General features: G+C 36.1%; 11 protein-coding genes and 1 non-coding gene across 14 annotated transcripts; 7 read left to right on the forward strand and 5 right to left on the reverse strand.

Moving 5' to 3' along the window:
• Positions 1-1,274: 1,274 nt before the first annotated feature.
• On the reverse strand, positions 1,275-2,187 carry LOC140878136 (uncharacterized). The gene is made up of 2 exons (XM_073281747.1): positions 1,421-2,187; positions 1,275-1,296 (listed from the first exon to the last, which is right to left on the reverse strand). The coding sequence occupies exons 1-2, from the start codon at positions 2,185-2,187 to the stop codon at positions 1,275-1,277; spliced, it is 789 nt and encodes a 262-aa protein (XP_073137848.1).
• A 3,527-nt stretch (positions 2,188-5,714) lies between these two features.
• LOC140884504 (dihydroneopterin aldolase 1-like) lies at positions 5,715-7,601 on the reverse strand. The gene is made up of 3 exons (XM_073291277.1): positions 7,518-7,601; positions 6,760-6,943; positions 5,715-6,010 (listed from the first exon to the last, which is right to left on the reverse strand). Exons 1-3 carry the CDS (start codon positions 7,534-7,536, stop codon positions 5,806-5,808), a joined length of 408 nt encoding a protein of 135 aa, XP_073147378.1. The 5' UTR covers positions 7,537-7,601; the 3' UTR covers positions 5,715-5,805.
• Positions 7,602-17,313: 9,712 nt separating this feature from the next.
• Positions 17,314-22,223, forward strand: LOC140881192 (uncharacterized). The gene is made up of 4 exons (XM_073286305.1): positions 17,314-18,054; positions 19,548-19,703; positions 19,780-20,466; positions 20,868-22,223. Exons 1-4 carry the CDS (start codon positions 17,707-17,709, stop codon positions 21,900-21,902), a joined length of 2,226 nt encoding a protein of 741 aa, XP_073142406.1. The 5' UTR covers positions 17,314-17,706; the 3' UTR covers positions 21,903-22,223.
• Positions 22,224-22,595: 372 nt separating this feature from the next.
• On the reverse strand, positions 22,596-22,668 carry TRNAR-CCU (transfer RNA arginine (anticodon CCU)). Its single transcript has one exon. It is a non-coding gene; the product is annotated as a tRNA-Arg (tRNA).
• A 1,116-nt stretch (positions 22,669-23,784) lies between these two features.
• Positions 23,785-26,592, forward strand: LOC140883344 (uncharacterized). Its single transcript, XM_073289778.1, has 9 exons — positions 23,785-23,905; positions 24,611-24,755; positions 24,833-25,039; positions 25,177-25,285; positions 25,475-25,545; positions 25,628-25,696; positions 25,799-25,905; positions 26,080-26,173; positions 26,351-26,592. The coding sequence occupies exons 2-9, from the start codon at positions 24,635-24,637 to the stop codon at positions 26,449-26,451; spliced, it is 879 nt and encodes a 292-aa protein (XP_073145879.1). The 5' UTR covers positions 23,785-23,905; positions 24,611-24,634; the 3' UTR covers positions 26,452-26,592.
• Positions 26,593-26,619: 27 nt separating this feature from the next.
• LOC140878138 (uncharacterized) lies at positions 26,620-27,797 on the reverse strand. The gene is made up of 4 exons (XM_073281748.1): positions 27,647-27,797; positions 27,441-27,544; positions 26,837-26,955; positions 26,620-26,725 (listed from the first exon to the last, which is right to left on the reverse strand). Exons 1-4 carry the CDS (start codon positions 27,795-27,797, stop codon positions 26,632-26,634), a joined length of 468 nt encoding a protein of 155 aa, XP_073137849.1. The 3' UTR covers positions 26,620-26,631.
• Positions 27,798-28,743: 946 nt separating this feature from the next.
• On the forward strand, positions 28,744-30,139 carry LOC140884978 (uncharacterized). 2 transcript variants are annotated; one of them, XM_073291888.1, is made up of 4 exons: positions 28,744-29,029; positions 29,436-29,554; positions 29,709-29,827; positions 29,950-30,139. In XM_073291888.1, the coding sequence occupies exons 1-4, from the start codon at positions 28,747-28,749 to the stop codon at positions 30,041-30,043; spliced, it is 615 nt and encodes a 204-aa protein (XP_073147989.1). In that variant the 5' UTR covers positions 28,744-28,746; the 3' UTR covers positions 30,044-30,139. The 2 variants fall into 2 exon arrangements, with proteins under 2 accessions (XP_073147989.1, XP_073147990.1); XM_073291889.1 differs by having other exon boundaries at positions 29,451-29,554.
• Positions 30,140-31,229: 1,090 nt separating this feature from the next.
• On the forward strand, positions 31,230-33,953 carry LOC140883547 (probable glycosyltransferase At5g03795). The gene is made up of 3 exons (XM_073290065.1): positions 31,230-31,687; positions 32,338-32,902; positions 33,111-33,953. Exons 1-3 carry the CDS (start codon positions 31,324-31,326, stop codon positions 33,595-33,597), a joined length of 1,416 nt encoding a protein of 471 aa, XP_073146166.1. The 5' UTR covers positions 31,230-31,323; the 3' UTR covers positions 33,598-33,953.
• Positions 33,954-37,452: 3,499 nt separating this feature from the next.
• On the reverse strand, positions 37,453-40,969 carry LOC140881743 (binding partner of ACD11 1). The gene is made up of 8 exons (XM_073287287.1): positions 40,717-40,969; positions 40,537-40,640; positions 40,371-40,446; positions 39,307-39,378; positions 39,160-39,222; positions 38,567-38,904; positions 38,229-38,352; positions 37,453-37,709 (listed from the first exon to the last, which is right to left on the reverse strand). Exons 1-8 carry the CDS (start codon positions 40,720-40,722, stop codon positions 37,689-37,691), a joined length of 804 nt encoding a protein of 267 aa, XP_073143388.1. The 5' UTR covers positions 40,723-40,969; the 3' UTR covers positions 37,453-37,688.
• Positions 40,970-42,626: 1,657 nt separating this feature from the next.
• On the forward strand, positions 42,627-48,900 carry LOC140881302 (uncharacterized). 2 transcript variants are annotated; one of them, XM_073286492.1, is made up of 12 exons: positions 42,627-44,192; positions 44,982-45,071; positions 45,161-45,397; positions 45,646-45,867; positions 45,944-46,055; positions 46,553-46,711; positions 47,238-47,299; positions 47,438-47,514; positions 47,650-47,717; positions 47,796-47,836; positions 48,369-48,417; positions 48,651-48,900. In XM_073286492.1, the coding sequence occupies exons 1-12, from the start codon at positions 42,663-42,665 to the stop codon at positions 48,653-48,655; spliced, it is 2,652 nt and encodes an 883-aa protein (XP_073142593.1). In that variant the 5' UTR covers positions 42,627-42,662; the 3' UTR covers positions 48,656-48,900. The 2 variants fall into 2 exon arrangements, with proteins under 2 accessions (XP_073142593.1, XP_073142595.1); XM_073286494.1 differs by having other exon boundaries at positions 47,241-47,299.
• A 1,934-nt stretch (positions 48,901-50,834) lies between these two features.
• LOC140878139 (double-stranded RNA-binding protein 1-like) lies at positions 50,835-52,111 on the forward strand. The gene is made up of 2 exons (XM_073281749.1): positions 50,835-51,104; positions 51,905-52,111. The coding sequence occupies exons 1-2, from the start codon at positions 50,835-50,837 to the stop codon at positions 52,109-52,111; spliced, it is 477 nt and encodes a 158-aa protein (XP_073137850.1).
• A 9,122-nt stretch (positions 52,112-61,233) lies between these two features.
• Positions 61,234-62,597, forward strand: LOC140878140 (double-stranded RNA-binding protein 1-like). Its single transcript, XM_073281750.1, has 3 exons — positions 61,234-61,445; positions 62,052-62,109; positions 62,304-62,597. The coding sequence occupies exons 1-3, from the start codon at positions 61,234-61,236 to the stop codon at positions 62,595-62,597; spliced, it is 564 nt and encodes a 187-aa protein (XP_073137851.1).
• Positions 62,598-68,970: the final 6,373 nt, after the last annotated feature.

Consider the following 68,970-nt stretch of genomic DNA (forward strand, 5'->3'; position numbering starts at 1 on the left):
AGTGAAATTGGCCCCGAGTTCTTCAATTATCTTACAATATTTTATCAATTTCTCCTCTCAGGTATAGAAGGTCTTCTTTACTTGCTGAACAACCAACTGTGAGTCAGAATATATTATAATATAACTTACCCCGACTTCCCGAGCCCGTTGCATCCCAACTATCACATCCTCATATTCAACTTCGTTGTTGGAGGCCTGGAAATCCAGCTTTATGGCTATCTCGATTTTCTCCTGGGTAGGTGAGATCAGGATGACCCCTACACCACTGCCTCCAACACCACTGCCTCCATCTACAAAAACCCTCCATACTTCCTCTTGGCCAAAAGTGGCCACCTCTGTCAAAAAATCGGATAAAGCCTCGGCTTTGATGGCTTTACGCGGCTGGTATTCAATGTCATATTCTCCCAACTCCACCGACCATTTTACGAGCCTCCCCGAGGCATCCGGATGATTCAGGATTCGCCCTAGGAGGCTATTAGTAAGAACATTTACCGGGTGAGACAAGAAATAAGGTCTCAATTTCCGGGCTATTATTACCAGAGCCAGGGCCATCTTCTCAATCTCCGTATATCTAACTTCCACCCCCTTCAAATCATGACTGACGTAGTACACAGGCCTCTGATCTCCCTTTTCCTCTTTTATTAAAACAGTGCTGACCGCCTTCTCAGTAGTAGACAGATATATCCACAATCTTTCCCCTGGCTCTGGCTTAACCAAGATAGGCAAGCTAGTCAGATGCTCCTTCAACTCCTGAAAGGCCTGCTCGCACTGCTCAGTCCAGCCAAACCTCTGGACTTTACGCAATACTTGGAAAAAATGATAGCTGCGGTGAGCTGACCGAGCTATAAACCGAGCCAGGGCTGTAATCCGGCCGGTCAATCGCTGTACCTCCTTGATAGATGTTGGCGAAGGCATTTCCCGCAACAGCTTCACTTTTTCTGGGTTGACTTCTATCCCACGTTCAGTTACCATGAACCCCAGAAACTTGCCACTTTTCACCTCAAACATACACTTGGCCGGATTCAACTTGATCCCATACCGTCGAACTGTGGCAAAAGTTTCCTCCAGGTCGGGTATAAAACAATCCCGGGTCCTGGACTTCACCAATATATCATCCACATATACATCCACATTTCGACCCACCTGTTCCCGGAACACTCTGTCCATCATCTGCTGATACGTAGCCCCTGCATTTTTTAGACCAAATGTCATAACCACATAACAGAAAATACCTCTCGAGGTGATAAAACTGACTTTGTCTTGATCTTCCAGGGCTAAAGGAATTTGATGGTAGCCCTGGTATGCATCCATGAAGCTCAGCAATTCACACCCGGATGTGGAATCCACCAATTGGTCAATCCGGGGTAAAGGATAACAATCCTTGGGACAGGCTTTATTTAAATCCCGGAAATCCACACACATCCGCCACTTCCCAGTAGCTTTTGGTACCAGCACTACGTTGGACAACCAAGTAGGAAATTGTACTTCTTTGATGTGTCCGGCCCGCAGTAGCTCTTGAGCCTGCTCCGCTATCACTTTATCCTTCTCAGCCCTGAAATGCCTCTTCTTTTGTAATACAGGCCGGGCTCCAGAGATGATGTTGAGTTTGTGCTCTGCAACATGAGATGAAACTCCCATCAAATCGCCCTGAACCCAGGCGAACACATCCTTATTCTGAATGAGGCAACCTTTCAATGTTTCAGCCAACCTTGCTTCTAAGTCCCGGGCTATTTTAACAGACTTTCCTGTTTGCCCGAGCTCCAGCTCCACCTCTTCATACTCATTTTTAGACTCCTCCACAGAACAGACTTCTCTCCCCCCCTGGGCTCCTTCCTTCCCACTCTGTCTTGCCCTCTTGTAATCTACCTTCACTGTCTCGGCATAGCATTTTCGGGAAGAAGGTTGATCTCCTCGGACTTCTTCGACCTTATCTCTCACTGGGAATTTGATCTTTTGATGGTAAGCTGAGGCCACGGCTTTGAAAGAATTCATAGCCGGCCTCCCTAAGATGACATTATAAGAAGAGGGTGCTTCTACTAATGTGAATCTTGTCATGACCGTCCTCTTCTCATTTCCTGACCCTAAGGTTATGGGCAGCAACATTTCCCCTTGGGGTTGAACGGTGTGCCCTGCAAAACCATATAAGGCAATTTTTACCGGGCTCAACTCATACCCATGCAGATCCATCTGCTCGAATGCTTCTTGAAAAAGGACGTTTACTGAGCTTCCCGAGTCGACAAACACCCTTCGAACATCATAATTGGCGATCCGAGCTTGTATAAGCAAGGCGTCATTATGTGGTAAGTTTACTCCTTCTAGGTCTTGGGATCCGAATGTGATGATTGGCCCTGAACCCTGTCGTCCTTCCTCCACCCCTAAACTTTCCCTCCGACTTCAGGCCTTCCTATCCCGGTTCGAATCTCCGTCAGTAGATCCTCCTGATATCATGTTAATGACACCTTCGGCTGGCCCATCTCCTGATGTCTTGTCCTTTTTTGCATGATCCATTTCTTGTTTCCCTTTTTCCCGAGAGATGGTGACATCCCGGGGAGAAACCAGTGTCTGTGACCCCCGAAGCCAAGGCACACTTCGGGGTTTTTTCGGAACCGGCTTACCATCTCTAACATAAGGTAGCTGATGTCTCTGCTGCAGAGTTCGGCATTCACTGGTGCCATGAGTGCACTCCTGATGAAGCGCACAGTACTTCCAGAACTTCTCCCTAGAAACAGGGGTCTGGGTCGCAACTCCTTCTTCGCACACGTGAACAGCCCTATCTCGGGTCCCTCGGTGCGGAGCATACCGGGATAACCGCCCCATGGGATCATGGCCTTCTCTACTTCTTCCTTGTTCCCGGCCTCCCTCCCGCCGGGTTACCTCCTTCTTCTGCCTCTGAGCTTCCTCCATGTTAATGTATTTTTCAGCCCGAGCCAGCAAATCTTTGAAAGTTCGGGGTGCTTTCTTCACTAGTGATTTGAAAAATTCCCCTTCCCGAAGACCTTGAGTGAAGGCCATGATCTTGGTCTCCTGGGCACAGGTCGGGACCTCCAAAGCGATCTTGTTGAACCTTTTGATATAGGTTCGTAGAGACTCCTCTCCTGATTGTTTTGCTTCAAATAGGCTATAGGCAGTTTTCCTATACCTCTTGCTACTGCCGAAGTGCTGCAAAAACACTTGCTTGAATTCTGCAAAGGATCAAACACTTTGGGACTCCAACTTCTCAAATCATCTTTGGGCAGAATCCACCAAAGTGGTTAAGAAGACTTTGCACTTGATCTTATCCCCATAGCAATGTTACATAGCTACATTCTCAAACCGAGCCAGGTGCTCCTCTGGGTCCGTGCTCCCATCATACTCCCGGATTTTTGCCGACTTGTAATTTAATGGCAAGGGTTCCTCTATCACCTCCTGCGAAAAAGGGCAACCCGGAATCTTGATAGGCCAAGCCATTTTGGAACCCCCTTCTTCCAACTTCTGTACTTTTCTCCTAAGTTCATGCAACTCATCCGCCATGGAAGGCTGTATTGAGTGCATCCAAGAGCTTTCTTCTTCTTCTCCTTCTCTAACTTGGGCATTATGGTTTGGATTACCCCGGTTCCTTTCTTTCTCCACTCTTATGTCCTTTGATTATGGTTGCTTTGCAGCTATCAACGATTTTCGTATCATCTCCTGAACATATGATTCGAACTGCTCCATGGGAATGGTAATGTTCCGGCCTTGCTGGTGGTCTCCAGGTGATGTTTGCTCATGAGAAGCCATATATACGTCTATAGAACAAGCTTCCTACAGATGGCGCCAATGATGATGGTTTATCAAACCGAGGCCCGGGTTGTCAGGATAATGAAGTGGGCCTGACGTGATGACCGGGCTAGTAGGTGTAAAATATGGTTTGTCCCTCCTGGATCGGGATGATCTGCACACAAGGGAAAAGATGAAAGCACGTTAGTGGGGCGCCGGAAGGTTTTCCGGCGGGGCCACTCCGATGCTTAAGTCAGACTTAGAAATAGAGTGGGCTTTTAGGAAAAATAAGTATAGTGCTTTGGGATTTTAGATGAACATACCTCTACAAATGCCTGAGGCCAGGTATTTATAGGCCTTGGAGTGAGAGAGTCACTCCGCATTTCCAGGGTAGTGGCCACGATCTGGATCGTGGGTGCAGGAGTTACCCACGTTTACCTGTGACACACGATGGAGCCGGAAGGCTCGGGATTATGGCAGTCGTGGGGATCATGCCCTTGAGACATGGGCTTTGTCTAAGTCATGCAGATCTGGTCTTTCGGGATCCTGAAGCTCCTAGCCTGCTTTAATACAACCTTAACACCCCTGGCCTTTCCTGGCCCTGCCACCCCTGGCTTATCAGGGTATCACTACTCCTCCCAAAAATAGTCGGGCTAGAGTCTTACTCGCTGTCCTGACTAACAACCCTGCTACCATTGCTTTAATACAGCCCTGACACCCCTGACTTCCCGGGATATCACTTCGTTTTCCTCTTTTCCATTTACTTGAGAGTGTGAAAATTTTCATATTTGGTTGGAATTATGGTAATTGTATATTTTTCTACAATAATAAAAATTACTATTTTTTCCGTCAAAATATAAAAATTACTATTTTCCATCAAAAAAAGTGAGAGATATTTAATTGTTACTACTATGAAAATTAATCATAAATATATCCAATCTTGTGGTAATCTCTCAAATGAATTGCCGATAATTGTTATAACAAGTAATTGAAAGATAGAATAATTTTTTTTATAGTTCCACTTAGATATAGGTACAATTTTCTGAATAATATCATTTAAATTAAATTAATTATTGTTCTTAGCCACTTTTGAGTCCCGCGTCCAAATCACATTCACACTTCCTACGGACCCTAGGTTATCCTTCATTGTGCGAAAAAACGAGACAAACGAAGGACTGGAGGCTAATCACATCTTTATACATGCTACCAAACTCAGCCTATGAGTCATATCAAAGACGGCTACAATTAAAGTAGTTTGGAAAATATTGATGGCTTTGTAAAAGACAATTGTTGACTTCTTGTACAAAATTTATTGGCCTGCCGCATCTACTATTTCGATTGATCTACCATTTTTATAATATTTTTTTATAAAAAAAACCCAAATTAACTTCTACCATTTTTATAATTTTTTTAAAAAAAAACCCAAATTAACTTCAAATTCTACAGTGTTTTCTTTAAATCAATAATCATAACGTCCTAACGATAGAGCATTGTTTTAAGAATATATCTATAAATATTTATTTTTGTACATAAGAGATATATATATATATACATATTATTGTGAATCTTATGTGTGAAGATAAATATTAATCTATTAAAGATACTAGCAACTGTGGTACATGCGATGCGTTTACACAAAATATAAAAGATGACCAATTTTTTTAATAAATAAATATAATTATATAATGTTGAATTATTTATAATTGTGACGGAACAAATTCAAGCATTCTTTCACTAAAAAAAACAAAAGCCACAACAAATTAAGGGTATATTTGAAATATTAAAAAAAGTCTTACCAAAGGTAGTTATTATTAGTCTCTCTTCCTTCTCTTCCTTTATTAGTATAGATTAATAGTATAAATATAGAGTTGTTTAGTTGGTTTAGATTCTATGGGATTTGAAGTAAATCTTCACGATCCATTGTTGAATAGTTTGATCCAGGACCTGGACAAACGGTACTCAACTAATAACCAAGGCACAAAACAAAACACACATTCAATCAAGAAAACAAAAATACGAAAATATGGGAATCATGTAGCGCGTCTTAACACAATGAAGCTTTCGTAGAGCTTAGCTTTGCCCTTCGTTTTTCCTATATCTAATGATCTCGACGCCAAGGTAGTCAATAGGACCAATCACAGCAACATGTGGCTTTCCCACCTGTACGCGAACGGCGGATATCTGGGGGAACTTGCCCAAGGTTGTGGAAGCTATCAGCTCAGCTACGGATTCAAGAAGATTGTGAGGTGTACCCTCGACGATTTCTTTAACTATGCTGCACGAACATGGCCAAATCATCAAAGAATCATCTTAACACGGGCAATATCAAAGATGGCGCTAATAACTTGGATCGTGGGGTCCAGTTAGGTAGTGTTTGAGAGAGCATTTCTCAGCTTTTTCTTCACAAGTCAAGACACTTTCTTAGTTTGCAACCTTTCTGTGCGCCGATTTATGGCCATGGTAATTGTTATGTGCCATTGCCATTACTCACAAGACCAGACAACTGACACGTACGAAGAGGTGGAGCATAAATTAGTTGGTAATAGTGGAAGATTTGGTTAACAAGATACATCTTTAATTAATTGTTTGTTCTATCCCACGACGGCTTATCTTTACCTTAGTAGGTAGTTCCTACTCCATTTTTAGCATTAGTTTGTTATTATTCTGTTTATTGTAAGACCATTATAAATAGTATGAAGATGAACAGAGAACATGTAAACAGGACATTGAATTCTGTGTCAAAATAATAGTCTGGCCTTGTGACCAAAGTTTGAAATGGGGAAGTCTGCTAACTATAAAGAGACAACATGTAAACAAGATATTGAATTATGTGTCAAAACTATGTTGTGACGAGTGACTCCAGTTAAAACTTTTAGCTAAATCAACTGATCTAATTTTTAGATAAGACAACCTTTGCAGTTGTAGAGCTGCTAAAGAACTCAAAGATTCAATGTCCAATTTTAGGTGACCAGACTTCCCCATTTCAAACGCATGCATGTCTAAACTGCGGAGATCACGACTCACCGATATATTGCAGTATAACTGATGGTATCTGATAGGTCATCCGAATTACCGGCAGCTTGAAGATCCATCCAGGCATCTACTTCTATCAAGAATTTCTGACCCAACACCCGTTCTTCGGGCTTTACCCCGTGGTACCCATGGAACTTCAAACCCCTCAATACAAGCTTGTCACCCCTTGGAATTTCTGCATAAGATGCGGCCACAACAAGTAAAACAGAAGGCTGGAATTAGAATACACTACTATTCCAACAACATTTTGGTGACAAATCAAGTACCATATAGCACGACTAAATCTAGTATAAAAAAAAAAGTGCATAGAATAGGCTACACTCTGGAATTCGAATCAAAAACAACTTTTTAGCTCAAACTATAAATAATTTTTGAAGCTCATTGGCAGATTCTCTGATCACGTGTCTTATGCCTGAGCTGATAAATTCATGGATTCTCCAGATAACAGTAACACTAAGAAGACACAATTCAACAAATCAAACAAATTTCATCAACAAAATTCAACACGGGGAGATTAGGACACGTGTTGGAAGTTAGGGTTTTCGGGGGGTAATTCTATAATTTAGATTTTAGAATCAGCTCTCCCAAAACCAGATTCAACACAGGAAAAATCCTATGAACAAATTATGAGCAAACTGCCATTGCGCTTGTGCGTATCTATGCGAAAAGATTAACCAGATTCCAACAACATACATGGAGATTACATTGCACAGAGAAGAGAAGTAGAGTTTGCGGAGTGACGTACTCACCATGGCTGGATGACGTCATGAGGAGGGAATTTCGCCTCGGTCAGATGACGCAGTGCTTCTGAAGCCTTCACGGAGCCGTATTTGGTTTTATTAATGGGTCTTACCCAAAGTCAAGATTGGGTTAACGGGATGTTATTAAAATCCAACGGGCCAATTTTTTGTTTTTATTTTTAAAAAATTTTAGGGAACAACTAGCCATTTTTTTTTTTTTTTTTATGTTGATTGAGTAGTTTATTATGATTGAATGTCGAGTGATTCGATTACTCAAATTTTATTATTTATTTTTTTATTAGCAAACAACAGCCAAATCATTTTTAGTCAAAGAATGAGTTTGCTATAATTAGATTTCGAACCCGACATTTAATTTTAAACTCGAGACTTCGATGTTAGATAGAAGCAGATGTTTCGATTTTGACACTAATATTCGTGAAACGGATCGAAGGGATCAATATTTTAAAGTAAAAAGTAATATTTTTGAATGAGTTAATCGAATAAGAGATATTTCGAACAAAATTAATTCACGAGACTATCACATAGAATTTTTTTTTGTATGATCAAATACAATAGTTATTATATTTTGTTAATATGATTATGTTTTTTATATTTTTATTTATAACGACATAATAAATAAATAAATAAAATCACGGCTCCTTGAAAATAGGTAAAATGGGGGCGAGGCTTCAAATTTATTTATTTATTGTATATAATTTAAATCATTCTTAAAATAAAAAATTAAATAAAAAAACAGACACACACACTCGCATCACAACTTGTCATATGCCTGTTTTTTATATATTGTCATTTTCGTAACACACACCCCTATGCTACAATTACCTTTCCTCTAAATTTAGGTTCCTATTGTTTGTTGCAGCAGTTATGGCTTATGGGTATTAGAGAAGCTTTGAGTTGGTTGAAAAGTTTAGATATGTTGCACGATATAATCGAATCTGATGCTATGTTCCTCATTGAAGCGCTTAAATTTCATGAGTCATATTTCTCTAGTTTAGGTTTAATTATTGATGATTGTAAAAGACTAATGATGGATGTTTTAGTCTTTAGATTTGTCTTTGTGCATCAATCAGCGAATCAAGTTGTTCATGCTCTTGTTAGGGGAGCTGTTTCTATGTCTGGTCTAATAGGATGGGTCTCTCCTAATCCTATTTTCTTATCTGATGTAATTTGATATAATAGTGTTGTTTGCTTAAAAAAAAAAAGTTCCTATTATTCCTTCAATTTGTTCTCTATACGCTGTCGAAAATGTCGATCCAATCTGTATTTTAACTCATTTTTTTTAGAAAAAAAACAATAACAATAACTTCATCTTGTGCACCAAATAATTTAAATCATGCAGATTTTTTTTTTCATTTATCAATTATTGCGTGATAAACTGTAGTGCAATAGCGAATTAGCTATGTGCTAAATTAATATACAAATTTCATACATTCATTTGGTTACTTTCTTAAAAAAAATTAACATCATTATTTTTTCCCCCAAAAAAATACATGATTTTTTAAAAAATTATGTATCAGCTAGTACTAAATATTTGTAGATTTCTTTTTTCTTTGGGTCATTGACCCATTTTCTCCACAATAAGAAACTATGATTAAATAAAAGTAAGAAAAGTCAACTAACTTTTGATTCAATCTTTTTTTAAAAAAAAAAATAGGTTTGATTCAATCTAATTTTACGTCTGAAAATCGTTTTGTGAAGTGAGAACCCGCAACTACTACTATTTTATGTATACATAGCATAATCTTAACCAATACATTACTCTCCAAGCGACATTGGACAAGTATTGTGCGACAAACTCAGTCTAAAAAAAATATTGATAAGATAAATCGAATTCTCAATCATTAATTAAGCGCTCAACTAATTTACCAACTCCAACACTCTTGAGTAGGCCATGTGATATTGTTGCACTCATGGTGTGTAAGGAATTGACCAAATCCAAATAGAATAAAATGTAATCCACTCCACAATTATTTGAAACTAGCATAATCGCACACACGCGTTGCGTATGTATAAAATTATATAATATATTTAATATTGTATGTTATGTATAAATATTATTTTTTGATATTATTTAAATTTATTTTTTTCATTTATAAAATAATATAAAAATAAATTTAAAATTTATTTATCAATTTATCTTATTTATAATGTTTAGTTGAGAAAAGTATGGAAATTTAAAATATCAAAATTTCAAAAAAAATAAATAAAAATAAATTGTAATATTTATATCACGTAAGGGCAATTTCAACAAATGAAAAGATGGTATCTAAGGGAGAGATTCTTTATATATACTAGTAACTGTGGCACACGCGCTGCGTGTGTAACGCAACACTTTGATTTTAAATATGGTCTATATTTAACATGGTAGAATCGTAGGAGTGCAGATAATCAAAGTCGCTAAAAGAATTTATATTGAAAAGGTAGAGAATTGCAGTTTGTGGTTTGAAGTCTCATTTTGTCACCAACGTTCCGCAAAGTATTTGATATATCTAGGCATTTAATGTAACACCATGACGATTAAAATTGATATATTTAGGCATTTAAATTAAATATAATAAGATGTATAATCAGTTTTATCATAGCGATGTGATAGACGTGTTGCACATGTATGTAATATTTATATTTCATATATATATTATCTGAATAAATTAAATCATCAAAATAATAACGCTAAAAAATTTACAATAAACTTAAATTTTACACACATAATATATCGTTGAAAAAAAGTCTACCACTAAATGAAGTTGAAATTAACCATCCTAATATATACATATTACAAAAGTGAGTTATTTTTTGAAACTCAAAAATATTCCTGCATTTCAATCGTTGAACTTATTCTTATTTCACGGCCACCTGAATTTCTTCATTGTGGACCTATAAGAAGCGAATCTCCATTGCTGCATAAATTTTAATTTTATGATAATATATTTTTTAATAAAATAATAGATGAAATCATTAACATACTCATGCATCAATATTAAAACTGTAAGATAGAAAGATACATGAAAAATAATTCTCACTATATTGATGGAACTTATGAACTTTAAAATTTGGACTACCAAGAAGAGATGACATTAAATCAGGTAGTTATGAGTTGTGGTAGAAAACGGAACCAGGAATGCAAAAGGGAAGCAAACAACATTGTCGACTTTGCGTAATTAGCCTCTAATTTTTTTTAAAAAAAAAATCAATTCAAAGTAATAACAATATCATATTAAACGGAATAACATTAATACTATTATTGAGGAAAACAAATTCATTTCAACTTAGCTGATAAATCTTCACACCAGGCTAGTATATTACGTAATTGATCAGCTTTTGGTATTGATTTCAATTGCTGATAAATTTAAAACTACGTAGTTTTAGTAGTTTTAGTGACGAATTTAATATTTATGTCACAAAATATTAGTGAAAGAAAAATTGTAAGCGTCAATAAAATTAGTATTGGATTTAAAATTTTCTTCTTAAATATTAAAAATAAATTGTGTTTCCGTGTTTATTATTAATGATGAGGCAAAACACTCATATGAGACGGTCTCAAGGGTCATTTTCTTGAGACGAGTCTCTTATATAGGTTATCCATTTAAAAATATTATATTTTATGCCAAAAGTATTACTTATTATTATAAATATGGGTAGTATTGACCTGTTTCATTTGTGAAACCGTCTCACAAGAGTGTTACTCTAATGATGATATATATATTATATACGTCTCAAATATTTAGTAACGAAATGCTTAAATAATTCCGTTATCATATTTTGTCACATATAGATAATTCGTTGCTAAAATTTTAATGACGAAGGAATTAACCACGACGTTTATTAATTCCATTACAAAACTATTGCTAAGGTGAATTATTAACGAATTTGTGACGGATTTTGCCGTTACTAACCAACAAATTTTTGTAGTATATATACAAAAAGAATATGCTACAATACAGATAAATAAGTTGATAAATAACCATTACAAACTCTTATGTTCTAATTTGTAGTTAGTTTCTAGTAAAACCAAAATTTTAAATTTTTTATTGCGTTAAAATCATTTTTTATAATAATCTTTTTATTAGAACATATTTACTTGGACATATCAATATTTTTTTTTATCTTGCATATATAGAGTAAAACTATTTTTTTATAAAATTTATATTTTCAATAACTTTCTTAATTAAAGCACACATTAATCTAATGTAATGTACGAAAAGAAATGAGTAATCACACTGAAAAAATTCTATGCGACAAACTCATTAAATAAAGTATTAAATGCTCCACGAGAACAGCCATTGCACATTTCTTATTTTTTTGGTATAACCTCTCGGATGAAGCTCACCAAAGTTTTTATGAATGGGAGCTGCCCAAGTTCTATTCTCCCTTTCGGATTTGATGCAGAGAGTGTTTTGTTCACCTTATATATCCAACTTCTAATCCTCCAGTACTTTAAGCAATGGTATCACGATTCCAGCTTCAATGGCTTTGGCCTTATTTGAATGGTTAAGACACACATTGAATAGCGCAGTGATAACATCTTTTTTTCCTCGTATCGTATCGTATCGTTTCGTTTCGTATCAAATTCAACCAAGTAACATAAGTGTAAAAGTTCAAGTACAATCTCATTTGTTTAGAATATATATGCAAAAACATGAATTAGATGATGAGAAAATAAGGGTGTACCATCAGCATGATTATGTAAAATGAATCATCCACCACAACATATTAGGTTTAGTTATAAAACTCTGAGTTTGATAATAATTATATTAACATATGAAATATAACAATCAGGTTGTTGGTTTCCTTAAAACAACTTAAAATAACATTAGAAAATCATTTTAAATGGCCAGTGAGAATCTATCAAAAATTTAATAATAAGAATGCCTAAACTATCAGTTTAGCAGATAATATGCTAAATTAGAAAATAGAACTGCAATCATCTTCCATTTCCCCCTGTTTACTGCAGGCACATCAAATTTCTTTCAAACAATTAAATTAAACACAACCAATCCAAAAAAAAAAATATTAAAACTGAGATATAAATTTCAATAAAACTTGAAAAATGAGAATATAAGTGCAATGCAATATTTAGCCTTGTTAACAATTAAGAAAAAATAAAAAATTAGAAACATCCATTTATGGGATCCTTTGTTCCTTACAAAAATATAGCAAAATAATTTCAATCATTGCAAGCGAGAATAGTAAAAATTTATTTAATATGGATATGGATTACTTACTAATTGACATCGGCCGGGAGAACACACGGTGAATCAAAAAAAAAACTCATGCTTAATAGAATAGAAAGATGAAGAGATATACTCATATACATTCATCACGACAGGAAAAACACGCACCAAAATTGACATTGAATCGATAGCAAATTAAATAAATCAGTCAAATCTTGATATGTTTGGAGACAACAACAACAATATATCTAAATGCATCACTTGTAATGGTTTTTTGGAGGGTGAATAAAATATTTAAATAATTACTTTACCTAACTTGGACAACTTAAGCAAAGATCTCTCACTAAATCCCCAAAGAAGGTAAAAAAAAAAAAACAAATATTAGGTTGTTGCCTATAGTGTGCTTTATCTATGTGATATTACCAAATTATAAAATTTGAATTCTGGATGCACCGGTACGACATGATTTTACATTAAAATGTGAGAGATTAACATAGTCTAACGATGTTAAGACATTGAGAAAATTACTCCAAGCACAAAATACACTATACAAAAAAATTGTTGTGAGACGATCTCACAACAATTTTGTTATATGATCCCTTAATTTGGTCACACATGATAATTCATTATTTTTATGCCAAAACATGTCTTTTTATTGAAAATATGGGTGAATTGATCCGTCTAACGAATAAGATCTATGAGATCGTGACCGTGTCATAAGATACCAACTCAATAAACTAATTCTCTTTAGATTTGTTTGTTCTCGATCGTTGCAATAAATTCACCGTCAATTAATTAATTAAACTATTAAAAGCACTAAATATTTATTGGTATTTCACTTTTTTTTTACTATGAATTATACATTCACACAACTGGATGGCCTTTACAATTGTTAGTATTCTCCTGAAGATTTAAGAATAATGTTAAAGTTGTAACTAATATATGATATATGTTAGAACGATATTTATAACAATTATATCATGATATTTTGTTATTTATCGTGAGATTGTGATATTATATTGTATTTTTTACATTGAATATATCATAAGTTTGATAAATTAAAATTTTATATTAAATTTTATATGATGTAAAAATTATTATATAAGTTTCGTTGTACCTATTATTTTATTCTTAATTGTTCTTAGTTCGACATAATATTACTTTAATCTGTAGTGTGTTTCCACGTAAGAATTGGTCATTGTCAGCTCAGTGACCGAATGATTAAATTAAATGGAGTAAAATATATGTAAATTTATTTTTGAAAAAAATTGAGAGATGTAATATTATATATTAAAAAAGGGTAGGTATACTTCTTAGGATGTAATTACTTGGACCACCATTAACGAACATTGAATTGAACGACACCAATCACAACTAAATGTCCAACTGTAAACAATAAGTTATTGTTTTATATGTTAACGAGAGATTGTTTGGAAAAAATTATGTTTTTTGGAAGTGATTAAGGGAATATTTACAATCACTACAACTACAAAAATGATTGTTAAATTTTGGCTTAAAAATCATTTTTGTGTGTTTCTTAAATCGGGATAATATGTTAGCTTATGTTTAACTCAATTGACATCCAAAAACTAGTCATACGGTGATTATGATTATCCAATATTAATGATTTTAATAAAAATGTCAACGTTAAAATCACTCTAATCAATTATTCATCAAATCCTACCCAACTTTGATTTTTAGATTTTCACATTTGTTTTCAAACACTACCAACTTTTGATTTTTCTTAACTTTTTTTATAATCTATAAATTAATCACTTCTATAAAAGCATAATCTTTTGCAAATACTCTCTAAATTTATAGATTGTAAAAAAGTTAAGAAAAATCAAAAGTTGGTAGTGTTTGTAAACAAATGTGAAAATATAAAAATCAAAGTTGGGTAGTATTTGATAATTAAGTGATTATAGTGATTTTAACATTGACTTTTTTTTTATTATAATCACTTTTGGAGAATCATAATATTCATACGACTAGCTTTTGGATTTAAATTAAGTTAAACATAAGCTAACACATAATCTGGATTTATAAAACACACAAAAATGATTTTTTAAGCCAAAATCTAACAATCATGATTTTTTAGTAATTGCAAACACTCCCCAACGCAGTGCTTGATTCAATTGATAGGATTATTGAATGATTATTAAATGAATAATAAAATACATGATAAATAAATATTGGTAATTTATGTTGAAAATAGTATTATGTTTGGTTTGATTTTTAGGAATAAGATTAAATAATGGTTTAAATTTTTTTTGCCAGAAATACCATTTATATTTTATTGGATGAGTGATTTTTAAGTTGGACGGAATGAGTAATTATGTAATTTATGTGTAAGATAAAAACAATGATAAATAATACTAGGGTGGGGGAGGATTTAGTTAACCTACTATAATACAACTTTATCCTTTCTAGGTTAGATTAGCTTGTTTTAATAAAAATCCTACCAAACAATTGATTAATCAAAAATCACACACAAACCTACCTAATCCCTTGTACCAAACTTATATAAATAACAAATTAACTATAATTTCATTTAACAAAATTTGAATGAGATGCAAGTTGTTGGAAAACAATATTTGTTCCTCTTGTAAGAGCTGTCTAAACGTAACATTTTGATTAGGTTATTGGAATTGTATTATCATCATTAGCTATGATTTTTTTATAAAATGACAAACGTTCAATCTAATAGTCGATGTCAGAATCAATTTCATGTATTCGATTTTAATATGATCCATATTATAGAATATGGATCATAAAAGCAAACTATTTGTTGTGGAGACCCGAATAAGATGTCCACCGCCCAAATTAAAATATATGATTCCTAACTGGAATGATTAGACAGGTTCAAAATAAAAATAACATTACAACGTTGTGGTTTGCATTTTTATAATAAGGTGTGCACTATTATCATTGCATAATTACAATAATACCAAATGTTTGAGGGACACTGTCATTATCCGGAGGCAAATCCAAATGATAGTAATTAGGTACGTCAAAAAGTGCGAGTGGACCCTTATCACAAGATTAATTATCCATCTTCCCACCAAGGATCCAAATAAAATAATCACACTTATTTATATATTTGTTTTGTGTAACCTATTATATATATAATAGGTCTTTATGGTATGATTCACTTTGACTCAATTTTATAATGAAAAGTAATACTTTTGTTATAAAAAAATTATGTTTTTAGAATAAAATGAAAGATCTATCTCATGAAATTTATTTGTGATCATCTATGTGAGTTTTGTATGATATATTGTTGCAATATTTTGTTTGAATTGATGTATTTTGGACGATGAATGACAAATTTATGGACTTGTTTTGATAGACATAATTGAAGTGAATTTTAAATTCAATTCATATCAAGTTCAATATGAATTATGATATATTTCAAATGCATACAACATACATTTTATTTGAAATCAATCATTCAAATCAAATATAACGATTCAAGTGCAATTTGACGTTCTATTGAAATAGTTTTGAATATTGTTACAACAACTATATTATCAGATATTTCGATCTTAGTAAATTTTATTTTGATTTTTTTTCCCTCTCACACACATCCTCATTTACAAGATTTTGGTAAGTGGATGATAAATAGTAACAACCATAACGGGAGCTATAATGAAAAAGATTGTTTCATGGATTTCTCAAGATTGCAAGAGATTATACATAATCTTTTGCAAATCATGCACAATATTGACTTATATGTCCAAACTTAATGTCATCCCATCCAATTTATAAAAGGTAAATATTCAATACCTTGAGCTGCAATATTATGACCTTTATTTTGATTATATTTATGCTAATTCTAGATTCATAGTATAATCACGCCACAATTACTTTCAAAAATAGATTTAAAGAGGTCAATGGGGCCATCCCACTACATTAAAATTTGACCAACGAATCATGTTATACATCTCAAATTCTAAATTATAAACTCGTCAATGTTCTTATCCATAAATTTTATTGCAATACCATTTCATTTTCGTTAGCTTTACCAGATTTTTGTTTCTATCAACTATTATCTAAAAATAAGTTATTAATGACTGGACGAAACCAAGAAGTGCCAAATTATAGAAGATCTCCTTGAATATGGAATTTAAAAATTCTAAAAATCCAATCATATAAGATTACGAAAATGAATAGTAACAAACAAAAAGATTAGATTTTTATGAAACCGTATCATGAATATTTATATGTGAGACAAGTCAATCATATCCATATTTATCATAAAAATAATTCGTTTGACATAAAAAGTACAAAAAACTCTTACAAGACACTCTCACGGGTCAAATTTATGTGACGGATCTGTTATTTGACCTGACCAATAAAAAAGTAATATTTTTTATGTCACTATAAATATGAGTCTCGATCGAATCTATGAGAAAAAGAAAATAGCATTAATCTTTGTTTTACAAAAATATCAATACAAGTTATCTATATATGAACGTAACATATATTATCACATTAAATTAAATTAATTAAATACACAAAATGCAGAAAATCTGAAATTGGAGGAGGATAACGAAACGTCAGAAGTAACCTAAATACCTAATCTTGATTTTGTTGACCTTAAAAGCTCCAAACTTGGTCAACTCTCTACACACCACGCCGTTTTCATTGGCAACAAACACACCATTTTTACTTTTTCTAATCCAATTTCATATTTTAATTCAAAAAACCAGATAGATAACGGCAAAATCTTCTCTATTTTCCTTTCCATCCCATTCACTTTTCAGAAAAGTTCGAACCCAAAAAAATAAAAATAAAAAACACGGCCGCATTGTGGAGAATTTGCATTTGTTGGATCAAGAAAAACCCATGTAGAATTCACAGATCTTTTGTTGTTTTCTTGTATTATCTTTTACATATCCCACCGAACATACGATCTCTTCAAAATTTTCGGGAAAAAGTAGGACCATTTATCTCAAATTTTCTAGCTTTCCCATCTATTTTCTGTTTCTTGGATTGATAATTAGATGGTGGTGAAGATGATGAGGTGGAGGCCGTGGCCGCCACTGATTTCAAGGAAGTACGAGGTTAAACTCACAGTGCAGAGGCTTGAGGGTTGTGATTGGGTGCATGAGGGTGCAGAGAAGGATAATGGTGGCCTTGCGGTGGAGATCAGGTGGAAGGGTCCCAAGATTTCGCTGGGTTCGTTCAGGAGGACCGTTAAAAGAAACTTTACCAAAGCGGAGGCTTTGAAGCAGGGCCAAAACGGCGGCGTTTTGGTGGAGTGGGATGAGGAATTTCAGAATGTTTGTAGTTTTTCCGGGTACAAGGATAGCGTGTTTCATCCCTGGGAGATCAATTTTACTGTTTTGCATGTGAGTTACTTGCTTTGACTTCTTCTTCTTTTTTATTTTTTGTAAACCGAAAAATTAAATTTTCGTTTAAGCATTTTCTGGGGTTTCTCTTCCCTTCATTAGTTTTTTTTCCCGAAATTTCTGTTTCCCTTTGATTTACTTTTATGTTCTTGAGTATTGGGATATCGGATTTCGATTTTGGCCAGTATATCTGGGTTATAGCGTTGAAAATATAGCCATGTTGACTTGCCAACTCTTCCAAGGTTCACATAATCAAGAAATATTTGCTCAAACTGTTTTTAGTTCAAGCGTAGGACATGCTGATAGTCTCTTTTCTATGTATTGTGGACAATGTTTTTTGGTTCTGTTGGTAGCACCATTTAGTTTGTCTTTGCTCTCAATCTTATTACTCAGGCTTTGGTTATTTGTATGAGAATGTCTTTATGATTTTAATAGACTTATTGATTCTTTATTCTTGAGTTATAAGTGCAGTTGCTGAAAATCCCTCAGTTGAAATTCACTTTTGACTGTCAAAATAACACTTTGCAAAGTTTCATTTTACTGAAATCAAATGCATTCACCGAATGGTGATCTCTTTTCAACCAATTCAAGGATTCACTAATGTGTTCTCCTCACACCCATGATTTATGCCATGATGGGTTTTTGTTATCATTTAGCTGCCGATTCAGGAATCTGTTGAAACCTTATGTGTAGATTCTTGTTATTATGTGGCTACAAATGGATTTGCTGTCTTTTTAGATGCTATTCTCATGTGTAAGCAGTTGTTGATTGAGGATTTGCATTGTAATTTTTTGTTTTTGATTCTGATAATGATCTTCATTGAGATTTTTATGTTGGCACGTGTGGAGGTTGAGTTGTTCATTTGTCCGATTCAACGATTGTGTGTGTCACGTGCTCCGACAACTTAAGTGCTAACTGTTTGTGGATTAAAGATCTTTGTCGAGGACACGGTACCAATGAATGACACTTGTCAGGACTTTGGATTGTACATTAACTCTCTTGGTAACGGTCACACGTGACAAGTAAATAACTGATTTTACTGGAAAAACTTTTAACTTACATGATCAAAAAGAACCATTGGCATCTGAATTTTTGTCTTGAAGAATGATCTACAAATGCATTACAATATTGCAGATCCTTCATTGGAAACCTCACTTTATTAAAAAGGACTGGTTGGTTTGTGAAAATTTCTGCCACTTTGATTAGTACATCAATTGCCTGCATATTCAAATGCCAAACATGTGAGACTTAAGAAGCAAATGATTTTAACAAAAAATTAGTTAGCCCTAGTGGCATTCAATTGAATTGTTACTGTAATATTTCTACCCCTTTCTTCATTTACAATCAGATGAGCTCTATGCTGCTACATCATTGGTTTTGAATTTTCTAGAATAAGAAGTTTTTAAAAAATTTCGACTTACTAATTGTCGAGGAAAATGTAGTCTTTAGGGAGATAATATTTATAGTGTTTAAACGATTTTGCTTTGCATCAGGAGCCGAATCAAGGAGTGAAGAGAAAGTTTTCTGTCATTGGTTTGGCAGCCTTAAACCTTGCTGTTTGTGCTTCAAAGACTGATGGCTGTGTGACTGAAGTCAAAATTCCTTTGGCAGTTTCTAGCGCTGTGGTCGAGCATCGTCCTCTGCTCTGTGTAAGTAACTGATATTCAAATCATTTTTTAGTTTTTTTGTTACCAACACTTAATTGTGACTTTTTCTATACTCCAGATATCTCTCAGCTTGTTGGAAATTAGAAATGCACAAGAAACACTGGATTTGGTTTCAAGTCCAATTATGCCTGTTCCATCCCCTTCAGTGTCCGGAGAATCTTCCACAGAGAAAGATGAAGTTTCAGCCCTTAAAGCTGGTCTCAGAAAGGTTAGAATTTTTACTGATTATGTGTCATCTCGAAGAGCCAAAAAAGCCTGCCGTGATGATGAGGGTAGTGAGGGCAGGTGCTCTGCCAAGAGTGAAGAGGGTGAATTTGCTTACCCATATGATTCAGAATTCGCCGAAGAATCTGAAGAAGGAGAATCCGAGGAAAACAAGGAAGATCCCAAATTTCGGAAGTCATTTAGTTATGGAACGTTGGCATATGCTAATTATGCAGGCGTGTCATTTTACTCCAGTGCAAGAACCAACAATGAGGATGAGGACTGGATTTACTATAGCAACCGCCGTAGATCAGATGTTGGCTGCTCACTAAAAGATGAACCAGGATCGGTTATTACTGAGCCTTCTTATATACAGAACTCTAAACGTAGTATTTTACCTTGGAAGAAGAGGAAGCTGAGTTTTAGGTCCCCTAAAGCTAAAGGCGAGCCATTACTGAAGAAAGCATATGGAGAAGAAGGTGGAGATGATATAGACTTTGATAGACGGCAACTGAGTTCTGACGAGTCACTCTCTTGTGGGGTAAGAATTTTTTTTATTTATTCTTCACTTGCAAAATAAGAATCATATAGATAATTGAGCCCACAATTACAGGTTATTTTGTAGTTGCTTAGGTATGAAGACGAATACTCAGTGCTGTTTTCATGCATGGTTGGAAAAGATGTTATATGAGCTAATTATGCATTTTTTATTTAATATTAATATTTTCAAAATTGTTCCTCATTTGGGAATACAGCATCATCTATGTTAACAAAAGCCTTATTCTCCCACATGTCCCGGATAACTTTATATTGATACAATTTGCTTTAGGGAATGTGCGGTATTGGCCATTATATTTTATCGTAAATACAAGAATTGCATGCATTCCAACTTAGTAATATTTCTACTCAAGGTCTAATTAAGTGGTGGCTAATTTTCTTCAGTGGCATAAAATTGATGATTGCTCAAATGCAAACCAATCACCAGTTTCCGAGTTTGGTGATGATAGTTTTGCTGTTGGCTCTTGGGAGCTGAAAGAAATAGTCAGCAGGGATGGAAGCATGAAGATTCAGACACAAGTCTTCTTTGCCTCCATTGATCAGCGAAGCGAACGTGCTGCCGGAGAAAGTGCTTGTACGGCCCTCGTCGCTGTTATTGCTCACTGGTTGCAGACCAATTCTGATCTCATGCCTATAAAATCACAGTTCGATAGCTTGATCAGAGATGGCTCCTTAGAATGGAGAAAACTTTGTGAGAACGAAGCGTACATGGAACGGTTCCCAGACAAGCACTTTGATCTTGAGACAGTTCTCCAAGCGAAAATACGTGATCTTGTTGTAGTTCCTGGGAAATCGTTTATCGGCTTTTTTCACCCAGACAAAATGGTGGGCGGAAACTTTGAGTTTTTGCAAAGCGCGATGTCCTTTGACAATATATGGGACGAAATTAACCATTCATTAAAAACCGATTCCCAAGTTTTCATTGTCAGTTGGAATGACCACTTTTTCGTCCTCAAGGTTGAGGAAGATGCCTATTTTATTTTCGACACACTAGGTGAGCGACTCCATGAGGGATGCAATCAGGCATACATACTGAAATTCGACAGGAATACAACCATCTATAAACTGCCAAATACCGAACAACCATTGGAAGAAAAACCCATCGAAGAGCAGGCTGCTCCAGCAGTGGAGTCTATGGACTCAGGTGCTCAACCAAACAGCTCAAGTGAAGATTCCAAAGAAGAAACATCAGTTACAAGACCTGAAGAACTGATGAAAGACGAACCTGAAGAAGAGGTGGTTTGTCAAGGGAAAGAATCATGCAAAGCGTACATAAAGAGTTTCTTGGCTGCAATTCCAATCAGAGAACTACAGGAAGATATCAAGAAAGGTTTGATAATGTCAACACCCCTTCATCATCGTCTCCAGATCGAGTTCAACTTCACACAATTACAGCAACCAGCATCATCAGATACCTGAGGCTGCTGCCACTTCAATAATGCCCCAAGAGCCCCGTAGCTGTACATTTGAGTAGCCTGATTATGGACTGACTTTATTTTCTTCCCGAAGGGACTCCAAAAATAGCTTGTTGGTTCGATATTCCATGTTTTTCAGTGTCTAGGATTTAGAAGTACAACCATCTTAGGTAGGAGTTAGTTTGATTCACCACATGTTGAATTGCCATTATATAATGTAAATGACTGCTGACAGCTGATTTTGTGCTGTGTAATCTTGTTGAACGACTCCTTCAATTTAGATATCCAACAACTAACATGTGGTGTGCATAAGCATAGTTTCATGAGTTTTATTCTTCAAGATTTGTCGTTGTAACAAGAGATACATGTCTACGCAACTTCACCAAATACTTTTTCTGAAGAGACTTCGTTGCACTTGTTATGTATATGTGATCCAAATGTTACTGATTTTTGCGAAGCCATTCCTAGTTTTTTTGTAACCAGATCTGTGCATTTCGACTTATCATCATGCTAATGGAACTGGTTTTTGGAAAAAAAGGACTGTTGCGGGGAATTGAATGTCTTTTCATCTGTGTTCACAGAAGCATACGAAATCCTAGTCGAGTTTGGGCGTTTTATTTTGTAATATTCTGAACATGAAAAATAAAATTGAACTTGATGTATTTTTAAACAGAGAAATATAATATAAAAGTTTAAGCGCGCCAGGTAGGGGTCGAACCTACGACTTTCTGCTTAGGAAACAGACGCTCTATCCACTGAGCTACAGGCGCTTCTTTGCTTATTGAATATAAAGATATTATATATCTTAAATACCAAGGCTGCATTTGGTTTGGTAGCTATTAATATTATTGTGCCTTGATTATTTACTTATCCCACATTTGACTGGCTTTTGAACCATTGGGGCCAAGGCTGGTATTATAAGAAATCTGGGATCAGTTAAATGTGGGATCAGTTAAATGTGCGGAATTGGAGGCTTGTCGGTGTGGGATGGAGTTTTGTTCGCAACAAAACTTTTCAAGCATTTGTATTTACACGGACTCGATTCTAGCCGTACCAGCGGTTTCTAATAATGTGAAAAATCTTGGTCCGACTGACATCTTAATTATGAAGATTCGTGATCGTCTTAGTTCGTCTAGGTTTTTATCCTTAGCTCTAGAGCTGTCAAACGGGCCAACCCATGGCGGGGCGGGCTGGCCCAGCAAAAACCCACCATTTGGCGGGTCAATGGCGGGCCGACCCACCATCCTGATGGGCCGGAAATCCTCAACCCAACCCAACCTAAGATGGGTTGTGGGTCAGACGGGCCGGCCCGCGGGTTGGATGACGACAAATAAAAATTAATTAAAAAAATTATAACTGATTATAAATATCATTTCATAAATAAATATTAATAGAAATATATTAATAAAAATTTAAATTATTGATTTCATGTGTGTAACTTTTATATAAAGTAATTAATATAAAAAAAATTCATAACTTTTATTAAAAAAATACATATATCATAATAAAAATAAAAATAAATTATTAATTCTTCAGACCCGCGGGCCAACCCACGCGAGTCGCGGGCCTTGACGGGTTGGGCCATTTAAGCCCACCTTTTGTTGGGTTGAAAAAATGTCAACCCAACCCACTTAAATTGTGTGGCGGGCCGGACCGATCCGGCGGACCTAACCAAAATTGACGGCTTTACTTAGCTCATATAAGAGATACGACTAAAGTTGTAGCTCACAAATTTTCTCATGAAACTTTGTGTTTTTTTTTTGTCTAATTTTGAATGTGTAATTGAACATGTATCTAATTGGTTGGTTGTAATTGCTTCTCAAAACTTGAAAAATTAATCTTAATATATATATATATATTTCAAAAAAATAAAATAAAATAATAAACCTCCTTTCTACGCGCCAGATTACAATTTTATCGACTCTTTCACCACTCTGCTTTGCCCTAAAGCAGAAAATCCCATCGCTCAATTTCTCCATCGCGTACTCAGCTGCGTTCTTGAAGAAGGTATGAGAACTTTTCTGTGTCATTTCTGTCAAGTAGAAGTAGAAGACCTCTGTTCATTGTGAAAGCACGTTGACTTTTCATTCAAGGCACTAGCTTGAATGCTCAAGCGATTTCAATCAATCGAGCCGATGAACTTTCCCTTCTCTCAAACCCTATTTTGTTATTTGTAATTTTTTTTTTAAATTGGTCACAAAGAAGGCTGGCTGGCTGGCTCCCTGAAAATTAATGAGGAAAAATGACTTCCCTTTTCCCATTTTGAATTGTATCACTCTTTCGTTTGAGGTATAACTAGTTTCGACTCAGTGCCAAAAAAAATTTCAAATGGCGAAGGTGACTTGTGTTGTATTGTCGACTTTTCGTTTGAGAATGAACGAGGGACTTATGAACGAAGGTGAGTTATGCTGCATTGCTGCTACATCTCTTGTATTTTGAGAATGTTTTGAGTGAATTTTCAAAACCCTTTTCGTTTGTTTCCTATGTTATACTGTCGAGCTTTGCTTTTGAGATATATTATTTTTGGATCCAGTGCCAAATATTGGTTTCGATGTCAGTAGTTACTTTCTTGTAGGTAAGATTACTTGGGGAGCTTTGATTTTCTCAGAAGAAGGGCGGACATAGATAGTTGTTCGTTGATGATGGGTCAAGGTTGACTCATCGAAAAGGTATAATTGTCTTACTAACATATTTTTTTTTTTTTAAAAAAAGAGCGGTCGCAGTTCTCTAGCGAAAATGGCGTCCGCGGAGGAGTCGATCGGGAAATTCAGCAAGACGGTGGCGAAATTCTGCAACCACCTCCAAAGTAGCGCCGCAGCACTCAAAGAGTCCGTCGACCGCCGTCCCATACCTCTCGGTAGCAATTCATTTCCCCCTCTAATCAACAGTTTGAATTGATAATGCTGTTCTCGATCTCTTTGTTTTTATGCGCAGACTCTGCGTCGACCACCTTCATACAAAGCATTAATCGGAGGGTAAATGTCGCCGGTGTTGACTTGAACATGCTGGAATCCATGACCTTCGGAACAGTTTCCTTTGAGGAGCTTTTGGGATTCTGCAATGAGGTCTTGAAGAAGAATCAAAGCGACCTCCTTGCCCTCCACGATCACCTCGGCTCGTCATCCAGCTATAATCCATCTCGTATGTTTTTTATGCACTAATTTGTACTTATGCCTCTTTCTTCAGCAAGACTTCTTTTTGTTTTTTGGGTGGCAAGAGCTTTCTCTTATTTTACTACGATATTCGAGGTTTACTTGGATTTTTCTTGGTTTTATTAGTTGATTTGGATGAAGATTTGGATGTGGAAGATTGTGATTCAGATAATTTCTCCACGGGAAGTGATGATTTGGGATTGAAAAAGAATAGCTTTGTTGAAGAAGACCCTTTGTATCCTTGTTAATTCAATGCACAGCAACGCTAGGATGATGCAAATTGTAGAAGCCATAAAACGCTTCACATTTGTTTTTTCATATTATTGATCTGCGCTCGTATTCTACTCTATTGAAAATACGGGAATACTGATTTGTATGCTTTTCTGCTTACATTTACTGCTCCAGCACTTAACTGGTGATATAGGCTTGATGATTCGCTGAGTTTAAAGAAGTTTGGAATTTCTGATGTTTGTCTTGCAACAATTGCATCTCAAGGTCAGTTGACTCTTTACAAGAAAGCATGAATGCATACACGCATTTGTTAAAAACATTGTTTTCTATCTTCCATATTTTGAAGATAGGAGAATATATGAGATGGATGAACCTGATTTTGACCCCAGCATGGAGAGTTTGGAAACGATCGGAGGTGTGTGCAAATTTTTGGTTCTTTATATGTTATAAGTCTGTGTCTGTCTTCTTACCCTTGCAACATATAGCTGATCCATCTAGATGTTTATGTTGAACCTAGGTGAAACAAGAGACAATTCAAGCCAAGGTAAAACTTGTCTTTTAAACGTCTCGAGAGATGATTATGAAAGACTTCCCAAACACATGAAAGGTTTGGCATCTTGGGAGGTACATTTTATTGCCAAGTTTTACCATGCTGGCTTCTAGAAATTGAACAAGAAAATGGGTATTTCACCAGCTCGTACTTGGCAAGATATTCCATCGACTTTTTAGTAGTACTACCACGCTCCATATCCACTGTCTAGGTTGCCTCCATTAACTTTTGAAGTTTGTCATACTCAGGATCTGTGTGCTGCTGTTGAAAAGATGAACGCATACATACGGAGGAAACAACAAGACTCTTTCCGTCAAGAGGAAATTGAATTGCTAGAACTGGGTATGTCTTTACAGACTCAATAGAGAGTGATTCTTTTGAAATTCGATATTTTAATTCTACTTCATTATTTTTGATGATTTTGATTCAAGAGAATTTCAAAATTTTCCCATAAAAAACCAAATCCATCATTCAAATAGGACCTTAAACTATTCCTTAATTCTGGTCTATGTTGTGCAGGTTTCAAAGCAAGATCATATCTTCTGCTGCTCATAAAAATGAATCGGGTGAATGTCGAGACAAAGACAGGCGTGATCTCTTACAGAGTGTTGCAATTATGAACCAATTTGGTCTATTGTAGAAAGAAGAACTCGTGTGCAAACAATTGTTTAGTGTGTGATCTTGTTCGACTGAGAATTCAGAGGGTAATTAAAAAGTTTTACTCTTTTCAAACTCCCAAAGACAAATTTATTATGTCACACGAAATGAAAAGGTAAAAACACCTTTGGAATTGCCAGTTTCTATGAACGTCGAGATGCATCCGGTGGCTTTACTATGAGAACAGGACACTTTGCTTGGTGAACCACATAGTCACTCACACTTCCTAAGAAAGCCCTGCAGCGTCACCACCAAATAATCCATATCTTGTTTATATATATATATTTTTTCAACATTCATAATTCTCAGTTTTCAAGAAACAAAAAGAATTAGTGATTGTTACCTTACCTCATGATTTTACCAAGGCCGCGGCTACCTACAACAATGAGATCGGCATTCATTTGTTCTGCTGCTTCACATATCATTTCCTTTGGATCCCCTTCTAGAATTGATGTGTTCGCTTGCACCTGCAGCAATTGTCACACTAACTTTGTCCCATTTAAATTTAATATTTAATAGTTTTCTAAAACTGAAGGTTAAAAATTTCATCGAATTGAAGCTAGCTTATTTGAAACTTGAAGAAATTATCTATGCAAGTATAAATTGCGGGGAAAATTGCTTTTTGTATGTTTGTCATTTTGCGATTTGAGTTTTTTTATATTTTTAAATTTCAATTTTAGTCCGCTAACTATATTTTTTTTTTGGCAATTTTAGTCCTTTTTTCGACGTAACGTTGACGTGACATTAATTCAGTGCTGATGTGAAGCTGACGTGTACAGTGCCACGTAAGCATTTTCGAATAAAAAGGACCGAAATTACCAAAAATTGGAACATGCGAGACAAACTGAAATATGAAAATATAAAAGACCGAAATCGCAAAGTGACAAACATACATGACCAAATTTGCAATTTTTCCCGAATTGCAAGACAATATGCAGGAAAAGCTAAGTACTCGTGCTCCTGCACACATGTGAGCTGCGTGAGCGAGTAGTGTTTGCGCATTTTCTCGTCTAACTCTGTTGGCAGATAGAGTTATGGATGTTGTAGGAAACACAACTACACACATATATAACATATATCATATTAGTCATGTATGCATATAAAAGGAATTGCAAGTCTTAATAATTAATTTGATGATATATATATATACGTGCATGCCTTGGACTCCTGGCAAGACATAGAGGGGGAAAGGCTCCAAGACATGGATGATGGAAAGTGATTGAATGGAGGAATAATATTGGAGAAGCCATTGGAGGGCAAACAAACTCTCCTCGCTCTCATCTATCGCCACTATCACCTTATTCATCATCCTCTTGCGCTTGTGCTGCTTCTTAATTCTCCCTTTTGACTTGTTTGGTTATTTTAATACATGCAAGCCATTAGTTCTTATTGTAGATATATATTTGCACACATTTTTTATATTCTTAATATATATGTTATTAAAAATATTAATTATAAGTTACGTAAAAAAAAAAAAAAAAAAAACAGAGCTAAAAAGGGGCTCCGTTAATCAGCTGCATTTATTATATGTTTGGAATAAATCCCAAAACTAAACACGTACATTCCGATATGTTTTCTATATAAATGTGCAATATTGGCTCGTTCATTATTTTTACCTTGAGGCATGGCATTATAAATTTTATTTATGCACGACAAAATGATAAGAATAAGCCTAACCGATAGGTACGTCTGCATTATTTTCAGAAAAAAAGGGGAAAAAAAAAGTCCGCATCGACGTGGCCGCATTTGCATGCATTTTCTGGATATTTCTTTGCGCATGCAAGACAAGTGTAAATTTTCTTAGTATTAATAAATTGTTATAAAGGAGACTGTCACCATCTCTCCCTCCGAAAAACAAAAACAAAAAAATAAATTATATATATAATATATATTTTTTACTCCTTAATTACACTTCATATTTCCATTAATGCAAACGAATTAAGATAACTTGATGGACATGGAGATGATTAAGCTTCACCACATTTCCATTTTTAAAATTAAAATTAGAGGATATTACCATCGATAATTTTTTTTAAAGAATTAAATATATAATCCAGATAAGTACATTAATTTACAAAAATAATTACAATAGAAATTTTTTTAAAAGTAATTATAATTCCATATTAATATGTGCCCGAAAAGTGTATTAGTTAATTAATAATAAATAAAAGCCATCATATATATAGCGTGTACAAATATTGTTAATTCAAAGAAATCTAAATTATATTTGGCCATATATATCCAAAAGTGTACAAGCTATGGACACAGGAAGAGCGCCGCCGGAGACGAGCAGCGGGGAGCCAGCTGAGGGAGCGGAGCCGCAGCCGTTGACGGCGCCGGAATCGAAGAAACTGAACGTTTTGGTGGCTGTTGATGAGAGCGACAGTAGTTTCTACGCCCTGAGTTGGGCTCTCGACCATTTCTTCACTGGTTCCGCCGCCGCCGCCGGAGAGCCAGCTCACAGTCAGTTATATTCAAGCATGGTCACTCTAGTCAATGTCCAGCCTCTTTTCCAGCCTTTCATCTACCCTGCTGGACCAGGTATATATATACACACACATACATGGAAATTTTAAATATTAATCTTTTTTTTTTTTTTGGATCGTTTTGCTTTTTTTTTTTCATTTGATCGTTTGTTTGGATGAATGATGAATTTTCGTTTTGATTGGTTCAACTTGTAATGACTGATATTACTCAATAATATTACGAGTTTCCCGTTAAATATAATCTGTTGTTGTTGCTTGTATATATATATTTGGAAAATGTTACGATGTGCAACGAAGATTATAAATTTGATTATAAAATATAATTAAAATTATAAAATTATTCATACACTTTATTTAAAAAAAATTTTTAAAAATATATTTAGAATAATTTTATATTAATTAGAAATGCAATTTGTAATTCAATTTGTAATGTTATTTATACATGTAACATGATCTTATAGGTTTCGTGCATGCAGTTGTGTACGCGACACCGGCGGTGATTGAATCTGTGAAGAAATCCCAACAACAAATTTCTGCGGCTATACTTCGTCGTGGTTTGCAGATGTGCAAAGAGAAGAAGGTTTGCGCTAATATATTGCTGGCGAGATCCATATCCGTGTAAACGTTTAGTCTTTATAATTTTCAAAATTTTGTTAAGGAAAAGTAGAGAGAATTACCGTTTCCCAAACACTATCCGAGTATAACTTATTTTCATTAATTTATGGGGGGTTCAGATAAAGGCAGAAACTTTGATTCTTGAAGGAGATCCAAAAGAAAAGATATGTGTAGCTGCTGAACAATTGCACGCCGATATCTTAGTTGTCGGTAGCCGTGGCCTCGGCGCCATTAAAAGGTCATTGTAAAGCATTCAATTTTGACATCAAAATTAAATGATCATATGTATATATAGGATTCAAATTTATAGTACGATTTTGATTCGAAAATTTGATAAAATTAATATTGGCATGCATGCAGGGCACTGCTGGGAAGTGTTAGCAATTACTGTGCTCACCATGCTCATTGCCCGGTTCTTATTGTGAAGCCGCCTACCAAAGTTGCCCATGAGTAACAAGTTACATATAATTATATAATATTTAAGTTAATTATAATTTGTCTTGTATCATATTGTTGTTTAATTAATAATTATAATATCAGTACTCCCTGTTTAATTATATATATTGGAACTGCATGATCGATGATCATTGGATTTTTGTGATTGGAGTCTCCTTCACTTTAAGAGCACTCTACCTAACATCTGTATTAATTTTAAATGAACTCGAGAGGAATATTACTCTATTTGGTGTAGATATATATATGTTACATATAGAATGTTTGGTGTTTAATTCGATTATAGCTACCTATACCTATTTTTATATATTCTCCTACAAAATAGTTTGGGAAAATGACTCCAAATGTCATTGAAGTTTCCGAGTCTCTCAATTTCCTTTTTTAAATTCTTCGTAAGGCTATAAGTTCCTTTCTTGTTGTAGATAGATTACGGATTTTCACAAGATAGATTGATTTTCTTTCTTTGTTTATTTCATGTTTTCGTTTTTTGTTTTTGTTTTTGTTTTTGTTTAAAGGGCAAGACAATGTTGCATCATCTGTCAAAGAAGAGCGCTTTCCATAAAACTTACTACATGTACATTGGTAATCATATTATTGTGACATGAACACATGAAAATAATTTGTGAAATGATTTTTATATATTTCGATGAATTTAATTTATTAATTAAAATAAAAAATGTTAGAATAGTAGAGTCGCTTAAAAATTTCATGTAATTTATTTTGAAAGTTTGTATTAAATTTAGAGAAATATTATACGTATTTACGTACAATACAAGTTTGAAATATCATAATATCTCAACGAAAGATCTTTCTTTTATTGTATTTGATTTACATTTTTGTAATGTGAAGGTTTGAAGGTAATATATAACTATTTTGTATAATTTTTATTTGTATTTTTTTTTACCTTACATGTAACTGTATATTGTATAATCTTGATCTTTATCTAGGATCGGTCGATGTTGATTTTTAAGTACTGTCTTGAAGTCGGGATCAATGACTCGAATCATCTTTGATCTGCAAAGAGATCCGGGACGTTCAATTCGTCCTAATGGGATTGATCTCAATCATGTGAGACGAGGTCCTCTAATCTTTATCATTTTTTTTATAACTTTAATATATATAATATTCTTAAATTTATATATACGTATTTATTGCGTAAGATTGGGGGCGTTGGAGTTTCCAATATAGTCATTTAATGCCCCAATCATCTTCTTCCTCAGCTATGGTGTACTGTACATTTTGCACTATTCAATTTTCTAATGCCTAAGAATCATCACATCAATGGCCACTTCGTCTTTGTTCATCCACACTCTCCTCACGCGCCGCCGCGATCCCGGCACACATGCCTATGGGCTCAAGTCCCTCTACTTTTTCATGCCTGCCACCTTAGCTCTCACCACCTCTCTGGTTATACTCCTCTACATATCCTCCACTTCCAATCTCTTCTTCATTCATCCTCGCCATCTCCAGATTTCCGCTTCTGGAGATGGGGATTTTCTAATTCGTCATAAACCCACGAAAGTTTTCACCTTTTATAGTCCCGAATCTGTTGGGTACAGCGAGGTTCATCGTTTTTCGGAGAGGGGGATTGTTCTTGGAGAGACCAAGGGTCCAAGTGATACAGGGTTTGATAAGAGATCACGCGGTATGTGGGATTTCATGTTTTTTCCTTATTTAAGCTTGGTTGACTCTTAAATTTTTGTTTTTTTTTTGTTTTTTGGGAATGTTATGGTTTGGTGTGCTAATCATCTGTGAAAGTAGAACATAGATGGAAATTTTCTCAGCTTGCTGTAGTTCTCTCTTTAGTCTTTCCGTTGGAAAACAGATTTCTGTGTTAATTTGTTTAGCTATGGCAGTATGGTGATTGGTGAAATGTGAATGCTTGCTGCTGTGTCGGAAGGGATGTAACATCCACAGGCCGGCCTAGCCAGGGGAGCAGGGTTTTCTAAATTTCCAGATATCATTTATAGCTTCTAAATTATAAGATTCTTGGTCGAAAATAGCACCAAGTCTTCTGGTCCGACAGTGACAATAATCAGTGTTTGAAGATTTTTCGGTCTGCATAAATTCATAATTGAGCAAACATGGTATCTTGTTTGGTGTCTCCTAGGTTGTTTGTCTGCTTAAAAAATGTACTGTCATGCTTGTCCACTGCTGAACTTTGGACTAGAATCTCATTTACTTGATAAATCTAAAATGTTTGGGGAATTCAAGAGCCAAGACTCGGATTCTTGCAGTGTTTTCAAGAGTTAATTCCTTGTTTTTATGGTTCGAAATTGTTGGTTTTGTGTTCAGGGATGTATACTAGTGACACAAAAATATTCCATGACAGAGATACCTTCCAGGAGAACTATAAGGAAATGAAAAGAAGCTTAAAGATATTTGTTTATCCACATAAACAGGATGACCCCTTCGCTAATGTGCTCTTGCCTGTGGATTTCGAACCCAATGGCAATTACGCCAGTGAAAGTTATTTCAAAAAAGTTCTTGTAAATAGTCATTTCAGTACAAAAGACCCTTCCAAAGCCGATCTCTTCTTTTTACCTTTTTCAATCGCAAGACTAAGGCACGACGCTCGAGTAGGTATATCTGGTATCCAAGACTTTGTTAAAGATTATATCACTAACATCAGCCGTGAGTACCCTTTCTGGAATCGTACTGGCGGAGCTGACCATTTTTATGTCGCCTGCCATTCCATTGGACGTTCTGCAATGGAGAAAGCAGTGGAAGTTAAGCTTAAAGCAATACAAATTGTATGCTCTTCAAGCTATTATCTTTCTTCCTATGTCGCTCATAAAGATGCATCCTTGCCACAAATTTGGCCTAGGCTGGATAACCCTCCAAATCTGGAACGTGAAAGGTGTGCCGATGCTTTTGAGTATCTGTTGATTCGGTCGCATTTGCATAGATTTCTTGTATTCATTTTGACTGCAGAATGATCACATTTATTGATTCAATTTAAAACTAGCTACTAAACTAAGATCTTCACCGGAGTTCTCTAACAAGGTTTATTGTCTCAATTTAAATATGTTTTAACTGATCCCGACTTGTTTTAAAAAAACTTTCAGGTTTAAGCTGGCCTTTTTTGCCGGATCAATAAACTCACCAGTACGCTCAAAGCTTCTTGAGGAATGGGAAAACGACACAGAGATATCTGTCCACTTTGGTCGCCTCGAAACACCCTATTCAGAGGAGCTTTTAAGAAGTAAGTTCTGCCTTCATGTCAAAGGATTTGAAGTCAATACAGCTCGTATAGGTGATGCATTGTACTACGGCTGTGTCCCTGTAATAATAGCCAATCATTATGATCTCCCTTTCGAAGATATACTTAACTGGAAGAGTTTTTCAATCACCGTTGCAACGTTAGATATCCCTCTTCTGAAGAAAATCCTCCAAGGAGCTGTAAACTCAGAGAAATATTTGATTTTACAAAGTAATGTGTTAAAGGCTAGAAAACACTTTCAGTGGCATCTTTCTCCTGTGGATTATGATGCTTTTTACATGGTTATGTACGAGTTATGGCTTCGGCGAAGTTCTTTAAGAATTACTGTTTAACTTGAGTAGATAGAGCTCCAATGGGATGTTTTCTGTATATGCTATCAACACGTATATAGACAATAGTGACTGCAACTCGAACTCCATGACACCAACCGATCCACGACTACGTGAATGGCTGTTGGCCTGTTGTGGTCGAATCAGTCTACTCGCTGTAGTCAGTATATTTTGCAGCATTCGATTGATCAAAACTTAGCTAGTGTTTGCAACCTAAAGCACGTTGCAAGTACACTACCTTAAAACACCGGATCTGATTACTTGTACCACTTTTATAACTCTACATGTTTTGGTAGGTTCAAGAGCCATGAGCTCTGAACAAGATAAAATAATTTCCCCTGCTAAAACTCAAAAAAATGTTCCCGACAACCCCTGCTGATCATTGTGATCCAACATAATGAATGATCTTGCATAAATTTTTGTTTGTAATTCTTGTCTTAAGATTCGTCCTTTTCGAGGTTTAGAGACAAACATTGTTTTGTATCTACTGTTATCATACAAGACATCAAGTGTGAGATATAAGATATTGATTGCGTCTACGTCTTCTTGTTTTATCTAGTGTTTGGCTCCAGTGTTGGACTCCAGAACCACAATAACTAGAGTTATATTTCCTTTTGCTATTTATATCTTATACGATAATTATCTTATTTTACGAACCAAACAATGTATCGTAATAGCTCGGGATGATGCAATTTATATTTTATACGATAATTATCTTATTTTACAAACCAAACGATGTACCGTAATAGCTCGGGATGATGCAATCTGGATTTATTTTAATGACAAGATATGATTCTTGATATCAACATGATGTTTCTACTCAAATATATTTTCTACAAAGGATTGAACTTGGAAACAATTAGAAATGGCCAATCCAAATAGCTTTAAACAATCTTTTGAAAATAAGAAAAATGTAATTCATTTCCACCGATAAATTTTGCATAGGATACACTAATGTTAATTACATCAAGATTTCGGAAGACATGATGATTAAGGTAGTACTTGGGATTATTTTGTGAAAGAAAAACTAAAAAACATTTCCTAAAATCATTATTAAATAGTATCTAAGCCTGATCAACATAAATGAAAACAAAACTTCAAACGATGGAACTTTTATGGTCGAGCTCTTTTATTTCGAATATATTTCATATATTCAGATAAATGGTATTTTAATTTTTTTTTAAATAATGCAGATTGACTTGTACATATACCACGTAAATGATATGTTCCATTCATTTCAATCTGTTAGTGGAAATACACATATAGGCATTATAACATTAATTGTCGTATGATATCTTATCGAAATCTTTGAATCCCACGAAATACATGCAATATTCCACACGAAGTAAAAGAGATATATGTACACGAATTAAAGAACGGACCCAAATCCAGAACATTGTTAACTGAAAGAAAGATAACGAATGTGACAGTATTAGATAAACTCATCAAGCTTGCTTATCCTAAATATATATATAGGAATGTCAATCACAAAGAAATAACAATTTCACGAGTCATTTACCAACGTCACCTCCGATCCATCTCCGAGAATATTCATATAAGTTCCGGCCTTGGAAAGTGGGGTATGAGGAATGAAGCCTGGTCCGAGATCTTTCACACATTCCACGTCGCGACATGGAAAGAAGATGGATCTTGAAACAGCCTCCATTCCAAACACCCCCAATCCTCGATACTTAACGATTCCGATATACTATCGACTCCCCGGCCTAGCTACAATTCTAACGTTATATATAAGATTTAGCAAAGAGAATCTTCAACCACCAAGGGCCTGGAATAGTGGGCGGGAGCGGGTAGACAAAAGGTGTAATAATAAAGGAGAAAAGGCAAAGGGTCCATGCATACATGTTGAAAGCATATGAAAGACAGGTCATTTTACTGAATATGTATAGCAATAATATTAGCTAATGACGGAATAAAGTGGGAAGGTTTTGGAATAGAGGCCTTGTCTTATTCTCAAAGTTTATTCAGAGCATGGGCTACCCTCTTATTATTTGTGTATAATGAATAATGGTGCATTGAAAATAACGAGATTGGTTAAAGAAGGGAACATGCATGGGCCAACATGTACGTAACTACGCTGCTTTCTATGTGGCCTGTTTTATGATCTATGGTACTCTATTAGAGTTGAACTCGAAAGTCCTCTAGGATGTTTGAGATGTGCACGTTAGTTAGTTGATCCGAGCTTGCGTTAAGGCGATATTATAACTCTAAAGGGTTGAATTTGATCCAATGAAAACACGTATATATACATGATTTTTCATGTAGAGTTATATCATGAACAACGTGAAAAATCATATGTGACTCATTGTATGACATTAGATCAACTCTTGTATTAAAAATAGAATTGAATAAATAACTTTAACTTGGTCCCTCTAGTCAAAGATTTTGGGGGGTTGTTCAACCCGAGAAGGGAAGAAAATGGGACAAGTAATGGAACGGACATGATGGAAATTTTGATGATCATGAATTCGTGACAATGAGAGGGTTCCTATCATCACATTTGAGAGAACTTTCATGTTTACCCCTTTAACTTTATCATGAACTTCCTCATCACAATTCACATGCTTCCACATGTCCCGTATCTCTTTTTTGGTGGACCCTTGTTTACGTTAGCTCCAATATATAGATCAAATGTTAATCTTCTTTAACATGACTTGTATATAGCATCTTCTATCATATTTTTAGATCGACCATGGCATGATATCCAAATATTTAGTAGAAAGCCAGGAAAATTTCAACCTAGCCCATGGGTATTACCCCATATTGGGACATGTGTATGTATCTTATTTGTTCAAATCATGTGAGTTCCATATAATTCAGAGGAACCCACATAATTTAAAACAATCAGTGATTGCCATCTATCCCATGGGTAATACCCATGGAGTAGGATCTAACCTACCTAGAAAGTCAGCCAAAAAATTTGCTATGCACATGTACTTGTTTCAAGACCGGTAAATAAGAAGACAACATGGAGCGAGCTCATATAGAGACCACATTAATGGCATGAACAAGTCGTGAAACTTTCATGTTCTTCGAATATTCCAATTTTCCAAATTGACCAAACATAAATCTTTGGCAAAATCCACGCTCCTTTCATGGCTATAACACATGACATTAACTGCCGATTTTTCATGGGAACCACCAGTAGTCTACATGTAGAATTAAATTAACGTTTTTTTAAAAGTAAATAAAAAAAAGGAATGGGATGGGATGGGATGGGATGTGGTTTAATTAGGTTTTTTAATTTCTGAAAGCGTACTCTTTCACACAACCATGGTTAAACGTTCTCTCCAAAATTCAAATCGAACACGAAACAATTTCTTCCCTGGTTTCTTCTCATATTTCCACCCCTGACTCCGACACATTATGCCGTTGTTGCCGCTCAACCTCACCCCCCGACTACCGTCGCCAGGTGAACTCGCAGTTGCCGCCCAATATTTCTCTTCTCCTCGTGTCATTTCCCCTCGCCTTCAATGTCCACGCAGGTTGGTCGGGCTCCATACAGCCAAATTATTGTAAATTATAAATTAAAATGCAGTCTTTATTTTTGAGCCGAAGATGTGAGCCAGGTAGTAAATTTTAAATTAAATCCATTTAAATCCCACGTGATTTTTGTGTGATTCACTATTCATTTTTGCAGGTAAACGTCAAGGCTATTGTTTGAAATTTTGGTTTCGATCACATGCAAATCATAATTTCAAATAAAGACTGCACAAGGCCGGCAAAGGTTAAGGGGCGGAGTAACATATCTACGGTAGAAAATGAAAAACTTCGGCCTAGTTTGCACCTCTGTACTTCGACAACATCGAGGTGAAATCAATACAAGGGGAAGAAAAAAAGTAGAAAACAATTTGTAGGTCCCTAAACATGGGTTATGTTTAGGCGAATGCCACATAATCCATTACGCGGTATCAGTTCACACGCTAAGAACATACCCAGCCCCACACAAGGTTTAAAAAATTAAAGCAATAGCACAAATAATAGATCTCAATGTAGATTACATCAAAACCATATACGATATCTCACAAAGATTAACCAATAAAAGGAGCAATTTGCTGTAGCTCCAACCTTGAGACTCATGCTGCAATTGATGGATCCTGTAAGCGTACGCAACCCAAAAAAAAAAGGAAAATTAGAATCATACAGAAAAGAGATTGAAAGTAAAAGCCATGATCTTTGGCCTGAATATTCTTATTTTATGCTATGGTATCATCCACAAAACTAGAACATGTCTAAGTATATTATCCAGTAGAAACGAACTATCAACTGCAGAAAGAGAGTGCCAATATGTAGTAAAAAATGAGTCTTATAAAAAACAAAAAGGAAGTAAGCTCTAATCAAGTGTTGTTATTTGAAAAGATCAAACGGCATTCTTTCTTAGAGCCTGAAAGAGTTTTAAGAGTGAAAAACAAAGATTTTGGAGGCCCGCACTATGCCCTACTAGTGAAGAGTTTAGGCTGACAAAGTGACATGAGTGGAGACACATTTAGAGATGAAGATAGCCAGAAACGGACAGACAAACATCCCAAGCTCCGTATCCTGCCTCTTTGATTCCTCGTCTATACTGCCACAAAAAACATCACATGGCACAACTAAAAAGGGGGACTAGAATGAACCTTTGCAGTCAAATTAGAAATCGCCACATTCCACTTCTCTCTAGTTTTTACACCAGCTACTTGGCCAGCTTTAGCCACTTTGTTAAAAGCACCATTCAGCCAAGTTGTTCCAGCTGTCACATACCTGAATAAATCGACATTGAATCAATTAATCTGGTTTTCAACCAAGAGAATGCAAAAATTACTCCAGCCAAAAGGACAGGTTGTCTTGCCACATGCGGTACACAAGGTAATGTAAATATCCATAAAATCATATGGGGCAAAAATCATTGAGAAAAATGCCTTCTTTTCTTTTTTGCCTCAAGAACATTAAATAATACTGCACATAATTCACAAACCTGCTAGATTTGACAGCTGATCCAGTATCATTTAATTTTCTTTCCGCAGCCATAATAGCTGCCGTAGTTTTATCAGATACTTGAAATCTTTGATCCACAGATTTCACTTTCTCATTCACCACTGAAATTCCAACTGTGAATTTTTCCGAAAGCCCGACTCTCCTGTCAAAGGAAATAACTCTGGCAGATGCATTGGCAGTCAACCTATGTTTTTCATCGAATGCTTTGGCCTTGTTCACAGCATCTTGGCGTATAGCTGAACCTTTTGCAAGCATATTTGACACAACATCTTGGGCTTTAGTCACGTACACTTTGCCATTATTTGGGCTCATTTTTCCCTGTTATGAGAGAAGAAAAACCAAGACTAACAATCAAAATTCAAAGAATTTGGAAGGCAATGAATTAGTGGTCAACAATTGATAGACATCTGAACACAGAGTACAAATCATGTTATCACATCTTCTATGTTTGTGTTTGCTGCAATCCACATCATCTACACCACCAAATGAGAACTGCACAAGTTGTGCAAGTGCCACATTGTCATATAACCCACGTGCCACTAAAATTTTAACAAGTTCTATGTAATAAAGCACCTCAGAACCCGGAGAAGTATTATCCTGGGAAACACTCACGTCATTGTCAGCAATCCTTACTTCCTGAAAATCCCAGCACCTCCAAGTTAATTAAATGAATAGCATGTCGAAGATACCATAAATGTCGCATGTAGGGTTACCGGCTACCTGAATATCAGGTTGTGGTACATAATTTTCTACCGCCGTTATGGTAACCACCTGGTCCACGATGGTTGCTCCCTGCATGACAGACAACCGACACAACTTTAAATATAATATCCATTTGTCTCTTGTCTATTTCATAATGTTTCTGAAAATTCCAGGCAATCGGAGAACATATTGCCTTCAAATAAAATGTTGTGTTGGATATCAAATTCCATGCCATAAAAAAACAAACAACATCCATATGGACCTCGAGCCCTTGAATCAACAATTGCCACAAGAGCCTTTAGTAGGTAGACAAGTCTCCAAACACAATGAGGGACAAAAAATGTTCAATTATAACCATTGTCTGAATGCCTGAGCTTTTCCATTCTGACATATAGGTGCTAAATTTACTATCCTGTCGTAAATGATTATTGATGTCCAACAACAATTTACAGATATGAATTCTAGTGTATGCATGTAGAAATTCCATCGTGGTACACAGTTAACCCTATCCAATAAAGAAGCGATCCTCAAATTTTCATAAACCAATCATGGAACCCACGAGTACTGGTGTACTACAGACATATCAGATAACGAAGATATAGTCAACAGGAAAGCAAGGGAGAAAATCATCTGTAACCAGCGGCAACGGGAGGGTTTTGAAATTACAAAAGATTACTTAACACTTAACAGTAACCATCATAACTCTTCATACTTTTGAGATTACAAAAGATTACTTATCAGATAACTCCTCCTCGGCATATATAAATTTAAAAATTATTGTTTGGTGTGTTTTGCACTTCAACTAAAAACAACATTAGTCGAGGCATACCTTCTCTTTGCAAGGAAAGTCCTTCGCAAGCCCCTTATATTAAAAAATTCCCCCAATTTATAGTTAATAAGTAGATGTAACTAAAGGTCACTACAGAACTTAGTTTATTCTAAGATCACTTGTCATGTTTAAGCCAGTGCAGTAAACATACTTTCTCAAACAATAAACAAACAATCAGTATTTGTCCCAAAAATAATAATAGAAAAAGGCTATAGAAATTTATTGGTAAAAAGGGGAGAATAGAGAGGGTTACAGATAATAACAAGGCGATTTCTAGAGCCCTGGCATCCTTGAAGGTGACAAACGCAGTTTTCGACTGCCCAGGCTCTCTGCAACCACACACAAGCACACCAAAATCATAAACAACAATTCTAACTCAATTCAAAATCGAATCAAAGAAACCAAAGCAACAAGCTCACCTTCGGATCTCAACATGTTCAATATCACCAGAAAAGGAGAAGAACTCATGGATTTCTCTCTCCGTCGCTAGATCTGACAATCTATTAACTTGTACCGTCCTCGTCTGCATCAAAAATTCAAAAAACAACATCAAACACGACGAAATCGGAAATAAAAACGAACATAAAAAGCAAAATTACCTGCATTGTGCGCTGAATCTCCCCCTTAATCCTCCGAACTTGCGCCAACAGTTGAAGAGAAACACTCGCGAGGATACGTATACTTGGTAGACGGTCGAGTGTTGGCAGGAGATTAGGAGAGAGAAGGAAGAATGTAAGGGCAGCGCAGGAGAATGTTGAAGTTGAATTCAAAGACTGCTTTATTCTAAAATTTATCTCAGCGTTAATAATTTTTCACGTATCAGGCGCTGCCAAGATTCCCGCTGGTGTTGTTTACAGTGGTGGGGGTTTATATGATTTCGTTTTGGGATTTCCGGATTTAATCTCGTGTTTGGATGTGGGGCACTCAAATATACGTTTTTTGGGACTAAAATAAAATAAAATATATCTCAACACGCCACAAGAAAATTCAAAGATACAAACATAAAATTGAGAAAAAGGAAATAATATGTTCTGAGTTTTTCTTTTCTTTTTTTTTTAAAAAAAAACAATTTACAACCCACCGTTAGACGAGACGGTGCAGGTCGGCTCATTTTTTAGACAAATTGATAATTGTCAACCCAACCCACTAATTTTTTTATGGCGGAACGGGTCAACTTGACGGACTTAGTCCATTTTGACACATCTAATCGTAAAAATATATCCAATTCCATGAATTGTTGATATTTGTTTTTATATTTTGACAAAAACTTTTGTGATACTGTCGTATTTGTTAATTTCATGGGACGAATATCAATTTTATCCAAATCATAAAAACATATTATTTTTTATGACCAAAAAATCACCTTTCATGATAAATACGAGTTGGCTTGACCTACTCTTATACTTTATAGAGTCTTAAATATTTATGAATCATATTTATCCTTACGTTAAGAGTAGAATTATATTTAGGGGTGAGTTTTTGATATACTGTATCAAAAATACCAGTATTTCATATTGATATTGATATTTTGACATAGAAAAATATATATTGATATTGTATAGATATCGAAAAAAATTTTGATATACCGAAAAAATGTTCGCATATCAAAAAAATTTCGATACAGTATCCCGAAATTCGATATTTTGGGTTCGATATACCAACCCTAATTATATTATTAAAAAAAACAAACAAACAAATAAACACACACAAACAAAAATTTACTTTCAAGCTTCGACTCATATTCATATTGATAAAAGCTCCATTAGTTTAGATATTATTATTAGTATTAGGGCATATTTGAATTTATGTATTAATAATTCATGTATTAATAATCTTATGATCTTATCTAGTCTTACGTTTTTTTTTGCTATATTATTTATCTATCTTTCAATTAATTATGTCACATCAATCAAATCATTAATTATTTATTTTACATCAATCAAATCATTAAATTTAAATTACTATATTACTCTTTATAAATAATATTATTTATATTATTATTAATTATTAAAAGGATAAAATAATAATTTACTATTTTATATAAAATATAACCAATAAAATTAAACAAAACATAATCTATCAATCAAATCAAATCTTATATTAACTATTTATTTGTTTATTTTTTATTAAAATATATTACTTATCTCTATATTATCTATCTTATCATCAACTCCAAACGGAACCTTATAGTATACTTTATAACTTTAACATACTATTTTATGTTTCCAAAATTTAAATTAACAAATACAATATTTGAAAGGAGAGTGTTATTTACACTCCAGTTATTGTTAAATACACTCCATTTTTAAATTTTAACTCAAAATTTACATTGATACCCTTTAACTGATTGTATTTAATGCAAAAAAATAGTCTACTAAAATACTTTGAGCTAAAAATAATATATAAATAAGTATGTTTTGTTTTTTCGTTATTAATTTTAAAATAATTTTATTTGACATATCCTTTTCGCTCAACTGATATATAAACGGCAAATCTTTGAGGCTTGAGTTAACACCTTTTGCAAGAAAGCGTTGCCTGCTGAAAAATGCCCCCAAAATTATCCTCCGCCCAGCTGCCTCGGCGAACTAGAGCCGCCGCCGGTACGTCCATCCCTCGTGCTACACGGAAATCAAATCACCATACTCCGTTAGCTGCCGACACCGCCGCCGTCAGTGCGCCGCCGTCAACCAAGCCTCTCACCTCTCCAGAAGCTTCAAAGAAATCGCTGCACGCGAATACATCAATAATCAAAAGCTCCTCTGATCAATCCGCTGTTCCAACCCCTCTTTCCGAGTCTCAATTTAGCAATTTAGAAAAAGCAGTTGCTGGTAATTTGGGTTTGGTCAAGCCTGGAAACAGTGTTATCGATGGTACTGATAATGCAGATAAGGTAACATTTGTTGAGCCTGAAAAAGCATGTTCTCTGGAGATTGAGACTGTGGTGGGAAGTGGACATGGTGTAACAAGCGAGCATATTCTCTCGTACGGACAAGATGAACGATCCTTTGGGCCTACGGATGGGCCTGAAAGTAGGGAGAGCGGCGTGGTAGTGCCTGGACATGGGAAGAAGAAGATAGTGAAAAGGACAGTGCGAGTGGTGAGGAGGGTGATAAGGAAGATCGTTCCTAAGAGAGTTTTGATGGATGGTTCAGAAAATCAGAAAAATGGTGTTATTCTGAACGAGGAGAGTAAAAATCTAAATCTCAGGAACGATTTCATTGAAAGTTCTAATCTCTATGCGATGGAGAAATGTAATCTTGTTAATGAGATGAATGACAAGGCAAACACGGCAGATGAGATGGCGGCGACAGCAAATTTCAATATTGGTGCGAGTGTTTTGGAGCCAATGATAGACAAAGAATGCAATGATCTGCTTGCTGTTCGTCCGACAGACATGGATAAATTAAAAGGTGATGATGTATTGGCCAGAGGGGGAACTATGAGAGTTCCTGATTTGATGGAAGTTGAAAAGGTTAACTCAGCTGCTGAAAGTACTTTGAAGAGTGATCGGACAAATGGGATGGATGATCCTAACATTGAAAATGTTAATTCAGCTGGTGAAAGTGCTGTACAGAGTGGATTAACTGCAGGGGTTGAGGATTCCGTGATAGATACCTTGGAGGAAAATTTGAGGGTGGATGAGGCCAAAAGTGGGGATGCTGATGAAGCGATAGATCAAATGGTGCATTCAGTGGAACAAGCATGCGCTAGTCTGTTAGGGGATCAGAATGAACCTCTAATGGGGAATACTAGTGGTGGCAAGTACGAGGGAGAAGTGAAATTTAGTGAAGATTTGGAGGGTAAGAATGTCCCCTCCAACAAGGGGTTATTACTGAGTGGAGAATTAGAAGCCTTGGAGCGCAAAAAGAGGCGAAAAACAGAGATTTTTGTTGGTGGTTTGAACAAGGATGCAAAGGAGGGTGATTTATGGAAAGCGTTTGACGAGGCTGGAGAAATTTTACAGGTGAGGTTGGCAATGAATAATAAGACTGGAAAAAATAAAGGGTTTGCCTTTGTACAATTTGCAACTGCAGCTGACGCTAAAAATGCATTAGAAAAATACTCCAAAGTCGAGGTAATTTCTAGTTTATTTAGTTTGTGTATCTTTCCTTGAAACCTTATATCTTGTAGATTTATGTGCTCATGGTTGTGCAAGTGGTGGCCTATTATTTTGATGTTGATTCGGTAATTTGATATCTAATCATTAGTTTTAAGACCCTATATATCGAAATTGTGGTTCAAATTTGCCAACGGTTGTTGACGAGGTGAATATCAATTTTCGGTTATGGCATGTTAAAATTGCATAATCATAGTTGCTTGTTTAGTCGCATTTGGAGCTGGGTAGTTATGAGTGTTGTTAGAAGCATCAATGCTCTAAAGGTAAACATGAATTGTTAATGAGAAAATCATGTTTCAGTTATGGCAAGTTAAAATTGCATAATCATATTTGACTGTTCTTGTTTTGTCATAGATCAAACATTTTTTTTTCAAAAAAAAGAAGAAGAAATATATTAACAAAATAAGAGATACGTTATTTAGATCAGGTTTGTTGGGAAAACATAACAAGTTTATTAATCCGTAATTTGATCGAAAAATGCAGTTGATGAAAATCAAACAAGAACTGCCAAAAGCATGCAACAGTCAGGTTCCATATTTGTCTTTAACAAAAAAAAAAATATAACTTTGAAAACAGATGTTTTACGTGAGCAGGAAACATGCTTGAAAAAAGCGCAGCCATTTTATGGCCCTCAAGCTCGTTAGCTTATGCTTTTTGCAAAACATGAAAGCATTCTACGTTTCTACTTTAACCTCAGTATGAACGACAGCATATCTTACATTCTCTATTTCTGTATTTGTACATCAGATATGTGGCAGTCAGTGTGATGCAGCACCAGTTGAGGGCAATGATACAATATTTCTTGGCAATATAGATAGAAAATGGAAGACTGAAGATGTAAGAAAAATTTTGTTCTGCACTGATCTTGTTCAAAACTGTGTGAGGTAACTGAAGAGTGAAGTAACTGAAGGGTTGTCTTATTGCAGGTTGTGAGGTTCTTAGAGAAAGCTGGTGTTGATAAAATTGAAGTAGTAACTCTCAAGACTAATCCTGAAAACTTGGAGATGAATCGTGGTTTTGCTTTTGTTGAATTCGAAACAAATAAAGATGCTCAAATCGCTTTTCATAAACTCAAAAAGAAGGACATTTTGGGACAAAATCAGAAGATAAAAATTGCATGGGCACAACCCTTGACCGAGCCATCAGAAGAAGAAATTTTAAATGTCAGTTTTCTGGAATCATGCTTTTGCATTGAGAATTCTCAATCTTCATGACCCTACCACTTATGATTAATTTCATTGTAAACTTTTGTTGAAATATCAGGTGCTCAATTTTCTTGAACTCTAATATATTCTCATTCTATTATAGGCCTACCCCTGTGTTTGTTTCCAAATTTTATTTTTCATTTTTCTCTATCACAAATCTATTGTTTTCTTGAACTTCTTATGGACCATAAAATAATTATGTTCAGGTGAAATCAGTTTATGCGGAATATCTACCTCCTTCGTGGGATGAAGAAAAAGTGAGAGAACATTTCAAAAGATTTGGTGAAATTGAAAACATTGTCCTTGCCAAAGATCTTGCTTCATCCAGGAGAAAAGATTTTGCATTTATTAACTATTCAACCCGAGATGGTGCTCTGGCATGCATTGAAGCAGTCAGCAGAGAGAGAATAGAGCATAGTGGCTCCAAGGTTAGGTTGTCATATAATTTATATTAATTTACATTGGGAACTAATTTATTGATTTGATCTTCTTTTTTTTATTTAGGTTAAAATTGCGGTTTCTCTTGCGAATCCAATACCAAAGAGCAAGCAACAGAAAACTGCCTATGAATCAGCTAGTCAGCAATTCTCTCTGGAAAAGCCAAAGGTATTGCAAGGTGAGGAGTTGCATTCTCTTTGTCGTGTCTTTAGTTGTAAAATCATACTAAATAACATGATATCGAAATATGCTGAAGCATAGAAAGCTAGCTGCGATAAGTAAAAAATATTTTTAGGAAGTGTTTCTGTAGTTTTTATACTGTTCTTTGAGAAAACTCTTGATGGACATGTCACCCGTACCAATAATTTTGTATTGTTCATGTTAAACATTTTTCTTCTATTTTCATGCTTCCATGCTGTGAAATGAATATCTAATGTTTTATTATGTTTTTCTTAGTCAGTATTCCAAAGCTAACTTGGTGCATGATATGTTTTATGTAGAATGCTACTTTGAGTTATAGAACTATAGTTCTCATAATCTTTAATATCTGCCTCATACCACTTTCAGTACCACTGCTTGTTTCTTGAAGATAACAAAAAAATTTATGTTTGATATTTTTAGAGTATAATACTGCTTGTGAATAAAAATTTATTGTCCAATTTCTTGTGTTTTTAGCCACCATGAAGTTTCATGATTCAAGAAACAAGGGAAAGGCTGCTAGCAGTAATTACGATGTTGACAAGTTTGGTCACAGGTCATCGACTACAGATGAATTAGTGCAGATATTGAGGCAACAAGCATCAAGCAAGTATGTCCCTCCACGTCCCATCGCAGGTATCTTTTATTTCATTTTTTGCTTCATATTTGTGTTCTTTATGAGAGGTTTTTTGGAGGAATGGACTGTAATTGTCATTTTGGATGTGGAAGTACTTATGTTCAACAAAGTGCTTTGTCAAGCATGGGACTGTTTAAGTGCGTTTGTTTAAAGCCATCCAATAATATATTGTTTACTCAAAAAGTTTATTTTTTATTTTATAAAGAAGAATTCATTCCCCAAAAGCTTTTGTGTCCAAATTTAGTGCAAGTCTCATGTATCTTAGTTTTCTGCACATTTCTTACTCATTTTTTTAAAAATAATTTCAATATGTCATGGCATCAAATGGAGATTCCTTTGTGCGATCATATTATTATCAAGTTGTGCCCAAAATTGTCAATTTATCAAACTGCTGCCTCTGTTTTTCTTTAGTTTATTCGCTTTATGTACTAAATCAAGATATTCTAAGTCTCTTAAAACTCTTGGTTTAGGGATAATTGTTGTGCATCTAACTTAATTTTTTTACTCCCATCTCTCTTCTTGAAGCAGGAAACTCTGTTTTAAACCATTTTCCTTTACATGGCAGCAAACGGCCACTTTCACTTGGGGTGAGTAAATTGAGGTCTTTTACGTCTGCTCTCTTACATCACCCTAAAATTTTAACTTCTTTTCAACGCTCAAGTATTTTCTTCTACCAATATATGCGGGGAAAACTAAACTGATTAGCCTCACATCCTTTCACTCAGGGGACTGATCAGCTTTTTTTGGAGCCAAGAGCATTACCACGAGCTCGGATTGAAAGTTATTCAATTTCCGATCCTAGGTTTCACTTTCTTTTAGGCTACAAATTACAGAACAATTTTCCTCTTGATGATGCAGCACACAAATTGTTGAAAGTGTGCTGGTACTGTCCTCTAACATGATATTGACGTATCATTTTCTGATAATCTGATTCCAGTTTTTTGTCACATGGAGTTGGCACGACCTCTTTTCCCTATCATCGTCAAGTGGCTGGCCATACATCTGGTAAGGAGCTGTTACATATTTTTATGCCTTAGCTAGTGTTCCTACCATCACTAATAGTGTATATTCATTGTATCTCAGAACCAGCAATCGGGAGTAGTATTTATCCAAGATTTTTCCAGGTGCGTAGTCTTTTCCTGTTTTTTGTCCTTCAATTGGTGTACTAGTCAATAATGAGCATGGCATATAAATTTAGAGAGCTTATTTTTCGTCCTTCAAATTTCAAAAAAGCTACTGGTTTCACCTGCTCGAATGACTTCCTTTTGCATCATATGCATATAGATTCTGCTGAGTTCAGTTATATGATGGATGAAGCAAAATTTGTTTGTGGCATGGTGAGAACTTTAATCGGGCATTTCGTATAGGATGTAGCTTCTCATATTGGGGACTCACCGGCTTGGTACTCTATTCATTTAGTAGCATTAGATTAAAATGTCATTAGTGTGAGAAACTGACAGCTTCTTTTGTGGCTTTTGTATCTCTGGAAAGTCATTGTTCTCGTGTAGCTTTTCAGCAAAAAAAAGAATATTGTTTTCTGTTTATTCTTTGGTTCCACGAATTTCGTTATGTTTTGAGGTTCCATACAAGATTGTATTGTTTGGTACTCTCATTGGATTGACATAAAATAAAAGTGTTAACCTCTTTTCTTTGCAGACAAGGGAACAAGCTCCTTACAATGGAAACATCCATTTGTATCGCAGATGTAAGTGAATAACATCTTCCAAAGTTTCTGCATTGTATCGTTTGCTGATCATATTCACTTTACTTTAGCAAACGCACTTCTCGATGATTCTTAGTGCAGAAACATTTTTACGGCACTTGAGTAAGATAGACGGTGTTTCTACGCAAAATATGCGTCTTTATTATGTACATGATTTTTGCGTCTTTATTTTGTATATGATTGCTCATCGAAAATCTTATGTTGTACTTGTGCAGATTAATGGAGCCTTTTACGTGGGAGCCCGAGTTTGTAAGCTCACATTTGTACATAGCAGTGAGAAATGCCAATGGATTTGAATGTGGTTGATAGTTAACTACAGTTTCATAATAAATTCATCATGTCTGAAGAGGGACAGTGTCTTGTTTCCTTGAATGTGAATTTTATACTATAATAACCGTCGAGTACATCCTGTTGCTGGCCTTGGATTTGTTTGTTTATAAAAATGTAAAATATGAAAAGTGCAATTATGTTGAGCCACGTGTCATGCTATGACTGACCTAACAATCAGGCATGTAGAGTGTCTTTTCACAGTAAGATGGATGCTTGGCAATTTGGAACAAAATGAAAAAAAAAAACACAATATAAACAAGAAAGCTACTGGAGATACAATCAAGATCTTTGTATTATTAGAATGCTATAAAATATACAAATTATGAATTGTGGAAGGATGAGGCACATTTAATCATTTCTCCAATCACCACTCCATTTTCACGCAGCTGGAGAGGGGAAAAAAATCAAATTTTGGTTTCAACTATTTTACTTAAACATTCTATAGCATGTAGACCAAAAGTAATTTAAACATAATTACCACTACAATCCTTAAGAGGGAGACATCATAGACGTGAAGAATGGCTATTTTCGAGGCCCTGGCGAGATTGGAAGAGCAAAAAAGGATCGACGAAAGAAATCTTAGTCATGGTAATTATTGATTCTTTAATGTAAATCAAACCTTTGATTTGTATTTTTTTTTTAAAAAAAAAATATTATTTGACTTTTGCTGTAATGAATTTGCCGAGGACATCAGTTGCGGAAGAGGAGATCGTCGGAGATGTTTGGAATTTTGGGAATTTTGATGATGATCTTTGGCTTGGAAAACTAGTTAGAGGGGCTTTATTACTCACGTATTATTATTAATAATATCAACAATAGTAATCCAGTACATGTACATATAATAAATAAAACTTGCCCCGATTCAAGTTGGTGGAGTATGTGATCTCTTGTCTTGTAGTAACCCGTACCTGTTTTAAATTAATTAAATGATAAATATGATTAAAAGGTTACTAAGCACGTGATCAAGAGATTAAATGGAATTAACATATGAATTCTAGACTTCAAAAAGCTTAATGAGTTCGGACGGTCCGAACTGAGTTCGGAAGATCCGAACTACACACAGTTCGGAGGCAACGAAGGCTTCGGAAGCAAGGTAGATCGGAACGTCCGATCGTGTTCGAAAGATCCGAAGGTAAGATCGGAGCTTCCGATAATGTGTACAGGTGACTAATCCATGAAGTTTGACATGTGTGCCATGCAGAGATCGGAACGGCCGATCCACTAATCGGAGCATCCGATCTCCGACATCAGATGACGTGTCAGACATGCAGAGATCGAAACTTTCGATCCCCTGATCGGAGCTTTCGATCTCAGCCAAAGTTTGGGCTATAAATAGGGGTCTTCGGGCGATGAAATGAATTACCAATTCCGAGTTCCCTTCTTTGATCAGTAATATATTTAGGATCCGACGGTATAAGTGAGGTACTGGACTAATAACATCCAATTGAGAGTAGAAACTAGATTTTCGACATCAGCGGCCTAACGACGGACGAAGGTATGGTCCAAGAATCCTATTTAATTTAAAAAAAGTATATATTAGTTTAGTTAAGGCTTGTAGAGCATGATTAGTAATATGTTATATATTTGACTGTAGGCTTGGAACCTAGACTCTGATAGGCTTGATCTACTACTAGAGGTACGTAAGTACTGACTGAGATATCTAGCGAGTATACATGTTTATATGTTGCATTGTAGTATGATATATGTTTTATTGCTTTTATATTCATATGTCATGTGCACATACACATTGAACATGTTTCCTTTAAGATAACCATGATAGTATAGCCGCCCAGCTCTACACTTGTTTATATTGTCTGACACCGAGAGATACCGCGTGAGCGGAGACTGATACTACGGTGATCTAGACGAGTGTGGATGTACCCCGCGGTTTGATTCCCAGCTGGTATTACACTCAGGGCGCCTAGTATGAACAACATATTGGGGCGGGTATGAGGATGCTATCTATTTACGGGAGTTGCATCTATTTATTTACGAGATTTGTTTTGATATGCTATCCATTTGAATCGCTTGAAACCCTAAATCTCTCTTTGAATTCATTCCGCTGAAAAATGTATAAGAGTAAATTGCAAGAGCTATGCCAGAGGAAGAGCTGGAATCTACCTGAATACACCATCGTGAAAGATAGCCTAGACCACCTTCCTAGATTCAAAGTCATTGTTGTGGTTAACGACCTCAATTTCGAGACTCCGCCTGAATGCAAGTCTGCCAAGAAAGCTCAAAACTCGGTGGCTAAAATGACCTATGATCACTTCACTATTTCAACGCCTCCTCGTGTAAATGGCCATTGGCCAACAGTTTCCCTCTGCTGTGGTTCCAGGGTGTACTTTTCCAGTCGCGCCTATGCCCGAAATGCTGCTCTTTGAGCCGGTTCCGGTTTCTCCGCTTCCATCATCAGTTCCACTCCCACATCAAAATGGGGTGAGCAAGAGTACATGCTCAAGAATATCTAACAATATTCTCAGGTGCATGAAGTTTGGCCGTAGGCTGCACCAATATAATATCTGGAACAATAACAATAAGGTGGCATCAATAAAATAACACAATATGTTATGTCCCAATATTCTAGATTAATGTCATAATAACATGTAAGACGATATTTAGCATGTAAATTATGTCGAGTTCCCCGAAAATCGCATCGAAAACACAGTGGAAACTAAAAAATTTTCCATCTATCAATTCTTAATATAAAACAAGAAAGATGTTACCACACGATAGATCGGGGATGTATACTCATATCTTGTTCCACATTTGACCCCAACAGTAGACTTGCCAAAAAAAAGGTTCCACCACAAAAATGATTTACCAGGAAAAATGGGGTACGTACTCGAAAATCTAAGCTATAGGGATGGAAATTTTCCCTGTGGGTTCGGGTATCCGTGGGTAAAAACCAAAACGAGGCGGGTTCGGGGGAGTATTTTTGGGTATGGGTTCGGGTTCGGGGAATTTTAAAAATCCTCGCAACATATTGGGATGGGTATGAGGATGCTATCTATTTACGGGAGTTACATCTATTTATTTACGAGATTTGTTTTGATATGATATCCCTTTGAATCGCTTGAAACCCGAAATCCCTCTTTGAATTCATTTTCGCTGAAAAATTTATAAGAGTAAATTGCAGGAGCTATGCCAGAGGAAGAGCTGGAATCTACCTGAATACACCACCGTGAAAGAGGGTCTAGACCACCTTCACAGATTCAAAGCCATTGCTGTGGTTAACAACCTCAATTTCGAGACTCCGCCTGAATGCAAGTCTGCCAAGGAAGCTCAAAACTCGGTGGATAATTGGCCTATGATCACTTCACTATTTCGACGCTTCCTCGTGTAAATGGCCATTGGCAAACAGTCTCCCTCTGCTGTGGTTCTAGGGTGTTCTTTCCCAGTAGCGCATATGCCCAAAATGCTTCTCTTTGAGCCGGTTCCGATTTCTCCGCTTCCATCATCAGTTCCACTCCCACATCAAAATGGGGTGAGCAAGAGTACATGCTCAATAATATCCAACAATATTCCCAGGTGAAAATGTAGTGACCCTGCATGGTATCACCTACTAACTGGCAATTAATAGCATGCATTAAACTTAATACAGCAAAATAACTTAACAGAGTAAAACATGCGGAAACAAAACCATAAATTACATATCAGCTTAGTAATATAATCCAGACTTAAATCTGTAGTGATACAACCAAATCGAAACCTTAAACAGTAAACATTATACAGCTATATCAGATCCTGCTGTATAATAAAATCCTCAAGGCTTCTGCTCCCTAGTCCTGCCTTGAACTACCAGCTCCGTCCATCCTGCGACCTGCCCCATGGAATAGGGTGTCCAAGATAACAACTAGGACGTGAGCACTAACTCCCAGTACATAGACATGAGTAAACATATGTATATAATGCATGCAACATGATGACTGGTATAGGGTCATCTGAAAAGTCATGCTCAGAACCGGCGCCACATGAGTGCTGCCACCGCACGGATCAATCTCTGGGTGCAATCACACTCCTCTAGTACACTAGAGTAGACAGACATAAATGCCCCCGCCGTCGCGGTACTCTCAGTGACAGACTATCGAGTATAGAGCTGAGCGGCTCTATAGTCAGGTATAATAAGGTATAGGCTCAACGTGTATATGCACATGACATATGCGTATAGAAAACGGTAAATCATACATCATGCCATATAATAATGCCAAATAAATGCAACATATAAACATGTATATCCGCTGGCAATCTCAGTCAATGTGTACGTACCTCTAGGCTAGTTCAAGTATAATAGGATCCTAGGTTCCAAACCTATATTCAAAATTTCACCGTATCACTACATAAATTCTATAAGCCTTAACTAAGCTAATAAGTACTCCCAAAACTTAAACAGATTCCTGGACCATACTTTCGTCCGTAGTTAGCCCTTTGAAGTCGCTAGTCCCGGATGACTATAACCACACCTTGGTTATTCCAGAACCTCTATTATAACCGATAGGGCCCTCAAGTGTATATCTCACACTATATAACTGAAAAAAAAACTCGGGAATTCGTATTTCCAAATGAAATCGAACGAGCCCTATTTATAGGCAAAATTCCCGGCCAGGATCGGAACTTCCGATTTCAGGATCGGAGCTTCTGATCCAGCTCATTGCGTGCATGCAGGACACGCCAGGATCGAAACTTCTGATCGGGCGATCGGAGCTTCCGATCTGCTCTACGTTCAACACTTGTCAAAACTCGCGGCTGAGTCATCGAACATTGCTGGCAGCCGGAGATCGGAACTTCCGTTCCTGGATCGGAGCTTCCGATCTCGTGCTTCCGCTGAGCTTCCGAAGTGGCTGGGATCGGACCGATCCGGTCCAAACTCAAAAGCCCAAATTCTCTTTTGAAGCCCAATTAAACTCCGAAATCGGTTAATTACTAACCCTTAATTATGTTTAACATATTATTATCTTAAAATAGAATCTGGGTTACTACATTCTCCCCACCTTTAGATATTTCGTCCGCGAAATAACATCTAAAGACAATTCAAGATAACAATATGAAACATCAAACCATGTTTTATTACAACAACTGTAATTACAACTACATGGTAATCAAAAATACAAAGCAAACAACTCAGGATATTCTGCTTGCATACGACTTTCAGTTTCCCAAGTTGCTTCTTCAACGCCTCGGCACTGCCACTGTACCATCACAAGTGGTATAGTCTTGTTCCGAAGAACTTTCTCCTTCCTGTCTAGGATACAGATTGGTCGTTTAACAAAAGACAGATCTGGCTCTAGCTGAATATCAGTAGACTGAATCACATGAGATTCATTAGCTATATACTGTCGAAGTAACGACACATGAAAAACATTATGTATACTGGAAAGATTTGGCGATAAAGCCAAACGATATGCAACATCTCCAATCTTCTCCAGTATCTGGAAAGGTCCAATGAAACAAGGAGATAACTTGCCTTTCACGCCGAATCTCATCACCTTCCTGAAAGGTGATATTCGAAAGAACACATATTCACCAGGTTCAAACTGAAGTGGCCTGCGGCGAATATTAGCATAACTGGCTTGTCTATCTTGAGCAACTTTGATCCTATGCTTGATCAAATCTACCTTGTCTACAATCTGCTGCACCAATTCAGGACCCTCGACTTGCCGTTCCCCGACTTCATCCCAGAATAACGGAGTACGACACCGTCAACCGTACAATGCCTCGAAAGGTGCCATTTTGATACTACGATGATAACTGTTATTGTAGGCAAATTCGATCAAAGGTAACTGATCCTGCCAAGATAAGCCAAAATCCATGACAGAAGAACGTAGCATATCCTCCAGCGTACGAATCGTCCGCTCTGACTTTCCGTCAGTCTCCGGATGATATGCAGTGCTCAAACTCAGAGTGGTACCCAACACCTCCTGAAAACTACCCCAAAAACGTGAGGTAAATCGCGGGTCTCTATCACTGACTATGCTCACTGGAATCCCATGTAATCGCACTATCTCCTGGATGTATAAACGTGCCATGCGATCATAAGAATACTCCCGGTTATAAGAAATAAAGTGTGCTGATTTCGTCAAATGATCAACGACAACCCAGATAGCATCACACTGACGTGACGTCATAGGCAAGTGGGTAACAAAGGCCATAGTCACGTGCTCCCACTTCCATTCGAGAATCTCAAGATTCTGCAGTAATCCACCTGGTCGTCGATGTTCAGCCTTGACCTGTTGACAAACTAAACATCTCGAAACAAATTGATACACACTCCTCTTCATCCCTTTCCACCAGAATCTAGTTCGCAAGTCCTTATACATTTTCATGCTACCAGGATAAACTGACAATCGACTCCTGTGAGCTTGAGAAAGAATATCGTTCCTGAGCTCCGCAACATTAGGTACAACCACTCGATTAGATAAGCACAATAAACCATCTGCCTGAAAATGGAATCCAGATGTATTAACTCCATTGGCTAGACGTGCCAAACGCTGAGTCTTAACATCAGATATCTGAGCATCTCTGATCCGAGAATACAATGCTGGCTCAGATAGAATAGTATACAATCGAATCCCATTTCTCCCTTTCTTGTGCTTGAGCGTAAAATTCAAAGAACAGCATTCTTGTATCATATGAGTTACTTCACTAGTCTGAAGTGCAGAAAGTCTCACTTTCCGACTCAAGGCATCAGCAGTAAGATTAACAGAACCTGGATGATATTTGATTTCACAATCATAATCTTTCAGAAGATCCATCCAGCGTCTCTGTCGCATATTCAACTCCTCGCCTGTTCAAGATTCTCGCCTCCCACCAAAGGTTTCGGTCCTACTTGCATGAACTTATTGATAGAGTAGCGACGTCTACCCTCATGATGACGATGTTGATCATCATGATGGCGGTGACGATGATGATGATGACCACCTCCCTGGCCAACACTACCGTGACTCTCGTCAGCCATATCCTGAAAAGAATTGCACATTAAAATCCCAAATGCGCAAGAATTACTAGACTAAATCCCAAGTACTAATCCCAAAATCTAAGAATGCTCTGATACCAAAAATGTAGTGACCCTGCATGGTATCACCTACTAACTGGCAACTAATAGCATGCATTAAACTTAATACAGCAAAATAACTTAACAGAGTAAAACATGCGGAAACAAAACCATAAATTACATATCAGATTATTAATATAATCCAGACTTAAATCTGTAGTGATACAACCAAATCGAAACCTTAAACAGTAAACATTATACAGCTATATCAGATCCTGCTGTATAATAAAATCCTCAAGGCTCCTGCTCCCTAGTCCTGCCTTGAACTACCAGCTTCGTCCATCCTGCGACCTGCCCCATGGAATAGGGTGTCCAAGATAACAACTAGGACGTGAGCGCTAACGCCCAGTACATAGACATGAGTAAACATATGTATATAATGCATGCAACATGATGACTGGTACAGGGTCATCTGAAAAGTCATGCTCAGAACCGGCGCCACATGAGTGCTGCCATCGCACGGTTCAACCTCTGGGTGCAACCACACTCGTCTAGTACACTAGAGTAGACAGACATAAATGCCCCCGCCGTCGCGGTACTCTCAGTGACAGACTATCGAGTATAGAGCTGAGCGGCTCTATAGTCAGGTATAACAAGGTATAGGCTCAACGTGTATATGCACATGACATATGAGTATAGAAAACGGTAAATCATATATCATGCAATATAATAATGCCAAATAAATGCAACATATAAACATGTATACCCGCTGGCAATCTCAGTCAATGTGTACGTACATCTAGGCTAGTTCAAGTATAATAGGATCCTAGGTTCCAAACCTATATTCAAAAGTTCACCGTATCACTACATAAATTCTATAATCCTTAACTAAGCTAATAAGTACTCCCAAAACTTAAACAGATTCCCGGACCATACCTTCGTCCGTAGTTAGCCCTTTGAAGTCGCTAGTCCCGGATGACTATAACCACACCTTGGTTATTCCAGAATCTCTATTATAACCGATAGGGCCCTCAAGTGTATATCTCACACTATATAACTGAAGAAGAAACTCGGGAATTCGTATTTCCAAATGAAATCGAACGAGCCCTATTTATAGGCAAAATTCCCGGCCAGGATCGAAACTTTCGATTTCAGGATCGGAGCTTCCGATCCAGCTCATTGCGTGCATGCAGGACACGCCAGGATCGGAACTTCCGATCGGGCGATCGAAGCTTCCGATCTGCTCTACGTTCAACACTTGTCAAAACTCGCGGCTGAGTCATCGAACATTGCTGGAAGCCGGAGATCGAAACTTCCGTTCCTGGATCGGAGCTTCCGATCTCGTGCTTTCACTGAGCTTCCGAAGTGGCTGGGATCGGAGCTTCCGATCTGGGTTTGGAGCTTCCGATCCGACCCAAACTCAAAAGCCCAAATTCTCTTCTGAAGCCCAATTAAAATCCGGAATCGGTTAATTACTAACCCTTAATTATGTTTAATATATTATTATCTTAAAATGGAATCTGGGTTACTACATGCATGAAGTTCGGCACGTAGGCTGCACAAATATAATATCTGGAACAATAACAATAAGGTGTCCAAAGCCTAATAATCCAGAAACAGTTATCGATGAAATAACACAATATGTTATGTCCCAATATTCTAAATTAATGTCATAATAACATGTAACACGACATTTAGCATGTAAATTATGTCGAGTTCCCCGAAAATCGCATCGAAAACGCGGTGGAAACTAAATTTTTTTCCATATATCAATTCTTAATATAAAACAAGAAAGATGTTACCACACGATAGATCGGGGATGGATACTCATATCTTGTTCCACATTTGACACCAAAAGTAGACTTGCAAAAAAAAAAAGGTTCCACCACAAAAATGATTTACCACGAAAAAGTGGGTACGTACTCGAAAATCTAAGCTATAGGGATGGAAATTTTCCCTGCGGGTTCAGGTATCCGTGGGGAAAAACCCAAAACGGGGCGGATTCGGGGGAGTATTTTCGAGTATGGGCTCGAGTTTGAGGATTTTTAAAAATTCCCGCAACATATTTGGGTGGGTATGGGGATGCTATCTATTTACGGGAGTTGCATCTATTTATTTACAAGATTTGTTTTGATATGATATTCCTTTGAATCGCTTGAAACCCTAAATCCCTTTTTGAATTCATTTCCGCTGAAAAATATATAAATGTAAATTGCAGGAGCTATGCCAGAGGAAGAGCTGGAATTTACCTGAATGTGTCACCATGAAAGAGGACATAGACCACCTTCCCAGATTCAAAGCCATTGCTGTGGTTAACGGCCTCAATTTCGAGACTCCGCCTGAATGCAAGTCTGCCAAGAAAGCTCAAAACTCGGTGGCTAAAATGGCTTATGATCACTTCACTATTTCGACGCCTCCTCGTGTAAATGGCCATTGGCCAACAGTCTCCCTCTGCTGTGGTTCCAAGGTGTTCTTTCCCAGTCGCGCCTATGCCCGAAATGTTGCTCTTTGAGCCGGTTCCGGTTTCTCCGCTTCCATCATCAGTTCCACTCCCACATCAAAATGGGGTGAGCAAAAGTACATGCTCAAAAATATCAAACAAAATTCCCACATGCATGAAATTCGGCCCGTAGGCTGCACCAATATAATATCTGGAACAATAACAATAAGGTTGCCAAAGCCCAATAATCCAGAAACAGTTATCGATGAAATACCAAAATATGTTATGTCACAATATTCTAGATTATGTCATAATAACATGTAACACGACATTTAGCATGTAAATTATGTCGAGTTCCCCGAAAATCACATCAAAAATGCGGTGGAAGCTAAAAAATTTTTCATCTGTCAATTCTTAATATAAAACAAGAAAAATGTTACCACACAATATATCGGGGATGGATACTAATATCTTGTTCCACATTTGACCCCAAAAGTAGACTTGCCAACAAAAAAAAGAAGGTTCCACCACAAAAATGATCTATCACAAAAAATGGGTACGTATTCGAAAGTCTATGCTATAGGGATGGAAATTTTCCCTGCGGGTTCGGGTATCCGTGAGGAAAACCCGAAACGGGGCGGGTTCGGGGGAATATTTTCGGGTATGGGTTCGGGTTCGGGTTCGGGGATTTTTAAAAATCCCCGCAACATATTGGGGTGGGTATGAGGATGCTATCTATTTACGGGAGTTAATCTATTTATTTACGAGATTTGTTTTGATATGATATCCCTTTGAATCGCTTGAAACCCTAAATTCCTCTTCAAATTCATTTCCGCTAAAAAATTTATAAGAATAAATTGCAGGAGCTATGCCAGAGGAAGAGCTGAAATCTACCTGAATACATCACCGTGAAAGAGGGCTTAGACCACCTTCCTAGATTCAAAGCCATTGTTGTGGTTAACGACCTCAATTTCGAGACTCCGTCTGAATGCAAGTCTGCCAAGGAAGCTCAAAACTCGGTGGCTAAAATGACCTATGATCACTTCACTATTTCGACGACTCCTCGTGTAAATGACCATTAGCAAACAGTCTCCCTCTGCTGTGGTTCTAGGGTGTTCTTTCCTAGTCGCGCATATGCCCGAAATGCTGCTCTTTTAGCCGATTCCGGTTTCTCTGCTTCCATCATCAGTTCCACTCCCACATCAAAATGGGGTGAGCAAGAGTAAATGCTCAAGAATATCCAACAATATTCCCATGTGCATGAAGTTCGGCATGTAGACTGCACCAATATAATATGTAGAACAATAACAATAAGGTGACCAAAGTCCAATAATCCAGAAACAGTTATCGATGAAATAACACAATATGTTATGTCCCAATATTCTAAATTAATGTCATAATAACATGTAACACGACATTTAGCATGTAAATTATGTCGAGTTCCCCGAAAATCGCATCGAAAACGCGGTGGAAACTAAATTTTTTTCCATATATCAATTCTTAATATAAAACAAGAAAGATGTTACCACATGATAGATCAGGGATGTATACTCATATCTTGTTCCACATTTGACCCCAAAAGTAGATTTGCCAAAAAAAAAAAAAGTTCCACCACAAAAATGATGTACCACGAAAAATGGGGTACATACTCGAAAATCTAAGCTATAGGGATGGAAATTTTCCCTGCGGGTTCGGGTATACGTGAGAAAAAACCCAAAATGGAGCGGATTTGGGGGAGTATTTTCGGGTATGGGTTCGGGTTCGGGGAATTTTAAAAATCCCCGCAACATATTGGGGTGGGTATGAGGATGCTATCTGTTTATGGGAGTTGCATCTACTTATTTACAAGATTTGTTTTGATATGATATCCCTTTGAATCGCTTGAAACCCTAAATCCACATTTGAATTCATTTTCGTTGAAAAATGTATAAAAGTAAATTGCAGGAGCTATGCCAGAGGAAGAGCTGGAATCTACCTGAATACACCACCGTGAAAGAGGGCATAGACCACCTTCTCAGATTCAAAGCCATTGCTGTGATTAACGACCTCAATTTCGAGACTCCGCCAGAATGCAAGTCTGGCAAGGAAGCTCAAAACTCGGTGGCTAAAATGGCCTATGATCACTTCCCTATTTCGATGCCTCCTCGTGTAAATGGCCATTGGCCAACAGTCTCCCTCTGTTGTGGTTCCAAGGTGTTCTTTCCCAATCGCGCCTATGCCCAAAATGCTGCTCTTTGAGTCGGTTTCGGTTTCTCCGCTTCCATCATCAGTTCCACTCCCACATCAAAATGGGGTGAAAAAGAGTACATGCTCACGAATATCAAACAATATTCCCATGTGCATGAAGTTCGGCCCGTAGGCTGCACCAATATAATATCTGGAACAATAACAATAAGGTGGCCAAAGCCCAATAATCCAGAAACATTTATCGATGAAATACCAAAATATGTTATGTCCCAATATTCTAGATTAATGTCATAATAACATGTAACACGACATTTAGTATGTATATTATGTCGAGTTCCCCGAAAATCACATAAAAAACGTGGTGGAAACTAAAAAATTTTACATCCATCAATTCTTAATATAAAACAAGAAAAATGTTACTACACAATATATCGGGAATGGATACTCATATCTTGTTTCACATTTGACCCCAAAAGTATACTTGCCAACAAAAAAAAAAAAGGTTCCACCACAAAAATGATCTACCACGAAAAAAGTGATCCGTACTCGAAAATCTAAGTTATAGGGATGGAAATTTTCCCTGCGGATTCGGGTATCCGTGGGGATAACCCGAAATGGGGCTGGTTTGGGGGGGGGGGGGTATTTTCGGGTATGGGTTTGGGTTCGGGAATTTTAAAAAATCCCCGTAACATATTGGGGTGGGTATGGGGATGCTATCTATTTACGGGATTTACATCTATTTATTTACGAGGTTTGTTTTGATATGATATCCTTTAAATCGCTTGAAACCCTAAATCCCTCTTTGAATTCATTTTCGCTGAAAAATGTATAAGTGTAAATTTCAGGAGCTATGCCAGAGAAGAGCTGGAATCTACCTGAATACACCACCATGAAAGAGGGCATAGACCACCTTCACAGATTCAAAGCCATTGCTGTGGTTAACAACCTCAATTTCGAGACTTCGCCTGAATGCAAGTCTGCCAAGGAAGCTCAAAAATCGATGGCTAAAATGGTCTATGATCACTTTACTATTTCGACCCCTTCTCGTGTAAATGGCCATTGGCAAACAGTCTCCCTCTGATGTGGTTCTAGGGTGTTTTTTCCCAGTCGCGCATATGCCGAAAATGCTGCTCTTTGAGCCGGTTTCGATTTCTCCGCTTCCATCATCAGTTTCACTCCCACATCAAAATGGGGTAAGCAAGAGTACATGCTCAAGAATATTCAACAATATTCCCAGGTGCATGAAGTTCGGCACATAGTTTGCACCAATATAATATCTGGAACCATAACAATAAGGTGACCAAAGCCCAATAATCCAGAAACAGTTATCGATGAAATAACACAATATGTTATGTCCCAATATTCTAAATTAATGTCATAATAACATGTAACACGACATTTAACATGTAAATTATGTCGAGTTCCCCGAAAATCGTATCGAAAACGCGGTGGAAACTAAATTTTTTTTCCATATATCAATTCTTAATATAAAACAAGAAAGATGTTACCATACGATAGATCGGGGATGGATACTCATATCTTGTTCCACATTTGACCCCAAAAATAGACTTGCCAAAAAAAAAGGTTCCACCACAAAAATGATCTACCACGAAAAATAGGGTACGTACTCGAAAATCTAAGCTATAGGGATGGAAATTTTCCCTGCAGGTTCGGGTATCCGTGGGAAAAAACCCGAAATGGGGCGGATTCGGGGGAGTATTTTCAGGTATGGGTTCGGGTTCGAGAAATTTTAAAAATCCCGCAACATATTGGAGTGGGTATGGGGATGCTATCTATTTACGGGAGTTGCATCTATTTATTTACAAGATTTGTTTTGATATGATATCCCTTTGAATCGCTTGAAACCCTAAACCCTCTTTGAATTCATTTCCGCTGAAAAATGTATAAGAGTAATTGCAGGAGCTATGCCTGAGGAAGAGCTGGAATCTACCTGAATACACCACCGTGAAAGAGGGCATAGACCACCTTCCAAGATTCAAAGCCATTGGTGTGGTTAACGGCCTCAATTTTGAGACTCCGCCTGAATGCAAGTCTGGCAAGGAAGCTCAAAACTCGGTGGTTAAAATGTCATATGATCACTTCACTATTTCGACTCCTCCTCGTGTAAATGTCCATTGGCCAACAGTCTCCCTCTGCTGTGGTTTCAAGGTGTTCTTTCCCAGTCGCGCCTATGCCCAAAATGCTGCTCTTTGAGCCGGTTCCGGTTTCTCCGCTTCCATCTGGAACAATAACAATAAGGTGTCTAAAGCCCAATAATCCAGAAACAGTTATGGATGAAATAACACAATATGTTATGTCCCAATATTCTAGAATAATGTCATAATAACATGTAACTTGACATTTAGAAGGTAAATTATGTCGTGTTCTCCAAAAATCAAATCAAAAAAGTTGGAAACTAAAAAATTTTCCATCCATAAATTCTTAATATAAAACAAGAAAAATGTTACCACACGATAGATCGGGGATGGATACTCATATCTTGTTCCACATTTGACCCGAACAGTAGACTTGCCAACAAACAAAAAAAAGGTTTCAACACAAAAATGATCTACCACGAAAAATGGGATACGTAATCGTAAATCTAAACTATAAGGATGGAAATTTTTCCTGTGGGTTCGGGTATCCGTGGGAAAAACCCGAAACGAGGCGGGTTTTGGTATGAGTTCGGGTTCGGGGATTTTTAAAAATTTCCGCAATATTTTGGGGCGGGTATGGGGATGCTATCCACATCCCCGAACCCTACCCGATAATAATAATAATAATAATAATAATAATAATAATAATAATAATAATAATAATAATAATAATAATAATAATAATAATAATAATAATAATAATACGAATAAAATAGTATATAAATATTTTAATTATCAAATTTTATTAAATCTGAAATATTATAAAAAATTAAAATTAAAATTATTATTATTATTTGGTTTATATATATTTTTATACATTATATATTCGTTTATGATAACGTAATTTTTTATAACATAAAAATATTATTTGAATCTCATTCATGTTACGTACACATATAAACTTTGTATATTAATCTATGTATATTTTTTATTTATTTTGATAAATTTATAAATAATATATAATCTTAATAAATTTTTTATTCATAGTATTTTATTTAAAATAATAATTTTGATTGATCGAAATATTTGTAATTTAAAATATTTTTATTAATTTTAAAAGTTAATATTATAATAAAAAATTTGACCCAAATTATTTTATGTATTTTATCATAAAATTGAATAATAATTTTTATATTCTTATATAATAAATTTTACTAATATCATATATATATATATATATAAATATTTTATAATAAAATGTATTTATAATATATATATATTTTCGGATATGAGTACGGGGATGAAGACTTGGTCACCGCGGGGATGAGGATGGGGATGGGGAATCCCCGATAAAAAATTATGGGGATCGGGGCGGGTATGAGGATGATGTTCGAATTCGGGGACGGGAATAGGGAAGGCATCCTCGTCTCCATCACGTCTCATTGTCATCCCTACTAAGCTACATTGATTGATGTCTAAACACTAAACTAATCGATAATACACTAAAAAATTAAAGGAATTTCATTTGACCCTTTTTTCCAATACCTTATCTCCAACAAATCTGCAACTTAAATAATTTCTCATCTCAACCAATTTCCTATATCCAACTCTGGGATAAGGAAAGAAACAACAAGAAAGGAAATCGATGGACTCCGACAATGCTTCTAGATGCTGAAATAATGCAAACGGTTGTGGTGGAGGTGGGAAATGCCATGCAACGAGTTAGGAGTTTGGACAATTACTTTAAAAATATTTTTAGTATTTTATCAGTAAAAAAAACTTGAACTTTTTGTCTTTCGACAAGATCTTTGTAAAAAGTTTTTTTAAAATAATTTTGTAAAAATGTTATCCAAGTATAGTTTTAAAAAAAACCATTGAGATTTATTTTTTGATGTTTAATAGAATCGAAGACAATGATATATAAAAATCAAACATATTACTTTTAATTCTAAAAATGTTTTTATGAAATAGTTGACCAAACCCATATTTATTTCTAAAGGCACGTTTTTAAAAATATTTTATAAAAATTTTGTAAAAAATACTTTAATAAAAATATTTTATAAGTACTTGTCCAAATAAAGTATAATAAATGAATAGATCTGGTTAGATTTAGTTTTATTTTATTTTGTGAAATCTCTTTGGTCAAGATGTGAGCCATATCTAGTATTCATCAATACCCAAGTAGTAGAATTAATGAAAATATTTCGTTCAATATAAAACATACATTTCTCATAATGCTCTGATCTAGGAATTTAGTGAAATTACAACACTATTAACCAGGTTTAATTTGTTACAATGAAAATACAGTTGTCCATCTTTCTTAGTTGCCACTACTTCCTTTTTTATTTTCATTTTCTTCTTCTGTGGCTTGAGACCATCCCCCTCTTTTTACTTTTAGGCTTCGAACTTTTCTTAGACTTTGACGAAGCTACCGACAAGGAAAACTGGATTTTCCTTTTCGACAGAGAACTAAATTTTTTTTTAGCATATTGACCAACTTATCAATGGAACAATCAATCTTATTCATTTTATAGTTGATCACGAACCCGAAAAAGGAGCTCGAAAAAGACCATGAGGTCAAATCCACGGATAGCTCATGAGGTATGGTTACTTCAAAGTTTCTTAATTTCTCGATCAAAGATATAATATTCACACTATGTTCATGGACCGAAACCCTGCATCACATGGGTGATGAAAACAGTTCTAGTCTAAGTAACCTTGTTTATTGACCAAACAACACTTGCAGGTGATCGTATATGTCAGTAGCATAGGCAAAATCCTCATTGCAACATTGCAATTCACTGGACATATATAGACGTCATCATATATCATCTAGTTGAGAGATCATTAATTAATCCCACCACTTCTCAAGTCTTTAGAGCTTTTCTTCAGTACCATCGGGAGGCGCTTTAGCAGGAGGATTACTATTAATGGTATATAGTAGCTTTTGAGAGACATGGACAATTTATAAATTACGTAGCCAATTAATCAAGATATTTATCGCAAGTACGTTTGTTTTGATCAAGAATAGCCGCTAATAGGATTCAGAAATACATTTTGATATACTGAAATAAAACATATAAAGATTATCGATTATTCAATTATGATTTATTCGAAAACATGAACGTTTATATGTTGAATTATCTCTCCCTAAATTTTACAAATTTATTCAAAAAACGGAAAAACCCATCATTTTTAGTGGTCTTGGAGTCCAACATGACCACTGGTTATCAACCGACAACAACAAGCCCGAAGATGGATACTGACCGGCTAAATCGGTGTGATTAAAAATCAACTGGCAAGCGCACCAGGTCAAATTATAGAAAGTGAATTAAATTCGAATGTCGAACCCACAAGGACTGTATATATATGAATACCAAAATATATTTATTTTTACTTAATCTAGACTAATAAAAAATATCAGTTTCAGATTTTACTAATAATTAAAATTGCAAATAAAATTAAATTAACTAAAACACAGCTGGAAAAATTGGATTTAACTCAAATTTGGGAAAAGTTCGATCAAGGACTCACGTAGGTACCAGACAATTCATGTAACAAGCAGTCAATCTAAAACATCAAACTTAATCTTAATTCACGGAAATTTTCCTAATTTGTTCAAAGGACTATTTCTAGAACAATCAAACCTATTCAAATATTGATGAACTAATATTTCGTAATTCTAATCAAATTTGAATGCATTAAATATTTGTGAAAATTCAGTTTACACCCAAACCGCATAATGAAATCGAATTCTATTTCTACTCAGTTTTACACTATGTTGAATATCGAAGTGATCAAAATCGAAACCTCCTCTGTCGAATTGGAATTAATTAACATGCAAGCAAATAACTGGCCAGGAAATTCACAAGACAAATATAAATTCGATAAACAATAAAATAAAATTAAGTCTGAAAATCTCAAATAAACAAACGAGTTTTCTACATAAATTGTCTGGCCCAATCACGTGGCCTTGATCGAAAAATAAAACTACTCACTAATCAAATTCATAATTAAAAACAAGTTTTAATCATGAATTTATAAAATAAAATAAAAAAGAATAAGAATAAACTCCCAAGCATGTGCTGTAGCTGCCTCTGCGTCTCTGGAACTAGAATAAATTTCCAACCCTTAAAATTAATTCAGATTTTCTATTTATAGTGCCCGGATCCCGTAATAATTAAATTCCTTGCAGCATAAAAATTTCTCGGAATTTTTCTTCTTCACGACACGCGCGCGTGCACCATGAAGTCCTCGTGCGCGCGTAGTTATAAAAAACAGTGGATTTTCCCCTCTAGCGTGCGTGCGCCAAATAGTTCCGCTCGCTCGCGTTCCTTCATCAACGTGCTGGAAATTTGTGCCACGCGAGCCATTAACCTCGCTCGCGCGCGCTATGTAATTCTTGAATCTTGCGCGTTAGCACAACATGCTTGCGCCAATCTTCTTCCCAGCTTGCGCGATTGCGCCTTGTCAAGCGCTGAATCCATGCGCCCTTCAATATCCTGTAGCGCGATAGCTCCTCTTGTAGTGCCAACTTCATGCCACCAACAGCGCAGCATATAGTTTTCCATGTAGTGCTGACTTTTACAGCGTTAGCACTAGATGTAATGCTAACTTTTAGAGCGATAGCACAAGATGTTGTGCTAACTTTTAGAGCCCTTCGTTAACAGCTCCATTCTTTAGCACTTCAATCTCTTTTAATTTCCTTTTTCCTACAAATAAAATTCAAAGAGTGAAATGCACATGAATGCAATAAAACACATAAAAACATACAAAATAATATGAATGCACACAAAATAAACATAAAAATATCCCGAACTAATGCCTACAAAATGCACTTATCAACACCCCCATACTTAAACATTGCTCGCCCTCGAGCAAGACATGCAAAAAACAAAATGCAAACAACGACATAAGTAAGGACAATTCATGAGAGTGCACAGCCTCCGAGAAGTTCAATCACATAAACAAAATCACACCCGCTCTCAACTTTTCATAATACACATTCGGTTTAACGTGAACGTGTGTGTGTAAGATGTCATTCCAGTTTCATACAACTTAGACCGAATTCATTTCAAAACTGCTTAGCAACCTATGACAAATCAGTGCAAGTTTCACTCTTCAAGTGTCTTTTCCTCCCAACAATCCTCTAGCACAAGCACACCTCCCTTGAGAATAATTATGCACCGCCGGATTTTGCACCCGACTATTGTTAAGCCCCATTAATACCCGCAAACTTAGCTATAACTTGATAGAATTAGAATTTCAACCCCCTTGTCTATAGCCCGGATGGAACATCAATCTCATTGAACCCGCAGACTTAGCTATGGAACAATGATTATGATTTCAATCACTCTCCAAGCCCGGATGGAATTGTTAGTAATTTTAAAAAAATTGGTTATTTTTAGGAAAACACCCTCATTTTATCCGAAAACTTAGCCATGGACTTCAATTCCAAAACCACAACCCGGATAGAGATGTTAATTTTCAAAACTTATACGCAATCCCATTGATTTTTTTCCGCATACTTAGTCACAACTAAGATAGGATTGAAAGATCAAACCCCTCGTCTATGACCCGGATGGAATTGGTTCTCTTTTTTATATATGCATATATATATATTTTCTTTTTTCACTTTTTTTTAAAAAAATTTGGTGCTTCCAAGATCATCAATGTAGTGCTAGAAATCATCGAAATTCAAAAACACAATCAAGATCAACAAACCACCTATTGCCGTGCAATAGTCAAACCGTCAAAAATTTCTTCAAATCTTTCGCTACAATCTACTGGTTTGACATGAGTGCGTAAAATATTCACGGTTCAACCTACAGTTTCTCACTTTCTCATGTCAAGCCAAGAGCAAAATTTTTTTAAAAATCCATTTTTTCAAATAAACTTCATCATCATTGGCTATTATGACTCATCCTACTCATAACAATGCAAACAACAAGAAACACAAATTGTATGCAAACAAAAACGAAACATGACAGATGCCACACAAACACATAGACAATGCAATACTAGTCTACCCCCCCCCCCCCCCCCATACTTATCCAAAGCATTGCCCTCAATGCTCCAGAACAATAAACAGAATGCAAGACAAACAAAAACACAATGAAAACAAAAATAAAACTCCCCTGGTTTTCGATGCATCCTCTTCCTTCTTGACAGTATCCTTTGGGACGGTATCAGCAGTCTAGATTTATCGGCGGGCATGGCAAATTGGCATGGGAAAGAAACAAAAATCAAATAAAAACAACAAAAACAAAATAAAAAGCAAAAACAAAAACACTGAGTTGCCTCCCAGTCAGCGCTAAATTTATAGTCTATAGCCCGACTCTACTCCTCTCTTGAGTGGCAACATTCAAGGTGGTTTATCCACCGTCTTTGAAAAACTCAGATTAGTCCTGCACTTGCATGCCACACCATTAAAGAAATTGTGCAAGGGACTAATTCCTGCAAAAAATTGCACCTGCAGACATGCACCAACA

The sequence above is a fragment of the Henckelia pumila genome, chromosome 2, assembly GCF_033568475.1.
Source record: "Henckelia pumila isolate YLH828 chromosome 2, ASM3356847v2, whole genome shotgun sequence".
NCBI lineage: Eukaryota > Viridiplantae > Streptophyta > Magnoliopsida > Lamiales > Gesneriaceae > Henckelia > Henckelia pumila.

What these genes read in the sequence shown, in the direction of transcription:
- LOC140878139 (XM_073281749.1), top strand. Translation starts at nt 50,835, where the DNA reads ATGTATAAGAGTAAATTGCAAGAGCTATGCCAGAGGAAGAGCTGGAAT. An exon ending in CCCTCTGCTGTGGTTCCAGG is followed by an intron (nt 51,105 to 51,904) that starts GTGTACTTTTCC and finishes AGTAAATTGCAG; the next exon opens with GAGCTATGCCAGAGGAAGAG.
- LOC140884978 (XM_073291888.1), top strand. Translation starts at nt 28,747, where the DNA reads ATGGACACAGGAAGAGCGCCGCCGGAGACGAGCAGCGGGGAGCCAGCT. An exon ending in CATCTACCCTGCTGGACCAG is followed by an intron (nt 29,030 to 29,435) that starts GTATATATATAC and finishes ATGATCTTATAG; the next exon opens with GTTTCGTGCATGCAGTTGTG. An exon ending in GGCCTCGGCGCCATTAAAAG is followed by an intron (nt 29,828 to 29,949) that starts GTCATTGTAAAG and finishes GCATGCATGCAG; the next exon opens with GGCACTGCTGGGAAGTGTTA.
- LOC140881302 (XM_073286492.1), top strand. Translation starts at nt 42,663, where the DNA reads ATGCCCCCAAAATTATCCTCCGCCCAGCTGCCTCGGCGAACTAGAGCC. An exon ending in AAAAATACTCCAAAGTCGAG is followed by an intron (nt 44,193 to 44,981) that starts GTAATTTCTAGT and finishes TTTGTACATCAG; the next exon opens with ATATGTGGCAGTCAGTGTGA. An exon ending in AAAGCCAAAGGTATTGCAAG is followed by an intron (nt 46,056 to 46,552) that starts GTGAGGAGTTGC and finishes TTGTGTTTTTAG; the next exon opens with CCACCATGAAGTTTCATGAT.
- LOC140878138 (XM_073281748.1), bottom strand. Translation starts at nt 27,797, where the DNA reads ATGATGAATAAGGTGATAGTGGCGATAGATGAGAGCGAGGAGAGTTTG. An exon ending in TGTCTTGCCAGGAGTCCAAG is followed by an intron (nt 27,545 to 27,646) that starts GCATGCACGTAT and finishes ATATGTGTGTAG; the next exon opens with TTGTGTTTCCTACAACATCC. An exon ending in GGCCTTGGTAAAATCATGAG is followed by an intron (nt 26,726 to 26,836) that starts GTAAGGTAACAA and finishes GTGACGCTGCAG; the next exon opens with GGCTTTCTTAGGAAGTGTGA.
- LOC140883344 (XM_073289778.1), top strand. Translation starts at nt 24,635, where the DNA reads ATGGCGTCCGCGGAGGAGTCGATCGGGAAATTCAGCAAGACGGTGGCG. An exon ending in CCGCCGTCCCATACCTCTCG is followed by an intron (nt 24,756 to 24,832) that starts GTAGCAATTCAT and finishes TTTTATGCGCAG; the next exon opens with ACTCTGCGTCGACCACCTTC. An exon ending in TTTGTTGAAGAAGACCCTTT is followed by an intron (nt 25,286 to 25,474) that starts GTATCCTTGTTA and finishes CTGGTGATATAG; the next exon opens with GCTTGATGATTCGCTGAGTT.
- LOC140881743 (XM_073287287.1), bottom strand. An exon ending in GAACATGTTGAGATCCGAAG is followed by an intron (nt 40,447 to 40,536) that starts GTGAGCTTGTTG and finishes GTGTGGTTGCAG; the next exon opens with AGAGCCTGGGCAGTCGAAAA. An exon ending in ATACTTCTCCGGGTTCTGAG is followed by an intron (nt 38,905 to 39,159) that starts GTGCTTTATTAC and finishes CTCTCATAACAG; the next exon opens with GGAAAAATGAGCCCAAATAA.
- LOC140884504 (XM_073291277.1), bottom strand. An exon ending in AGTTATACTGCAATATATCG is followed by an intron (nt 6,011 to 6,759) that starts GTGAGTCGTGAT and finishes ATGTTCGTGCAG; the next exon opens with CATAGTTAAAGAAATCGTCG.
- LOC140883547 (XM_073290065.1), top strand. Translation starts at nt 31,324, where the DNA reads ATGGCCACTTCGTCTTTGTTCATCCACACTCTCCTCACGCGCCGCCGC. An exon ending in GTTTGATAAGAGATCACGCG is followed by an intron (nt 31,688 to 32,337) that starts GTATGTGGGATT and finishes TTTTGTGTTCAG; the next exon opens with GGATGTATACTAGTGACACA. An exon ending in CCAAATCTGGAACGTGAAAG is followed by an intron (nt 32,903 to 33,110) that starts GTGTGCCGATGC and finishes AAAAACTTTCAG; the next exon opens with GTTTAAGCTGGCCTTTTTTG.
- LOC140878136 (XM_073281747.1), bottom strand. Translation starts at nt 2,187, where the DNA reads ATGGATCTGCATGGGTATGAGTTGAGCCCGGTAAAAATTGCCTTATAT. An exon ending in GCTACTGGGAAGTGGCGGAT is followed by an intron (nt 1,297 to 1,420) that starts GTGTGTGGATTT and finishes GATGCATACCAG; the next exon opens with GGCTACCATCAAATTCCTTT.
- LOC140881192 (XM_073286305.1), top strand. Translation starts at nt 17,707, where the DNA reads ATGGTGGTGAAGATGATGAGGTGGAGGCCGTGGCCGCCACTGATTTCA. An exon ending in TCAATTTTACTGTTTTGCAT is followed by an intron (nt 18,055 to 19,547) that starts GTGAGTTACTTG and finishes GCTTTGCATCAG; the next exon opens with GAGCCGAATCAAGGAGTGAA. An exon ending in ACGAGTCACTCTCTTGTGGG is followed by an intron (nt 20,467 to 20,867) that starts GTAAGAATTTTT and finishes AATTTTCTTCAG; the next exon opens with TGGCATAAAATTGATGATTG.
- LOC140878140 (XM_073281750.1), top strand. Translation starts at nt 61,234, where the DNA reads ATGCCAGAGAAGAGCTGGAATCTACCTGAATACACCACCATGAAAGAG. An exon ending in TCTCGTGTAAATGGCCATTG is followed by an intron (nt 61,446 to 62,051) that starts GCAAACAGTCTC and finishes TTTTCCCTGCAG; the next exon opens with GTTCGGGTATCCGTGGGAAA. An exon ending in ATTCGGGGGAGTATTTTCAG is followed by an intron (nt 62,110 to 62,303) that starts GTATGGGTTCGG and finishes GAGTAATTGCAG; the next exon opens with GAGCTATGCCTGAGGAAGAG.